Here is a 67,187-nt window from a genome sequence, read left to right as displayed (position 1 = left end):
ACAAGGACACTTAGAGCTAGTACTCACATTTGGACCTGGGAAATTCTAAATAGTAGTAGTTGCAGGAAAGTTGTTACTCGTTTTCTTCATTTCCATTATGTGAGTACTAGCTCTAAGTGTCCTTGTAAAGTCTAATCATCCAAAGGACAAGATTGGATTATAGTTTATTTAGGCCGAACAAACTTTAACATTCAAACGCATGTTTATTCTATTATGGAAACTAATCGAAAATAAAAGGAGAGGAGCATTCTTCCTCTTTCATTGCGAGAGAACAAAAAAAAGCAGAGAGTGAGAGAACAAAAAAAACAGAGAGTGAATCCCATGGCTCATCTCAAAATGTTTGCAACTTTCCTTTTTTTTTATCATGTGTGTGCGGGTATTATCTAATAATAATGATAGTGAAATTAGTCATAAAGAAGCTGAGTACTTGTTGAAGTTTAAAGAAGCCGTACACAATCTTCCCTCTAATTGGTTCGATAATGATACTGTTATGTGCGCTTGGGTTGGTGTGGTTTGTGGTTACTTTCCCGCCACTAATTTTCGATATATAGAAAAGATCCAGCTCAATTCAAGGCACCTCACCGGAACAATTCCTTCGGATATTAACAAGTCTCTTGTTAATTTACGCTATTTTGATCTTGGAAACAAAAATTAACAAGAGACTTGTTAATATCCGAAGGAATTGTTCCGGTGAGGTGCCTTGAATTGAGCTGGATCTTTTCTATATATCGAAAATTAGTGGCGGGAAAGTAACCACAAACCACACCAACCCAATCGCACATAACAGTATCATTATCGAACCAATTAGAGGGAAGATTGTGTACGGCTTCTTTAAACTTCAACAAGTACTCAGCTTCTTTATGACTAATTTCACTATCATTATTATTAGATAATACCCGCACACACATGATAAAAAAAAAGGAAAGTTGCAAACATTTTGAGATGAGCCATGGGATTCACTCTTTGTTTTTTTTGTTCTCTCACTCTCTGCTTTTTTTTGTTCTCTCGCAATGAAAGAGGAAGAATGCTCCTCTCCTTTTATTTTCGATTAGTTTCCATAATAGAATAAACATGCGTTTGAATGTTAAAGTTTGTTCGGCCTAAATAAACTATAATCCAATCTTGTCCTTTGGATGATTAGACTTTACAAGGACACTTAGAGCTAGTACTCACATTTTGGACCTGGGAAATTCTAAATAGTAGTAGTTGCAGAAAAGTTGTTACTCCGTTTTCTTCATTTCCATTATGTAAGTACTAGCTCTAAGTGTCCTTGTAAAGTCTAATCATCCAAAGGACAAGATTGGATTATAGTTTATTTAGGCCGAACAAACTTTAACATTCAAACGCATGTTTATTCTATTATGGAAACTAATCGAAAATAAAAAGAGAGGAGCTTTCTTTCTCTTTCATTGCGAGGGAACAAAAAAAAGCAGAGAGTGAGAGAACAAAAAAACAGAGAGTGAATCCCATGGCTCATCTCAAAATGTTTGCAACTTTCCTTTTTTTTTATCATGTGTGTGCGGGTATTATCTAATAATAATGATAGTGAAATTAGTCACAAAGAAGCTGAGTACTTGTTGAAGTTTAAAGAAGCCGTACACAATCTTCCCTCTAATTGGTTCGATAATGATACTGTTATGTGCGATTGGGTTGGTGTGGTTTGTGGTTACTTTCCCGACACTAATTTTCGATATATAGAAAAGATCCAGCTCAATTCAAGGCACCTCACCGGAACAATTCCTTCGAATATTAACAAGTCTCTTGTTAATTTACGCTATTTTGATCTTGGAAACAAAAATTAACAAGAGACTTGTTAATATCCGAACGAATTGTTCCGATGAGGTGCCTTGAATTGAGCTGGATCTTTTCTATATATCGAAAATTAGTGGCGGAAAAGTAACCACAAACCACACCAACCCAATCGCACATAACAGTATCATTATCGAACCAATTAGAGAGAAGATTGTGTACGGCTTCTTTAAACTTCAACAAGTACTCAGCTTCTTTATGACTAATTTCACTATCATTATTATTAGATAATACCCGCACACACATGATAAAAAAAGGAAAGTTGCAAACATTTTGAGATGAGCCATGGGATTCACTCTTTGTTTTTTTTGTTCTCTCACTCTCTGCTTTTTTTTTGTTCTCTCGCAATGAAAGAGGAAGAATGCTCCTCTCCTTTTATTTTCGATTAGTTTCCATAATAGAATAAACATGCGTTTGAATGTTAAAGTTTGTTCGGCCTAAATAAACTATAATCCAATCTTGTCCTTTGGATGATTAGACTTTACAAGGACACTTAGAGCTAGTACTCACATTTTGGACCTGGGAAATTCTAAATAGTAGTAGTTGCAGGAAAGTTGTTACTCCGTTTTCTTCATTTCCATTATGTGAGTACTAGCTCTAAGTGTCCTTGTAAAGTCTAATCATCCAAAGGACAAGATTGGATTATAGTTTATTTAGGCCGAACAAACTTTAACATTCAAACGCATGTTTATTCTATTATGGAAACTAATCGAAAATAAAAGGAGAGGAGCATTCTTTCTCTTTCATTGCGAGGGAACAAAAAAAAGCAGAGAGTGAGAGAACAAAAAAACAGAGAGTGAATCCCATGGCTCATCTCAAAATGTTTGCAACTTTCCTTTTTTTTATCATGTGTGTGCGGGTATTATCTAATAATAATGATAGTGAAATTAGTCACAAAGAAGCTGAGTACTTGTTGAAGTTTAAAGAAGCCGTACACAATTTTCACTCTAATTGGTTCGATAATGATACTGTTATGTGCGATTGGGTTGGTGTGGTTTGTGGTTACTTTCCCGACACTAATTTTCGATATATAGAAAAGATCCAGCTCAATTCAAGGCACCTCACCGGAACAATTCCTTCGGATATTAACAAGTCTCTTGTTAATTTACGCTATTTTGATCTTGGAAACAAAAATTAACAAGAGACTTGTTAATATCCGAACGAATTGTTCCGGTGAGGTGCCTTGAATTGAGCTGGATCTTTTCTATATATCGAAAATTAGTGGCGGAAAAGTAACCACAAACCACACCAACCCAATCGCACATAACAGTATCATTATCGAACCAATTAGAGAGAAGATTGTGTACGGCTTCTTTAAACTTCAACAAGTACTCAGCTTCTTTATGACTAATTTCACTATCATTATTATTAGATAATACCCGCACACACATGATAAAAAAAAGGAAAGTTGCAAACATTTTGAGATGAGCCATGGGATTCACTCTTTGTTTTTTTTGTTCTCTCACTCTCTGCTTTTTTTTGTTCTCTCGCAATGAAAGAGGAAGAATGCTCCTCTCCTTTTATTTTCGATTAGTTTCCATAATAGAATAAACATGCGTTTGAATGTTAAAGTTTCTTCGGCCTAAATAAACTATAATCCAATCTTGTCCTTTGGATGATTAGACTTTACAAGGATACTTAGATCTAGTACTCACATAATAGAAATGAAGAAAACGGAGTAACAACTTTCCTGCAACTACTACTATTTAGAATTTCCCAGGTCCAAATGCTGTATAATCTCTTCACCGCTTTTTTGAATGGTAGTGGTGTTGAATGGCAGTTTGGCACCGTACATATAACATGATTGAATCCTCACCTCTTCATGCCTGAACCTATACATTCAATTTTTCACAAACAAACTGCATCAATTCATTGACTACTTCTGAAAACTCACCTAGACTAAGGCATATTTTTATAAGAGAAATTTAAAAAATTGAAAAGTTTATATCAAGTTAAAGGCTTGACATATTAAACAAACTAGTAGAATCATCGTCGCAAAACAAGTTCAGATCATATCATGTAAATAATAATATACCTGGGCATATACTTGGCACATTCTGCTTCATCCCAAGCCAATGCTCAGCTTTCAAGAGGGCTCAACTTCCTTGCATGATCTTCAGCCTTCTTCTCAGACACCTTGCAAGAAGGATTCCATGATCCTTGATGACCCTCGCCAGAATGAGATTCCAATTTCCATCCCACCATTTCGGGGCATCACCGGAGTTGAAGCCCCAGAGTGAATTAGACTCCTAGTTGCCGGAGTATTGGCTCGAATCCGCGTACTGGTTCTTGAAGGCTCTTGGCTAGCATTGGTGTCATCTCATTCTCAAACATGTGCCTCACCCTCACACAACTGACACAAGGACTACTGTGACCTGAACCATCTGCAAAATTCTTTTATATAAATAAATTAGATAATGTCATTTCTTATCTCTGTTTATTTTTTATAACAGAAAAAAGGTATTAATAATTTCACTTATGGTTAAAAATTAATCTTTAGTTAGTTAATTAATTTGTTAATTTCAAAAAATATATTATTATTATTTATTACTTTTTTAGTTTAATATTAAATTAAATTTGCAAGATGAAATAAAATAGAAATAAATAAAGACAACATAATAATTTATAACTAATTATGGAGAAAAAAATAATGTAACAACCGGACAATGATATATTGATTATAATTATATTCACAATTCACTCTTTAACTTATTGGAGGGGCATACCATGTAACAAGCACATGCAAGTTTCAGTTTTGCTTTCTCTCAAATCTTAATCTCTGACAATCATCTCTATTATTTTTTCAGCTTTGCTTTCTCTCTCAAATCTTAATCTCTGTCACAAAATCAATGATCTCTATTATTTTTTCAGCTTTGCTTTCTCTCAAATCTTAATCTCTGTCACAAGATCTTATGTTTTCAGCTTTGCTTTCTCTCAAATCTTAATCTCTGTCACAAAATCAATCATCTCTATTATTTCTCTGTCACAAAAATCAATCATGTTCCTACACTCTATTATTCTGAAATAATAATAATATACCTGGGCAGATACTTACCACGTTTTGCTTCATCCCAAGCTAATGCTCAGCTTTCAAGAGGGCTCAACTTTCTTCAGCCTTCTTCTCAGACACCTTGCAATAAAAATTTATAAGCAGCAACCATCACCAATACAAACTTGCACAAATCAAATACAGTTAACAACACCAACAACACACCAACCGGGATTTATACAATTTCTATCTTATCAACAAACCAACAACACATGCAACATCAGAAATTCAGAACACAATCAACAGAAGTTCAGATGACAAACTCAGAAATTAAAATCCATTACAATTAGACAATAAAATCAGAAATCAACACAATTAACAAAATACCATCAACAATCAACCATATTATTTCAAAAAAAAATAACTCAAATCCAGAAAAATTAACTCAAAGTCAGAAGAGCAGTGGACTTGAACAACCGTCGGAGGATGAAGGTGAAAGCAAGGGTTGCTACTGTGAGTAAGCAACCGTGGGAGGGAGACAGAGAGCTTGAAGAGAGAGACACGATGGCGACGAGAAGAGCTCCGAGCAGAGACGGGCTTGATGATGAGGGAAGAGGCGGGCTTCATGACGAGGGCAGAGACGTTGATGACGAGAGTAGCTCCCAGCAGATCTGCCGAGGGAGGAACGTCGCCAGAGGAGGATCGAGCAACCACGAGCAGACGACGAGAATAGGGCGAGGAGAAGAGGAACGTTGAGCGACGACAGCACCCTCCTGCCGAGGAGAAGAGTTCGGCGACGAAGAGTGGATGGTGGCTGGGTGCTGCTCCAAGGAGGTTTGGGGCTGGGTTCTTCACTCCAGTCTCCAGAGTTTTCAGAGAGAAAGAGAGGGGTAGGATGGTGGTATGGAGCGGCTAGGGTTTCCTCATTGTTCATAGGGGTTTTTTTTTTCATATATATCTAAAGTTAAAACGACGACGTTTTGAGTGTAGCTTTGAACCGGAAATTCTTAAAAAACCCGGCCGGTTCCGACGGTTCACCGGTTAACTACCGGTTCAGCCGGTTCTTTTACCGGTTTTTTGTTAAACGGTTTTTGGAGTTAACTGAACCGACCATATGATCGATTTTCGGTTAATTCAGTTGAACTGGCTGATTCGGTTCGATTTTTAAAACTATGCTCAGAAGTATAGATTAATCATAATTAATTTCAGAAAAAAATTAGGACTGAAGAAGTAATGGAGGAGTGCTCACTGGAGAAGACAAGGCAGCCGAGTAACAGAGACGTTCACGAGGAGGTGATGGCCGAGCAATTAAACGGAGGTGACGGCGAGGAGGACAAGCGAGCAGAGACGTTCGCGTTTCGCGTGAGACAGAGTGAGATCGGAGAGGGAGAGAGAGCGAGCTTGAAGAGAGAGAAGCCAAGCAGAGACATCCAGGACGGCAACGAGAACAAGACCGACGATGGTACCCTCTGTCACTGCCGCCGCCGACGATCACAAAGGCGGGCTTCACGATGAGCACATATACAGTGAGGAGGAGAAGAGTAGCGGCAGCTGGTAGGCTTCGCGACGAGCACAGAGAAGGTGAGGAAGAAGAGAGTGGCGGTGACTGGGGGGCTGACGGTGGCTGGTGGGGCTGGGGCCTAACAGTGGCGGCGGTGTTTGCTCTGATAGGGTTTGCCTAGTGAAGGAATTGGGACTAGGTGCTAATGGGTTGAAAGGGAATTGGGACTGTGTGTTAGTTAGGGTTTCTTTTCTTTTTTTTTTTTTCTTCCTAACGTCAAAACGACGTAGTTTTTTATGCAAGTCACAAAACTGGATCTTTAAAAAATTCGGCCAGTTTGGTCGGTTCACCGGTTAACCGCCGATTTTACCTGTTTTTTAACCAGTTTTTTGCAAAACGGTTTTGTAGATCAGCCGAACCGGCCGGTCTGGTCCGATTTTCACAAAAATCAATTATGTTTCTACACACTTATTATTCTGAAAACTGAACATCGTTTCTTCTATGTTCAGTTTTCAAAATAATAAGAGTGTAGGATATCACAGGCACAAGAATTTGAGAATCCAATACAGCATTACTAATTTACTATTATATTCTTCCATAGTTCCATTCTAGCCACAAACTTCACCTTCAGTTTTTGTTTTTATTTTTTATTTTTTCCGTCAAAACCACGACGTTTGATGGATTTTGAGAAACCGGCACTTTCAAAAATCCGGTCGATTCGTCCGGTTCGACAATTAACCGTCGGTTCAATCGATTTTTTTGCTAATTTGTTGTAGGATGGTTTTAGAAGTGGACCGGATTGGCTAGATGACCGATTTTCAGTTAATCCGGTAATCCGATTGAACCGATCGGTCCGATCCGATTTTCATAACCTTAGTAATTATATATTATATTATATAGATTTAACTATTTTTTCCATAGCAAAATAAATCCAATATTTGTCTTCTTTCTTAAAATAAGAAGTGCAACATCCCATAAAAATTAACTTAATATTAAAAGTTAAAAAAATCCAATATTTGTCTTCTTTCTTAAAATAAGAAGTGCAACATCCCATAAAAATTAACTTGATATTAAAAGTTAAAAAAAATTAAATTATAAACTCTGAATTTTAAATTTAAATTATTGATATAAATTATAAAATATAATAAATAGAGAATTAAAACTTATTTAATTAACAAGAAGAACAATAATTTGTATTTAATAAAAAGTGTTTAAAGATGAGTTATAAAAATAAGTGATAATATTATCCAAATACTTCACGCGTGTATGTGCTTTTAGATATATATACACATTTTCATTGTGCATACTAAAAATTAACTATGTCATTTAAGATATAACTCGTTGACAAATAATTAACTATGTCATTTAAGATATAACTCGTTCACCAATGTATTGTTTAACTTATTTTTATTATGTACTTCATATCATAGTTGTCAGAACCGAATCGGTGATCGAATCGGTCAGGTCACTGGGTCACTGGGTCACTGGTTTAACCGGTGGGTTACTGGTTGAACCGTTTGACCCGGTCCTATGTAAATAAAAAATAAAAAATAGTCAAAAGTTCAAAATTAAAATTTAAAATACATATTTTTACTAACATTTTAAAAATATAAAGTTATTTTAAAACAATATGGAACATGAATAATAAATATTTTGTTATTTTTACTCTATCATAAATATTTTAATTTTGTTTTTATATTAAAATAACTATTATTTTTAAATTTTAATCATTTATTAATTAGTTTATATCTATTATACTATTATATACTACAAATATTTATTAAAAAATAATATTAATAGATATTATATAGTTACAAAAAAATAAATGAGTTTATAATTATTGTTAAATAAAAATAATTAATTTAAAAATGTGAGTTTATAATTAAATTAAAATAAAAAAACAAAAGTAAACTATTTGATAAAAGATATCTATATGTAATATAATTTGCATGTATTTTAATGGAAAGCACATTAGCCTGGTGGTTGTGGAGTATTTTAGTTCCTTTGAGGGTAGGGGTTCGAACCCCACCTCAAGCATTTTAAAAAATTTTCACTCCCAAACGATTCGGTCGGACCGATTTTACCGAGTTTGACCGGTTCTTTCCAGATTTAACCGGTTCACACCGGTTCAACTCCTTGTGCGGTCTAAATACCGGACCGAACTGGTATAAGATTCGGTTTACCGGATTTCCGGTTGAACCGGCCGGTCCGGTCCGATTCTGCTAACAATGCTTCGTATTATATGTATTTTATATCAATAATTAGGCCATACTTGATATATATACATATACACACTAGTTAAGGAATAATGATAAAAAATCTTTAAAAATTTACAAGTGTATTAATTTGATCTCCAAAAGATTCACACCTCTAATTAGTATCTAAAAATAGAACTTTGAGTCAGATTGATCATTTTGAAGGTTAGAAAACAACACATTAGCAATCAATTCAAAGCCTTTGATCTTAGATACCATTTTCACTATTCATCCATAATTATATACCCAATATTCAGTGAGAAAGCAACATAAATCACAAAATTATACTATGCTGTGATGCTGTCATAAATCATTTCATGTGACAAACAAATAGAACAATAATACAGCGTACCAAGCTCCAAAAGGCCAAAAGAAGCTACCAATGAATGAAGACTTTCCTCGATTCCAAAATATTATTGATCAATAATAATTCGCACATAAATGTAATTTACACTTTAAAAACAAAGGCTCTCAAATCTGAATGGTACTTCATGAGTTCAAAAATGCATATCTTCAGGTTTTAACAAAGATTTGGATAAAACTCGGATGACATTTTAAATGAAGCTGGATATTTTATGGCTTGCACAGTTTCAGGCAGTGCAACATCATCTTCAAACTTTGTGTTGCAGCCCCATAACCGAGTGAGAAGTCGCTGGCACTTCGGAGACGACTGTCTGAAATATGTCCGGTACCCCTCAACAACATCTTGCTTGCTTATTAGTTCTTCAATTCTTCGGCTTCTTCTTTGATATCAAAGATATACCTGAAAAACAATATCCTTTGTTATCATTTCTTCAAGGTTGGTTCCTTACTCATCATCCACAAACTTATTATATAACTAAACGTAAAATCACCTTTTATCAAGTATCAACAATCTGACTCCACGATCGATTGCTCTCGTAGTTAAGCGAATGATCTTTCTCGAGCAGTTTTGCCAGTAACCCACTTTTGTAATTCTCAAAGGAATCATCATCAAGCCCATCCTGCAGTCAACATATAATTCCTTAGAACACAAGTCTTTTAATTTGGAAAAGAGTGGGGTGTGCAATTCTTGAGCACCCAAATCATGTCAAATTTAATGCAATTCATGAGGGAGCCATTAATCTCAGAACAATGAGATAGAAGGAATCAGGAATACTAACCAACATTTCTTCAACGCCATCTATGAAGTTGTCGATTCTATCTTGCACGTAAATTGGGTGTACTCAGATGATTGAACACAGAAACAAAACCCAAAAACACTGTACGTTAACCTAGGCTACATTCGACAACATATCCAAGCTGCTTTTTGTCCTGTATCCAGATACACACAAATAAATAAACAAATAAAGAAATAAAAATGAATACAACCCATAAAAAGCCATGGAAAGTGAAAACATATTTTCATTAACAAATGTTAAACGCTCAAATGCAAGAAACTAAATAGCATTCAATAGTCACCTCAGCTGATTGAAAAGCGGCTCATCCACAACTTCCTCAAAAAGATCAATTAAAGCTTTCAATTTGATTGATCCCAACCCAAGATCTTGCTCAATTTGAAAATATAGCTGCATGAATATTGAATACCAAATTAAGAAACAGGAGAAGTTGTTAGAAATTTCAAAAAAACAATTATCCATGAAAAGTGACAACAAAAATAATCCAACTGAAATTACCTCAACCACAGAATTCTTTTCTGACTTGTTCTTTACACAAACATCTCTAACTAGATTGGCACTGGATGAAAGGCAAATAACGTGCTCAGCGTGCCTCAGCTCAACGGGAAGTGGATTTACTATAAAGTTCGTCTTAAATATATTGATATGTCAATTACTTCTTCTGAAATATTTCCATGGCATAGACCCTCAATGATAGCTGTCCAAGGTTGATGTAAAGGAATAAATTTCAAACAATTTATTGATATAAAAACTAGAGAACTATAATATATCATGGAACTTATGTTTAAAAACCAAGTAATTAAAAAACTAAAAAACAAAGAACAAGCTACCAAGAAGTAGCTACTTCTTGTAAATGTAAGCATTATCAAGCTGAGACAGCAGATTCTCATACACACAACAGAACAAGTGCATCAAACAAAGTAGTATATTAAGTTTAGGGTTTAGGGTTTAAGGATATACACTTCCCATGCATGTATTTTTTGAAAACATTATTCTTTTTTTTTTACAGAAAATAAAATAAAACTGACAATAAAAGACTGCAAAATAGTCCAAACAATAACATATAAGATTAAATATTTCATGCCTACCTTGGAGCGAAGTTCGGGAAATGCAATCAAATCATCAAGAAACAAATCATTTAGATGATGCAGCTTTTCCTCAATGTCATAAAAGCTCGGCACAAAACTTGCAATCTCAAATATGACGAATGACTTAAAGGCTTGATGTTGGTATTCTTCAAAGTTCTCTTCATGTCTTCTTTATAACCTGAACGATAATGATGGTTCATTACAATCAACAAAGCAAACAGAACTATGGAACCGGGCAAAAAGGATAACATAGACATTTTGATAAGAGATAAAAGGAAATATGTGATGTACCTCAAATCGATTGCCAGCAGGAATAAAGGATCTAGCTACCGATAAAACTTTAGATAAGAGAACGGGAAGCTTCTCATTGAAACCATAGACCTTCAGTTCCAGTTGTCGCCAACATAGGAGACAGAAGTTTCTAACATTGCAATACTAGCTTGCAGTAGACACATGTTGTATGAAGTCCTTTAAAAATAAGATTTAAGGTACTACATTCACCAACAGTTTCTTAGATTGCCTAAGATGATTTAATTTTAACTCAAGCCAGATCTTATGATACAAATTTTGTACATAAAACTAGCAGATGATATTTTGGAAAGCTGGAATGAAAAAAAAAGTAATTAGTTGGGAGTTTGAATAGTCAGTTAAGAGTGGAAGCCCCTCTCTCTAAAAGATACCTTTCTCAATTAATCAGTTTACAAGCTTAAGGTATGAAGCTATGTAGTAAATAGAATTACCTAGTGAATCTGTTCAGAAACAAAAACGTATGAAGGACAGGAATCCTCAAACAAGAGAGAAGTAAAATAAAACAGAAACAACAAAAAATTTCTAAACTGAGCAACACTTTTAATGGAGGATATAATATAGACGAATGACTCTCTTTTAGTGTCAAGCAAGACAGACGATTTACCAGATATATGATTCATTCAACTATCTTTAAGGAGGAGAATGAACAATTCAAACAATACACAACTCTGGGCATTATATCCACCCTTCAAGTTAATCCGAAAATATGTCAACAGAACGTACAGAAAAATCACTTGGAATGAACTCATTTTTTGATGGAAGATGTAGCGAGGCCTCAATTTCTGGAGGATTTCTCCATAACTCCATTAAATCTTGAGCAATGTCTTCTTCAACATAACGTGAACCAAACTAAGGTCACATTGGACACCTGAAAAGTAGCACCATCAAGTGTTCAATCATGATGGAAATAACTTCCAGATATATTTTGTTAACAATTGAGTTTAGTTATCAATTCAATGGTTCAACATAACAGATTAACAGTGAAAGAAATAAATAAAAGTGCCAACTAGCCAAAGGTGAAAAGATAATCATGTTCCGACTTAAGGAACAACTTCGAAACAACCTCTACTCTCATGTTTTCTGGAATGAAGAAACCAAGAAGTGCTTTATCAATTGCTCATCCAAGTCTGGTAGACATAGTCACCATACATGACATGCTCTGGCGGATAAAAGAGTAAATTTTCTGCACAAGAAAATAATTCAAATAAGCAGAAAGATTATAACAAATGCATAGGAAGTATCTAAAATTTCAAAATATATGTAATTGGGTTGAAAGATAATAAATAAATGTTCGTTTTGCTATAAACAAACTGACAACAATTTTTTTTTAATCTCTATCATATGTGCATGTTCTCCAATATCCTATTGATTAACAAATAACTTAGAAAACAACTCCAAGCAGATAAATTAGAAACCTGAGAGTTCAGCAGCTAATCATCTTGCCGTTGCTCTTCTGCAAATCTAAAATCCATTTTCCCGATGCTTTGAAGTTCTGAATATCCATTTGTGGAGGAATTGATGCAATAACTTCAGGTATTGATAGACAAAGCCAATGATATCAAAGATCTGGGAAGTGAAATAATTTACCCATCAACTAGTCAATACTGTTTTCACACTTGTCTATTGACTGAAAAATTTTAATCCAAATAATATATAATAAAAAAGCTGAAATTGAAATAAAAATCTTATGTTTGAAGTCCCACTAAACACACTACTTGCTCTTACTCTCTTCTATCTGAAAGGCCATACAAGTGAAGAGATTATGATCACCTTTTCAAACCAGAGACAGTGAGGACCCTTTCTGATAGCTCCAAAAATTCCGCAACCCAACTCTCAAGCACATCAAGAGGGTACACATTTATACATAAAGCACATCACTATAAAGTATAACATACCAGTTTATATTGGTCTCAATCCTAATCCTGGCGTGAGCTGTTAAAACAAATAAATCTCATTTTTGTAGAAGATAAATCTATGATGAACCTAATCTTGAGACTAGTATAATTATTTCTCAACTATTAATAAATGTATAAGTGGCTGCAAACCTGCATACCCTGGTTGGCATATTGGGAATGGGAAAAAAAACTAAGCACCTTATATTGCTGGAAGAAAAACATGACTAAATAAAATTGTAAAACTTTAAATTGAATAAGGTGTAGGGAAGTAGGAATTCACCTCCACCAATAACAACAAGCTTCATTAATCCACCATGGTAATAATCTTTGTATAGTTTGAATATTTGCTTCCGCAAATTAACACCCTTCTCCATAGCATCAACCAAGCTCTTCTTATTCCCTTCATGTACATGGAAAAGAATGAAATAGTAATTTAATTATACAGAGAAATCTAGATATCTAATTGACCATGTAATAGCACTTTTATGGCATACCCCAAAAGAATCTGTTTAAAGGATGACCAATAGCAGAAGTATGGCGTTGAAGTTGTTGAAGACGGCAAGCTTCGCTTTGCAAAGCCTGGTTAAATTCTATGCTCAGTTTTGTATACCATTATGGTATACCAAAAACATTATCAGCAAACTGACCTAAGACATGAATAATGTTCTTTTTTTTCCCTTCAAAATGGAAATATGAAGTATGAACAATATTCTAATAGCAGCTATTTCAAACAAGTTCTTCCTCCAGTCCCAACACAAATTGACCCTTGCCATACAATCTTATAAGTAAGCCCAAAGAGCCCAACAAGCAGCTGGATAGAGAAGACCCAAGGAAATCCCGTTACACAGAAAGAAAAGCCGCCTAAGCCGAACCTCTACCAAGCCTTGCAGATGTAACATTGCTATCAACCTGCTCCCTGACACCACACATCCACAACACGTGTTGGTGAACCATACATCTCTGTATATCTACAATCTGTACACTAGAGTGACCCTATCTTAATTCAATTATACATGGCAGAGTGGCACGGAGTGGCAAGAGGCGAGTGGCGAGACTGCGAGAGGCGATGACCGAGCAACGAGCCAGGCAGCCAGCGACGAGCAGCGAAGCAAGCGAGCAGGGCAGGTCAGGTCAGGAGACACCGAGACAGCAAGCCAGCGACAAGCCAGTGAAAGACTGAGAAGTACTCACTAATTTTTTTACTGAGAAGTACTTAGTAATTTTTCAAATTCTACAACTGGAAGCTATGAATCCATCCGTCCAGCAATCTTGTATTCAACCACAACTGGAAGCTCATTTGAAAGACTGATGGTAACTTGGTTAGACAATCGTGCTGCCTTTGTGAAAGAGTTCATGTACCGCATGCAAATGTCAAGGACACAGGCTCATTCATCTCTACAGTAGTGGCTTCTTCAGGCTGCAATATCAACCAAATACCATGCAAAACCATCAATTAGTATGTATTTCAAATTATACGAGAACTAAATTGTACAAACAATAAAGTTATGATTAAAAAAGAACAAATAAATCTCTGTTACCTTGTCCACAGAAGAGTTATGCCCGCAGACAATGTTTGCAGTTCCAATATCATCTTTTGTGGAAAACTTTACACCTTCCTTAGTAACGGAAATGACAACTACAATATTCATCGCACACTGAACAAATTGTATCAGCTAAACTATTAACTTCCAAAAGAGAACCATAAAACCCCCGAAAATTCAGAGCAAAGCAAATTACCAGTGTCACCAATACTGCAAATCCTAGCAGACTCAGTAGACGGCATTCTAACAATGGCATGGTACTCTGCCTCAGGAATTCCAAGGTGCTCACTGTCGATATCCATCAACTTCATCTCAAAATCAGAAATTTATCTTGTGCTTCAGGACATAAACAGAAAAAAAAAAAGAATAGTCAGATTACAAATCTTTTCAATATCCAAAACTTCATAATTCAGATCTGAATCAAATGTAATATTAACAGCTGCACTACCAGAAACAGATTCCAATACATGAACAAAACACAGCTGAACACTATCTTGCTTGAAATTAAACACTAAAGCTTAATTCCTGCATATAAATTTTTACAATCCTAGAAATCCAATCACCAAACACTAAATTTTGTAGCAATTCATTAACAATGAATCATATCAACTACAGAATCAAGATCATGCCTCTCATCCCTTGCAGAATACTAAACTTTCAAACACACAAAAAACAATGTAATAGGTCTTCCCTTTCCAGTACAGTTTTCTAGCAAGAAAGAATCCTAAGCGTCAATAAAAAAGTTTAACGAATTAAAATAATACCATATCAAAATTAGCAACTAAAGATCAAACAGAAACAGGAAAAATGAACCATGCAGATATAAAACCCTAGAAATAATCGGACAAAATTAAAATGAAAATTGAAATCAAGATTTTTTGGGAAAATGAATAGTACTTGGGCTCTCGAATATGAAAGTGACGGTGTCGCTGCCGTCATCGCCCTTGACAGTGATGATTGTCATCATTTCCGGCGCACCGTAGCATCTTGGCCATGTTGAGATTCATCCCCATCGAGATATTGCGGTCGCACCGTAGTGCTCGAACCCTTCAGACCGCAGTAGGAGCGCCACGAGAGCAACGTGGCTCGAGTCCATGGCCTGGAGTGAGAACCCAGTCGCAGAGCAATCGAAGTTCGCATTGTTCACGAGCTCCCGGATTGCTTCTAGAACCTTCTTCAGCAAAGAGCCTTGCACCAAACGGAGTTCCAGCCAGCATCTTGAAAATGGGGGTGTTGCAGCTTTGCAGGTTTTCTTGCTTTCTGATTTTTTATTATGTCTGAACAGAATCAGTAATCTTTTAGCTGAATTGTTACTTTAGAATTATGCAAACATGATACACAACCAAAGATGCAATTCAAAATTCAAAGTGTTATAGAGACATATCACTGAATGATTAGAACAGTCCAATCAAATCAAATGCACGTAATTCTTTAATTTTAGACCCAACAAATCAAAATCAATAAAAAATTATTATCCAAATTATCAACGATATCAACCTCAAAAATTAAAATAACATATTTAAAGTTTACTAACTAAAATTAATTTAATTTAAATTAAATTTAAAAATTTTGGTCCAATTAAATTTAAATTAAATTCTAACAATAAAATTAAAATTAAAAAAAATTGAGTATTAAATTATAAATACATACCTTCTACTTAAGTGAACTTAACCATTTAATTCTTCAATTATCGAATTTGTCTCGTATATATCACTACGAGATGCACCTGAATACGATAAAAGAGGGAATGTAGGAGAAGAAGACATGACAAATTTCTCAGGACGTGATATTGCTTTAAGATCTCCCCCTAACATTTCCACCACTTTTTTCATTGTTGGTCTTTTTGATGGATCCGTTTGAATACAGTGTAAGCCCACTAACAAAATCTTTTGTATTATAATTTCATCATCTTTATCGAAAGCAAAACTTCTGTAATAAATAAAATCTTCATCTTGATCCTTATAAAGCCAATCAGGAAAGTAGGATTCACTATTATGAGATCTTTTAATATGTGGATCATCTCTTGCTCCCATCATTTCAAGAATTAACATTCCATAACTATACACATCTGACATGCAAGAAACTCCACCATATGCTCGTCGATTAAACATTTCTGGTGCAATATAATCCGGAGTCCCTCTTATGCTAAATGTTCGCCTACTACTTTTATTATTTTTGCATATTTTAGCTAATCCAAAATCTGTAATTTTTGGACAAAACTTTTCATCAAGAAGCACATTTTGAGGTTTGATATCAAGATGCAAAATTTTTGTATTACATCTTTCATGTAAGTAGTCTAATCCTTGAGCAATGCTATTTACAATATTGTACAGTTCTTTCCAATCTAAATTAGAAAAGAGAGAACTAAGAGAGGAACGTCCATGTTTATATTTATATTTGTCCAAAGAGCTATTGGACATAAATTCATAAATAAGGGCTTGTTTATTCATTTCGTAGCAAAATCCCCAAAGTGAAACAATGTTCACATGAGATGTTCTGCTGATAGTAACAACTTCATTTACGAATTCTTCCACACTTCCTTTTGACTTTTTAAGTATTTTCACTGCCACTTGACTACCATCATTTAAACTTCCTTATATACAATACCATATCCTCCTTGTCCCAATTTCTCACAAAATGAATTTGTCATCTGTTTTACTTCTGCATAAGTATATCTTTTTACCAGTGTTATAGTACGATAACTTGCTATCAAACTATCAACTTGCTTATCAATAGAAAATTTTTTTGTCTCTTATAATAATAAACAATCACAACAAAGATGATTACAATAACACCAACACCAGCAATTGAAATACCTGCATGTATACATTGAAGTAAAAAATAATCACAAAATAGAAATTTAGATTAAAATACTATTTAAGTATCATCTTATTAAATAATTAACTGTATATTATTTATAAATTTTTAGAAAATAAGTAACAAATTAACTAATTTTACTAATCTACCAAAAAATATTAAATATATTATTTTTATACAATGATAATAAAATTTTATCATCTCCTAATAATATTATTTTAGTTAATTATAACATGTTACTTGAGAAACTTAATTAAGACTTAAACCTAATTATAAAGTTACAAAACTATTATTATTTATTTTATATTTAACAACCGAATAAACATAAAAAAAACTATAAAGTAATTACTTTAGAGTTAAAAACACTAATGTATAGGTATTTAATAATTAATTATTTCTAAATGTATCATGTAATTTTGTAGAGAGTAAAAATATAAAATAAATATATATTATATTCAAAAGTGAAAATAATAATTTTAGTGAATAGTTTTTTTTTCATAACCCAACGAATACTGTATACGGACAAATGAAATTTATATTTGTTTGGTAATGCAAATTTGCATACTAGTTAAATAAAATTTTAAAATATTTTAATTTAAAAGCACCATATTTAACAAAAAAATATATATAGCAAACGGTAAAACTAAATACCACATCACTCGTGACAACTACATGTATTTTTAGTTTTATAATAGGACAAATTTTATTTTCCAATACTTTACTACTTTTGTATGCAATCTCTTATTTGTATAAATTTATAAGTTTAACATCTTAATTTTGTTTTGTTTTTTATTTTTGTAACTTTACCATTATTCAATATAGAAATAATAATGAGCGTACCTATGATGAAAGCAGAAGATAGCGAAATTTTAGATGAGTGAGACTGCTGAAGAAAAATATTGCCCGTTGTAATGACCATGATCTTTTTTGAAAATGGTGGAAGATTTCCCGATAGATTGTTGTTGGACACATCCAAAAACTTGAGTTGTTGTAAGCTTGTCAAACTTTCTGGTATGGACCCATTCAATCTGTTTCCACCAAGATATAATTGACACAGATCCGTTAAATTTTTGAATGAAGGGGATATTGACCCAGTCAAATTCAAATTTGTTAAATTAACGGTTCTGATATTGCCATTATCATCACATGTAATGAAATTCCAAGCTTCACAGGGATTGTTTCCTCTCCATGATTGCGCCAATAGGAATGGATAATGAAATCCCTGAGCAACTTGAAGCAAAGTAGTGACTCTGTGATCACAAGACCCAGGATGATCTAAACAGAATCCATTAGACGTAAGATTTACTTCTGGAGTCCGAACTTTATTAAATAAAGGAAGAGGACCCTGCAACCAGTTGTTTTCCAACGAAACTTGATAGATTTCATTGAGCAATCCCAGAGAAGGTAGAACTACACCTGTTAATCTATTATTTGCCAAGGACAGATATTTCAAATGTTTGCAATTGGATAGGTCTGGAATAGAACCCTCAAATGAGTTCCCCTCAAGATTCACTTGAAACAATTGTGGCATAGAGGAAAGAAATTGAATTGTACCCGACAACTTATTATCCTTGGGGTGGTTGAGTTTCAATACAGTTAACCTGGTTAGTTTTAAAAAAGACTTAGGCAACACTCCTGTGAGATTATTTTCAGAGAGATCAAAATTTTGCAATACGGGAAAAGAATCAAAGATATCCGGCAAGGAGCCTATGAGGTTTGTATTCTCGAGGTTGATGATGGTAAGGCGTGAGTTGGTATTCAAGTTGGTGGGAAAAGTCCAAGATGAGAGGTTAGTATTGTACCTCTAGTCAAAGAGTTTCAAATTTTCTAAACCACATAAGCAATCGTGAGGAATGGAGATGAAGTTGTTGTAGGACAAATACAGATATTGGAGGTAAGAGAGATTCGAAAAAGAAGGCAAAAGGTTAGTATTGTACCTCTAGTCAAAGAGTTCCAAATTTTCTAAACCACATAAGCAATCGTGAGGAATGGAGATGAAGTTGTTGTAGGACAAATACAGATATTGGAGGTAAGAGAGATTCGAAAAAGAAGGCAAAAATTTTGCCTTCTTTTTCGAATCTCTCTTACCTCCAATATCTGTATTTGTCCTACAACAACTTCATCTCCATTCCTCACGATTGCTTATGTGGTTTAGAAAATTTGGAACTCTTTGACTAGAGGTACAATACTAACCTCTCATCTTGGACTTTTCCCACCAACTTGAATACCAACTCACGCCTTACCATCATCAACCTCGAGAATACAAACCTCATAGGCTCCTTGCCGGATATCTTTGATTCTTTTTCCGTATTGCAAAATTTTGATCTCTCTGAAAATAATCTCACAGGAGTGTTGCCTAAGTCTTTTTTAAAACTAACCAGGTTAACTGTATTGAAACTCAACCACCCCAAGGATAATAAGTTGTCGGGTACAATTCAATTTCTTTCCTCTATGCCACAATTGTTTCAAGTGAATCTTGAGGGGAACTCATTTGAGGGTTCTATTCCAGACCTATCCAATTGCAAACATTTGAAATATCTGTCCTTGGCAAATAATAGATTAACAGGTGTAGTTCTACCTTCTCTGGGATTGCTCAATGAAATCTATCAAGTTTCGTTGGAAAACAACTGGTTGCAGGGTCCTCTTCCTTTATTTAATAAAGTTCGGACTCCAGAAATAAATCTTACGTCTAATGGATTCTGTTTAGATCATCCTGGGTCTTGTGATCACAGAGTCACTACTTTGCTTCAAGTTGCTCAGGGATTTCATTATCCATTCCTATTGGCGCAATCATGGAGAGGAAACAATCCCTGTGAAGCTTGGAATTTCATTACATGTGATGATAATGGCAATATCAGAACCGTTAATTTAACAAATTTGAATTTGACTGGGTCAATATCCCCTTCATTCAAAAATTTAACGGATCTGTGTCAATTATATCTTGGTGGAAACAGATTGAATGGGTCCATACCAGAAAGTTTGACAAACTTACAACAACTCAAGTTTTTGGATGTGTCCAACAACAATCTATCGGAAAATCTTCCACCATTTTCAAAAAAGATCATGGTCATTACAACGGGCAATATTTTTCTTCAGCAGTCTCACTCATCTAAAATTTCGCTATCTTCTGCTTTTATCATAGGTACGTTCATTATTATTTCTATATTGAATAATGGTAAAGTTACAAAAATAAAAAACAAAACAAAATTAAGATGTTAAACTTATAAATTTATACAAATAAGAGATTGCATACAAAAGTAGTAAAGTATTGGAAAATAAAATTTGTCCTATTATAAAACTAAAAATACATGTAGTTGTCACGAGTGATGTGGTATTTAGTTTTACCGTTTGCTATATATATTTTTTTGTTAAATATGGTGCTTTTAAATTAAAATATTTTAAAATTTTATTTAACTAGTATGCAAATTTGCATTACCAAACAAATATAAATTTCATTTGTCCGTATACAATATTCGTTGGGTTATGAAAAAAAAACTATTCACTAAAATTATTATTTTCACTTTTGAATATATATATTTATTTTTTATATTTTTACTCTCTACAAAATTACATGATACATTTAGAAATAATTAATTATTAAATACCCATACATTAGTGTTTTTAACTCTAAAGTAATTACTTTATAGTTTTTTTTTATGTTTATTCGGTTGTTAAATATAAAATAAATAATAATAGTTTTGTAACTTTATAATTAGGTTTAAGTCTTAATTAAGTTTCTCAAGTAACATGTTATAATTAACTAAAATAATATTATTAGGAGATAATAAAATTTTATTATCATTGTATAAAAATAATATATTTAATATTTTTTGGTAGATTAGTAAAATTAGTTAATTTGTTACCTATTTTCTAAAAATTTATAAATAATATACAGTTAATTATTTAATAAGATGATACTTAAATAGTATTTTAATCTAAATTTCTATTTTGTGATTATTTTTTACTTCAATGTATACATGCAGGTATTTCAATTGCTGGTGTTGGTGTTATTGTAATCATCTTTGTTGTGATTGTTTATTATTATAAGAGACAAAAAAAATTTTCTATTGATAAGCAAGTTGATAGTTTGATAGCAAGTTATCGTACTATAACACTGGTAAAAAGATATACTTATGCAGAAGTAAAACAGATGACAAATTCATTTTGTGAGAAATTGGGACAAGGAGGATATGGTATTGTATATAAAGGAAGTTTAAATGATGGTAGTCAAGTGGCAGTGAAAATACTTAAAAAGTCAAAAGGAAGTGTGGAAGAATTCGTAAATGAAGTTGTTACTATCAGCAGAACATCTCATGTGAACATTGTTTCACTTTGGGGATTTTGCTACGAAATGAATAAACAAGCCCTTATTTATGAATTTATGTCCAATAGCTCTTTGGACAAATATAAATATAAACATGGACGTTCCTCTCTCAGTTCTCTCTTTTCTAATTTAGATTGGAAAGAACTGTACAATATTGTAAATAGCATTGCTCAAGGATTAGACTACTTACATGAAAGATGTAATACAAAAATTTTGCATCTTGATATCAAACCTCAAAATGTGCTTCTTGATGAAAAGTTTTGTCCAAAAATTGCAGATTTTGGATTAGCTAAAATATGCAAAAATAATAAAAGTAGTAGGCTAACATTTAGCATAAGAGGGACTCCGGGTTATATTGCACCAGAAATGTTTAATCGACGAGCATATGGTGGAGTTTTTTGCATGTCAGATGTGTATAGTTATGGAATGTTAATTCTTGAAATGATGGGGGCAAGAGATGATCCACATATTAAAAGATCTCATAATAGTGAATCCTACTTTCCTGATTGGCTTTATAAGGATCAAGATGAAGATTTTATTTATTACAGAAGTTTTGCTTTCGATAAAGATGATGAAATTATAATACAAAAGATTTTGTTAGTGGGCTTACACTGTATTCAAACGGATCCATCAAAAAGACCAACAATGAAAAAAGTGGTGGAAATGTTAGGGGGAGATCTTAAAGCAATATCACGTCCTGAGAAATTTGTCATGTCTTCTTCTCCTACATTCCCTCTTTTATCGTATTCAGGTGCATCTCGTAGTGATATATATGAGACAAATTCGATAATTGAAGAATTAAATGGTTAAGTTCACTTAAGTAGAAGGTATGTATTTATAATTTAATACTCAATTTTTTTTAATTTTAATTTTATTGTTAGAATTTAATTTAAATTTAATTGGACCAAAATTTTTAAATTTAATTTAAATTAAAATTAATTTTAGTTAGTAAACTTTAAATATGTTATTTTAATTTTTGAGGTTGATATCGTTGATAATTTGGATAATAATTTTTTATTGATTTTGATTTGTTGGGTCTAAAATTAAAGAATTACGTGCATTTGATTTGATTGGACTGTTCTAATCATTCAGTGATATGTCTCTATAACACTTTGAATTTTGAATTGCATCTTTGGTTGTGTATCATGTTTGCATAATTCTAAAGTAACAATTCAGCTAAAAGATTACTGATTCTATTCAGACATAATAAAAAATCAGAAAGCAAGAAAACCTGCAAAGCTGCAACACCCCCATTTTCAAGATGCTGGCTGGAACTCCGTTTGGTGCAAGGCTCTTTGCTGAAGAAGGTTCTAGAAGCAATCCGGGAGCTCATGAACAATGCGAACTTCGATTGCTCTGCGACTGGGTTCTCACTCCAGGCCATGGACTCGAGCCACGTTGCTCTCGTGGCGCTCCTACTGCGGTCTGAAGGGTTCGAGCACTACGGTGCGACCGCAACATCTCGATGGGGATGAATCTCAACATGGCCAAGATGCTACGGTGCGCCGGAAATGATGACAATCATCACTGTCAAGGGCGATGACGGCAGCGACACCGTCACTTTCATATTCGAGAGCCCAAGTACTATTCATTTTCCCAAAAAATCTTGATTTCAATTTTCATTTTAATTTTGTCCGATTATTTCTAGGGTTTTATATCTGCATGGTTCATTTTTCCTGTTTCTGTTTGATCTTTAGTTGCTAATTTTGATATGGTATTATTTTAATTCGTTAAACTTTTTTATTGACGCTTAGGATTCTTTCTTGCTAGAAAACTGTACTGGAAAGGGAAGACCTATTACATTGTTTTTTGTGTGTTTGAAAGTTTAGTATTCTGCAAGGGGATGAGAGGCATGATCTTGATTCTGTAGTTGATATGAGTTCAATTGTTAATGAATTGCTACAAAATTTAGTGTTTGGTGATTGGATTTCTAGGATTGTAAAAATTTATATGCAGGAATTAAGCTTTAGTGTTTAATTTCAAGCAAGATAGTGTTCAGCTGTGTTTTGTTCATGTATTGGAATCTGTTTCTGGTAGTGCAGCTGTTAATATTACATTTTGATTCAAGATCTGAATTATGAAGTTTTGGATATTGAAAAGATTTGTAATCTGACTATTCTTTTTTTTTTCTGTTTATGTCCTGAAGCACAAGATAAATTTCTGATTTTGAGATGAAGTTGATGGATATCGACAGTGAGCACCTTGGAATTCCTGAGGCAGAGTACCATGCCATTGTTAGAATGCCGTCTACTGAGTCTGCTAGGATTTGCAGTATTGGTGACACTGGTAATTTGCTTTGCTCTGAATTTTCGGGGGTTTTATGGTTCTCTTTTGGAAGTTAATAGTTTAGCTGATACAATTTGTTCAGTGTGCGATGAATATTGTAGTTGTCATTTCCGTTACTAAGGAAGGTGTAAAGTTTTCCACAAAAGATGATATTGGAACTGCAAACATTGTCTGCAGGCATAACTCTTCTGTGGACAAGGTAACAGAGATTTATTTGTTCTTTTTTAATCATAACTTTATTGTTTGTACAATTTAGTTCTCGTATAATTTGAAATACATACTAATTGATGGTTTTGCATGGTATTTGGTTGATATTGCAGCCTGAAGAAGCCACTACTGTAGAGATGAATGAGCCTGTGTCCTTGACATTTGCATTGCGGTACATGAACTCTTTCACAAAGGCAGCACGATTGTCTAACCTAGTTACCATCAGTCTTTCAAATGAGCTTCCAGTTGTGGTTGAATACAAGATTGCTGGACGGATGGATTCATAGCTTCCAGTTGTAGAATTTGAAAAATTACTGAGTACTTCTCAGTAAAAAAATTAGTGAGTACTTCTCAGTCTTTCACTGGCTTGTCGCTGGCTTGCTGTCTCGGTGTCTCCTGACCTGACCTGCCTTGCTCGCTTGCTTCGCTGCTCGTCGCTGGCTGCCTGGCTCGTTGCTCGGTCATCGCCTCTCGCAGTCTCGCCACTCGCCTCTTGCCACTCCGTGCCACTCTGCCTCTGCGTCTCTCTCTCGCGTTCTCGCCTCTCCACTCTCCGGTGAGAATTGATTTTATCAATTTAGAAATAAGAATTTGAATAATTGAATAATTATTGTGATAATGTGATTCTGTGAAACTGTGTATCTCATGCTGTTTGAATAATTGGATCATTGGATTTGGATGATTTGTTTGTGTATATTTATGTATAATTGAATTAAGATAGGGTCACTCTAGTGTACAGATTGTAGATATACAGAGATGTATGGTTCACCAACACGTGTTGTGGATGTGTGGTGTCAGGGAGCAGGTTGATAGCAATGTTACATCTGCAAGGCTTGGTAGAGGTTCGGCTTAGGCGGCTTTTCTTTCTGTGTAACGGGATTTCTTTGGGTCTTCTCTATCCAGCTGCTTGTTGGGCTCTTTGGGCTTACTTATAAGATTGTATGGCAAGGGTCAATTTGTGTTGGGACTGGAGGAAGAACTTGTTTGAAATAGCTGCTATTAGAATATTGTTCATACTTCATATTTCCATTTCGAAGGGAAAAAAAAGAACATTATTCATGTCTTAGGTCAGTTTGCCGATAATGTTTTTGGTATACCATAATGGTATACAAAACTGAGCATAGAATTTAACCAGGCTTTGCAAAGCGAAGCTTGCCGTCTTCAACAACTTCAACGCCATACTTCTGCTATTGGTCATCCTTTAAACAGATTCTTTTGGGGTATGCCATAAAAGTGTTGCTATTACATGGTCAATTAGATATCTAGATTTCTCTGTATAATTAAATTACTATTTCATTCTTTTCCATGTACATGAAGGGAATAAGAAGAGCTTGGTTGATGCTATGGAGAAGGGTGTTAATTTGCGGAAGCAAATATTCAAACTATACAAAGATTATTACCATGGTGGATTAATGAAGCTTGTTGTTATTGGTGGAGGTGAATTCCTACTTCCCTACACCATTATTCAATTTAAAGTTTTACAATTTTATTTTAGTCATGTTTTTCTTCCAGCAATAATAAGGTGCTTAGTTTTTTTTTTTTCCCATTCCCAATATGCCAACCAGGGTATGCAGGTTTGCAGCCACTTATACATTTATTAATAGTTGAGAAATAATTATACTAGTCTCAAGATTAGGTTCATCATAGATTTATCTTCTACAAAAATGAGATTTATTTGTTTTAACAGCTCACGCCAGGATTAGGATTGAGACCAATATAAACTGGTATGTTTATACTTTATAGTGATGTGCTTTATGTATAAATGTGTAGACCCTCTTGATGTGCTTGAGAGTTGGGTTGCGGAATTATTTGGAGCTATCAGAAAGGGTCCTCACCGTCTCTGGTGTTGAAAAGGTGATCATAATCTCTTCACTTGTATGGCCTTTCAGATAGAAGAGAGTAAGAGCAAGTAGTGTGTTTAGTGGGACTTCAAACATAAGATTTTTATTTCAATTTCAGCTTTATTATTATTATTATTATATTGGATTAAAATTTTTCAGTCAATAGACAAGTGTGAAAACAGTATTGACTAGTTGATGGGTAAATTAACTTGTGTGATCATTCAGATCAGCTTATGCTTTCCAATTTCTACAAATTACTTCTCTTCAATATGGCTTAACTTTGATTTCACTTCCCAGATCTTTGATATCATTGGCTTTGTCTATCAATACTTGAAGTTATTGCATCAAATTCCTCCACAAGAATGGATATTCAGAGAACTTCAAAGCATCGGGAAAATGGATTTTAGATTTGCAGAAGAGCAACGGCAAGATGATTATGCTGCTGAACTCTCAGGTTTCTAATTTATCTGCTTGGAGTTGTTTTCTTAAGTTATTTGTTAATCAATAGGATATGGAGAACATGCAACATATGATAGAGATTAAAAAAAAATTGTTGTCAGTTTGTGTTTATAGCAAAAACTGAACATTTATTTATTATGCTTTCAACCCAATTACAATATATTTTGAAATTTTAGATACTTCCTATGCAGATTTGTTATATCTTTCTGGCTTATTTGAATTATTTTCTTGTGCAGAAAATTTACTCTTTTATCCGCCAGAGCATGTCATGTATGGTGACTATGTCTACCAGACTTGGGATGAGCAATTGATAAAGCAACTTCTTGGTTTCTTCATTCCAGAAAACATGAGAGTAGAGGTTGTTTCGAAGTTGTTCCTTAAGTCGGAACATGAGTTATCTTTTCACCTTTGGCTAGTTGGCACTTTTATTTATTTCTTTCACTGTTAATCTGTTATGTTGAACCATTGGGAATTGATAACTAAACTCAATTGTTAACAAAATATATCTGGAAGTTATATTTCCATCATGATGATTGAACAACTTGATGGTGCTACTTTTCAGGTGTCCAATGTGAACCTTAGTTTGGTTCACGTTATGTTGAAGAAGACATTGCTCAAGATTTAATGGAGTTATGGAGAAATCCTCCAGAAATTGAGGCCTCGCTACATCTTCCATCAAAAAATGAGTTCATTCCAAGTGATTTTTCTGTACGTTCTGTTGACATATTTTCGGATTAACTTGAAGGGTGGATATGCTAATGCCCAGAGTTGTGTATTGTTTGAATTGTTCATTCTCCTCCTTAAAGATGAGTTGAATGAATCATATATCTGGTAAATCGTCTGTCTTGCTTGACACTAAAAGTAGAGTCATTCGTCTATATTATATATCCTCCATTAAAAGATGTTGCTCAGTTAGAAATTTTTTGTTGTTTCTGTTATTTATTTACTTCTCTCTTGTTTGGAGGATTTCCTGTCCTTCATACGTTTTGTTTCTGAACAGATTCACTAGGTAATTCTATTTACTACATAGCTTCATACCTTAAGCTTGTAAACTGATTAATTGAGAAAGGTATCTTTTAGAGAGAGGGGCTTCCACTCTTAACTGACTATTCAAACTCCCAACTAATTACTTTTTTTTTCATTCCAGCTTTCCAAAATATCATCTGCTAGTTTATATGTACAAAATTTTGTATCATAAGATCTGGCTTGAGTTAAAATTAAATCATCTTAGGCAATCTAAGAAACTGTTGGTGAATGTAGTACCTTAAATCTTATTTTTAAAGGACTTCATACAACATGTGTCTATCTGTGCAAGCTAGTATTGCAATGTTAGAAACTTCTGTCTCCTATGTTGGCGACAAACTGGAACTGAAGGTCTATGGTTTCAATGAGAAGCTTCCCGTTCTCTTATCTAAAGTTTTATCGGTAGCTAGATCCTTTATTCCTGCTGGCAATCGATTTGAGGTACATCACATATTTCCTTTTATCTCTTATCAAAATGTCTATGTTATCCTTTTTGCCCGGTTCCATAGTTCTGTTTGCTTTGTTGATTGTAATGAACCAATCATTATCGTTCAGGTTATAAAAGAAGACATGAAGAGAACTTTGAAGAATACCAACATGAAGCCTTTAAGTCATTCGTCATATTTGAGATTGCAAGTTTTGTGCCGAGCTTTTATGACATTGAGGAAAAGCTGCATCATCTAAATGATTTGTTTCTTGATGATTTGATTGCATTTATCCCCGAACTTCGCTCCAAGGTAGGCATGAAATATTTAATCTTATATGTTATTGTTTGGACTATTTTGCAGTCTTTTATTGTCAAGTTTTATTTTATTTTCTGTAAAAAAAAAAGAATAATGTTTTCAAAAAATACATGCATGGGAAGTGTTATATCCTTAAACCCTAAACCCTAAACTTAATATAACTACTTTGTTTGATGCACTTGTTCTGTTTGTGTGTATGAGAATCTGTTGTCTCAGCTTGATAATGCTTACATTTACAAGAAAGTAGCTACTTCTTGGTAGCTTGTTCTTTGTTTTTTAGTTTTTAATTACTTGGTTTTTAAACATAAGTTCCATGATATATTATAGTTCTCTAGTTTATATCAATAAATTGTTTGAAATTTATTCCTTTACATCAACCTTGGACAGCTATACATTGAGGGTCTATGCCATGGAAATATTTCAGAAGAAGTAATTGACATATCAAATATATTTAAGACGAACTTTATAGTAAATCCACTTCCCGTTGAGCTGAGGCACGCTGAGCACGTTATTTGCCTTTCATCCAGTGCCAATCTAGTTAGAGATGTTTGTGTAAAGAACAAGTCAGAAAAGAATTCTGTGGTTGAGGTAATTTCAGTTGGATTATTTTTGTTTGTCACTTTTCATGGATAATTGTTTTTTTTTGAAATTTCTAACAAACTTCTCCTGTTTCTTAATTTGGTATTCAATATTCATGCAGCTATATTTTCAAATTGAGCAAGATCTTGGGTTGGGATCAATCAAATTGAAAGCTTTAATTGATCTTTTTGAGGAAGTTGTGGATGAGCCGCTTTTCAATCAGCTGAGGTGACTATTGAATGCTATTTTAGTTTCTTGCATTTGAGCGTTTAACATTTGTTAATGAAAATATGTTTTCACTTTCCATGGCTTTTTATGGGTTGTATTCATTTTTATTTCTTTATTTGTTTATTTATTTGTGTGTATCTGGATACAGGACAAAAGAGCAGCTTGGATATGTTGTCGAATGTAGCCTACGGTTAACGTACAGTGTTTTTGGGTTTTGTTTCTGTGTTCAATCATCTGAGTACGACCCAATTTACGTGCAAGATAGAATCGACAACTTCATAGATGGCGTTGAAGAAATGTTGGTTAGTATTCCTGATTCCTTCTATCTCATTGTTCTGAGATTAATGGCTCCCTCATGAATTGCATTAAATTTGACATGATTTGGGTGCTCAAGAAATTGTAGGCACACCCTACTCTTTTCCAAATTAAAAGACTTGTGTTCTAAGGAATTATATGTTGACTGCAGGATGGGCTTGATGATGATTCCTTTGAGAATTACAAAAGTGGGTTACTGGCAAAACTGCTCGAGAAAGATCATTCGCTTAACTACGAGAGCAATCGATTGTGGAGTCAGATTGTTGATACTTGATAAAAGGTGATTTTACGTTTAGTTATATAATAAGTTTGTGGATGATGAGTAAGGAAGACCAACCTTGAAGAAAATGATAACAAAGGATATTGTTTTTCAGGTATATCTTTGATATATCAAAGAAGGAAGCCGAAGAATTGAAGAACATAATAAGCAAGCAAGATGTTGTTGAGGGGTACCGGACATATTTCAGACAGTCGTCTCTGAAGTGCCAACGACTTCTCACTCGGTTATGGGGCTGCAACACAAAGTTTGAAGATGATGTTGCACTGCCTGAAACTGTGCAAGCCATAAAATATCCAGCTTCATTTAAAATGTCATCCGAGTTTTATCCAAATCTTTGTTAAAACCTGAAGATATGCATTTTTGAACTCATGAAGTACCATTCAGATTTGAGAGCCTTTGTTTTTAAAGTGTAAATTACATTTATGTGCGAATTATTATTGATCAATAATATTTTGGAATCGAGTAAAGTCTTCATTCATTGGTAGTTTCTTTTGGCCTTTTGGAGCTTGGTACGCTGTATTATTGTTCTATTTGTTTGTCACATGAAATGATTTATGACAGCATCACAGCATAGTATAATTTTGTGATTTATGTTGCTTTCTCACTGAATATTGGGTATATAATTATGGATTAATAGTGAAAATGGTATCTAAGATCAAACGCTTTGAATTGATTGCTAATGTGTTGTTATCTAACCATCAAAATGATCAATCTGACTCAAAGTTCTATTTTTAGCATGGTTTTGAAAACCGGACAGGTCATCGAACCGCTCTAGTCACTGATTTACTGGTTTATTTGTTCTACCGGTCCAACCATGGTTCAACCGAAAAAATCATTTATAATAAAATAATAAATAAATTATAAATCAATATTCTAAAAAAGTACAAACATCAAAATATTAACAATCAATCTTTAATGTCAGAAAAAATAATTAAATCACAATAACAATTGCACAGCAACAACACCAATAATTAAATCACAATAACACAATAATAAGTTACACAAGAACAACAAACTTTTTTAAAGATTAACAAAGATTATCAAAATTTCAGGCAGCATCACTACTTTCTTTGATTGGTCGTGATTAAGGTGATGGTTGTTCTTGAAGCAATTCGGGTTATCTAAGAGTATGCTTTAAGAGAAGGGTACTTGAAGCTTTCTAAGCTTCCTCACTCTTACATGATCCAAAACCATTGTGAAGCAAAGAAACAACTTTCTTAAACCTCAACACAGCTTCACCAGTTTTCACCATTAAATTCCTATTCTGAACTTGATCCCTTAGCTGAGACAAAATACTAAGAACTCTATGACATCTTTCAACAGCTAATTTATTAGCTTGTTCAACTTCCTCTATTCTTATCTATTTATTTATCTATCTAAGTTAATAAAAAACTTTCAAATAAGAAGCTAAACATGCCTTGATACTAAAAAAACATGAACATCTGAGTTATCAACACAGATACCATACATTCAGCCATAAATGGCATACAAAAAGACCCAGATATAAAGTACCTCATTTTTTTCAACAAAAGCCACAAAAACAGAATTTTTCATGTTCAAGTCTCAAAATTCCATCAAAGGATGAAAAAGGGTCCATTTTTTTCTTTTTTGTTTATGTTTTCTGTTGTTGGTAGAACAAAGACCTTGGAATTAGAACTAATTAATAGAAGTATAAGAAATTGCAGCATATCTATAGCTGCTTTAGAAAATAAATAAAAAAATTCAAGCAATCTTATCTTCAATGAACCCAGGTAAAAAGAATAAGAAGACAGGAGTTAGAGAGCACGGACGGCGGCTGAGATCCATGGACGGACGGTGGCAGCAATTACAATCTTTAGCCCATTAAAAAACATTCCAAAACACTAAACCCAGCAAAACCAACAACTACAAAACAAAGCCATTAGCAAATTTGAACAAAAAAATTAGGAATCATCAGCAACTAATAAAACAGTAAAAGTGTAAAGCACTATCAGAGCCATCAAGCAATTAGAAAATACTAAAACAGAGTAACAGACTAACAAAAAAATCTTACAGCCATCAAGCCATCAATAAATTTAAAAAAAATCTTACAGCAATTAGCATCCAGCAAATAGAACAACAACTTACAAAAAAATGGAACAAAAAAATTACAATTAGCCTCATCACTCTCCTCTTAAAGATTTTTTTTATCATTATTCCTTAACTAGTGTGTATATGTATATATATCAAGTATGGCCTAATCATTGATATAAAATACATATAATAAGAAGTACATAATAAAAATAAGTTAAACAATACATTGGTCAATGAGTTATATCTTAAATGACATAATTAATTTTTAGTATGCACAATGAAGGTGTGTATATATAAGCACATACACGCGTGAAGTATTTGGATAATATTATCACTTATTTTTATAACTCATCTTTAAACACTTTTTATTAAATACAAATTATTGTTCTTCTTGTTAATTAAATAAGTTTTAATTCTCTATTTATTATATTTTATAATTTATATCAATAATTTAAATTTAAAATTCAGAGTTTACAATTTAATTTTTTTTTTACTTTTAATATCAAGTTAATTTTTATGGGATGTTGTACTTCTTCTTTTAAGAAAGAAGACAAATATTAGATTTATTTTGCTATGAAAAAAATATTTAAATCTATATAATATAATATATAATTACTAAAGTTATGAAAATCGGACTGAATCTACCGGTTCAACCGGATTAATTGAGAATCGGTTATCTAGCTAGTCTGGTCCATTTCTAAAATCATTCTACAAAAAATTAACAAAAAAATCGGTTGAACTGGTGGTTAATTATTAAACCGGATGAACCGACCGGGTTTTTGAAAGTGCCGGTTTCTCAAATCCATCAAACATCGTGGTTTTGGCGCAAAGAAAAAAATAAAAATAAAAACTGAAGGTGAACCCTACCCAACTCATTTTGAAGAGCACCCACCACACAACACAGCGGTCACCACACCTCCTCAACCCTAATCTTCTCTTCCAGCTTTCTGCACCAAATTCTACCGTCACTACCACAATCGATGCCGGATTGGAGCTGCTGTCAACGGATCGAAGCAGATGTCACCGTCGCAGATTGAAGCAGTTGTGCGTTGTCTTGAACTCTGAACTCTGAAGCTTCTGACGTCGCGAACGTCTACTCAGCCCTGTTCTCCTCGCCATCATTCCAGTGCCTCCAGAAGCTTCCTTCCTCCAACAACAAGTTCACCTACAACTGCGACAACCACACCTTCAACTTCCTCGTCGATAATGGCTTCAGTCAGTTCCTCTCTTTTTCTCTCTAGATCTGTTTTTCTCTGATTCAATTTTGTGTATATATGTATGCATCTTTCCAACTGTATGCTTCTTTCAACTTAATTGTTGTCATCTTATAGTTTTTGCACTTGTTATAATATAGCGTTCGGTGCCCCCAAAACGGCCCTAATTAAATATATAACCTTTCTTTTGATTCTCTGGCATGATGTGTTAATAATTAGATTGATAGCAGAAATTTTTGAATTGCAGATTGTCATGAAGATGAACAATTAGCTACAAAATATAATATTTTATTAGTATGTTTATTGTTTGTGTGATCCTTTTAGATTTACTGGGTTGTAAATTGTAATTTTCCACAAGGGACCAAGTTTTTAAGAGCCTAAATTTGTTCATTTATTTTTTAGTTCTGATAGAAATTAATGAACATGGTGATGATGCCGTGATGAATAGCTAAGTGGGTTCATAAAAGGGGATTCTGTCTTAGATTGTCATGAAGTTTGTGGCTAGAATGGAACTATGGAAGAATATAGTAGTAAATTAGTAATGCTGTATTGGATCCTCAAATTCTTGTGCCTGTCATATCCTACACTCTTATTATTCTGGAAACTGAACATAGAAGATAACGTTGTTCAGTTTTTAGAATAATAAGAGGGTAGAAACATGATTGATTTTTGTGAAAACTGGACCGGCCGTTTTGGTTGATCCACAAAACTGTTCTGCAAAAAATTGGTTAAAAATAGGTCAAATCGACGGTTAATCGGTGAACTGGCCAAACCGGCTGGATTTTTTAAAGATCCGGTTTTGTGACTTGCATAAAAAACTATGTCGGTTTGACGTTAGGAAGGAAAAAAAAGAAGAAAAGAAACCCTAACTAACACTCGGTCCCAGTTCCCTTTCAACCCATTAGCACCCAGTCCCAATTCCTTCACTAGGGAAATCCTATCAGAGCAAACATCGCCGCCACTATCAGAACCCAGCCCCACCAGCCACCGTCAGCCCCCAGCCATCGCCACTCTTTTCTTCCTCACCTTCTCTGTGCTCATCGCGAAGCCCACCAGCCGCTGCTACTCTTCTCCTCCTTACCGTATTGTGCTCATCGTGAAGCCTGCCTCTGTGATTGTCGGCGGCGGTAATGACAGAGGGTACCATTGTCGGTCTTGTTCTTGTTGCCGTCCTGGATGTCTCTGCTTGGCTTCTCTCTCTTCAAGCTCGCTCTCTCTCCCTCTCCGATCTCACTCTGTCTCACGCGAAACACGAATGTCTCTGCTCGCTTGTCCTCCTCTCCGTCACCTCTGTTTAACTGCTCAGCCATCACCTCCTCACGGACGTCTCTGTTACTCGGCTGCCTTGTCTTCTCCAGTGAGCACTCCTCCATTACTTCTTCGGTCCTAATTTTTTTTCTAAAATTAATTATGATTCATCTATACTTTTGAGCATAGATCGGTCAATTCAACCGAATTAACCGAAAATCAGTCATATGATCGGTATGGTTGACTCCAAAAACCGTTTAGTAAAAAACTGGTGATTAACCGGTGAACCGTCGGAACCGGCCAGGTTTTTTAAGAATTTCTGGTTCAAAGCTACACTCAAAACGTTGCCGTTTTAACTTTATATATATGAAAAAAAACCCCTCTGAACAATGAGAAAACCCTAGCCGCTCCATACCACCATCCTACCCCTCTCTTTCTCTCTGAAAACTCTGGAGACTGGAGTGAAGAACCCAGCCCCAGACCTCCTTGGAGCAGCACCCAGCCACCATCCACTCTTCGTCGCCGAACTCTTCTCCTCGGCAGGAGGGTGCTGTCGTCGCTCAACGTTCCTCTTCTCCTCACCCTATTATCGTCGTCTGCTCGTGGTTGCTCGATTCTCCTCTGGCGACGTTCCTCCCTCGGTAGATCTGCTCGGAGCTACTCTCGTCATCAACGTCTCTGCCCTCGTCATCAAGCCCGCCCCTTCCCTCATCATCAAGCCGTCTCTGCTCGGAGCTCTTCTCGTCGCCGTCGTGTCTCTCTCTTCAAGCTCTCTGTCTCCCTCCCATGGTTGCTTACTCACAGTAGCAACCCTTGCTTTCACCTTCATCTTCCGACGGTTGTTCAAGTCCACTGCTCTTCTGACTTTGAGTTAATTTTTCTGGATTTGAGTTATTTTTTTTTGAAATAATATGGTTGATTGTTGATGGTATTTTGTTAATTTTGTGTTGATTTCTGATTTTATTGTCTAATTGTAATGGATTTTAATTTCTGAGTTTGTCTTCTGAACTTCTGTTGATTGTGTTCTGAATTTCTGATGTTGCATGTGTTGTTGGTTTGTTGATATGACTAGAAATTGTATAAATCCAGGTTGATGTGTTGTTGGTGTTGTTAACTGTATTTGATTTGTGCAAGTTTGTATTGGTGATGGTTGTTGATTATAAATTTTTATTGCAAGGTGTCTGAGAAGAAGGCTAAAGATCATGCAAGGAAGTTGAGTCCTCTTGAAAGTTGAGCATTGGCTTGGGATGAAGCAGAACGTGCTAAGTATCTGTCCATGTATATTATTATTAACATGATATGATCTGAACTTGTTTTGCGACGATGATTCTACTAGTTTGTTTAATTCAACCCTTTAACTTGATATAAACTTTTCAATTTTTTAAATTTCTCTTATAAAAATATGCCTTAGTCTAGGTGAGTTTTCAGAAGTAGTCAATGAATTGATGCAGTTTGTTTGTGAAAAATTGAATGTATAGGTTCAAGCGTGAAGAGGTGAGGATTCAATCATGTTATATGTACGGTGCCAAACTGTCATTCAACACCACTACCATTCAAAAAAGCGGTGAAGAGATTATACAGCATCTGGACATAGATTATACAGCATTTGGACATGGGAAATTCTAAATAGTAGTAGTTGTAGAAAAGTTGGTACATCCGATTTCTTCATTTCTATTATGCTTGTAAATCTTGGGGCTCGTGAGAACTAGCTCTATTGTAAGTGTCCTTGTAAAGTTTGATAATCGAAAGGACAAAATTGTATAATAGTTTTTTATTGTGGATGGCGGTTCATGGCGGTAGTAAAAAATTCGCCATAAAGTTATAGCGGATGGCGTTGCAGAAAATGGTGGAAATGGCAGATTACCTAAAAAATACACATATAGGTACAAAAAAATATGCAGAAAAATTGCAAATATAATAAACTATAAAATCTATTCATATAAGCAACTTTTTAGTCATAAAATATCAAATTAATATAGCAAATATAGTAGCAAATTTAGTAAATAAACATAACATCAAGTTCAAATCGTAAATCAAAAGTCATAAACAAGTCAAAATAAAAGATACAAAACATAAAAACTATAGAATATCTAGATTCTAGTTCTCATTAAATTTATCTAAATTAACATGATTATCATGTCCTTCTGCACCCTTATTATCCTCTGATTCGGTATCATTGAATTGAATCTCTTCTTATTCTTCTTCATTTTTAGAATTCTCTTCATTTTCAAATTTTGGTTCTTCTTTTTCTACAATTACTGCCTTTCCTTTTCCTTTTTTTGCAGCCCTAAACCCACTTGGTCCATCCTTTGCACCACCTCTTGTAGTTGCAGGTTTTTTTCTTTTTCTATTTTGTTGTCTTCTAGTATTTGTTGTAGGCTCATGTCCTCCCATTGCTTCAAAAATATGGTTCCAACTCAAAGTATTGTCATCTTGATTAACCAAATTAGCATCATCATCCACACTATCATCTCAAAAGGTGATAGTCCCAATTTCTCCCACTAACCACTCATTACATTCATCAATATCATTGAGTGCAATAGGGTCAACTTCATCTTTAAGGTTGTACCTCTCGATGAGTTGTTGGTTATACTTTATGAAGACCAAACTCTCCATCCTTTCATGATCAAGTCTATTTCTTTTCTTAGTATGAATGTGCTCAAATATACTCCAATTGCGCTCACATCCAGAAGCACTACAAGTCAAGCTCAAGATCTTGATAGCAAGGTCTCGCATGTTTTGAGCTTCATGCCCATATGTCCGCCACCAAAATGCTATAAAATTAAAATAAATTTGTCTAAGCCTTTAATCGAACTAAATTTATAAAGCTTTGTAAAATTTATAACAATCTTATCGGGTGAAATCTTTTTCCTGTGAGATTTTGCAAAATCTAATCCAAAAAGTCCATAGCCGGCCTTATATAGTGATTGCTCCTCCAATATCTTCTGTTGCACAGCTTGACTTGGCACTAATCTAGTGATGCACTCAAACCACCCCTTTGTAACTTCTAAATCCAGCTCAATCCGTGGGTTGTCATAAAACAACTCGGGATTTAGAAAATGACCGGCTGCATGCAACGGACGATGAAGTTGGCAATTCCATCTGTTGTCAATGATTTTAAAAACATTATTGTACTTGTTCTCATCATTAAGAAATGTTTTCATGATGCATTTCATTGCCTTCTCCATTGCTTCATAAATATATCCCATTTGTGGCTTTTTCTCTCCATCAACAAGTCTAAGCTCCCAAACAAGAGGGCCCACGATCTTAAGGGTGTACTTGACATGATTACAAAAAGATAGCATGATAACAATCTTTGTTACCTCCCTCCCCTTTGCCCTCCTTTGACAACTTATTCTTTGCCCATTCATCCGAGGTGAACATTCTTCTCAAATTTCCTTTCTCCTCATAAAGCCTTTCCAAAGAGAGAAATGAAGTGGCAAATCGGGTGACTGCATGCCTTACCAACTCCTTGCCATTTGTGAAGTGTCTCAACATAGCTAACGTGCTAGAGTGACTATAAGTGAAGCTAACCAACGAGATGGCCCTTTTTATGGTTTTTTTAATTAATGGTAACTTCCCAATGTCCTCAAGCATCAAATCCAAACAGTGGGCAGCACAAGGAGTCCAAAACAAATTTGGCATTTTCTCCATCAACAACTTACCAGCAAGAACATAATTACTCCCATTATCAGTTACAACTTGAACAACGTTGTGCTCACCAATTTCCTCGACCACATCATCAAGAAGCTCAAATAATTTCTCACCAGTCTTCACATAATCAGAAGCATCAATAGACTTCAAAAACGTTGCCCCAGCTGGAGAGTTTACAAGAAAATTAATAATGCTCTTTTGCCTTTTATCCGTCCAAGCATCTGACATAATAGAGCAACCATACTTTTTTCATAGTTCTTTATGACCCTTCAACAATTCTTTGGTGTAATCTAACTCCTCATTAAGCAACGGAACCCTTAGAGCATGATAACTGGGAGCAGGTAAATTGGGACCAAAGCTTCCAACAGCCCACAACATTTCTTGAAAACTCTTCAACTTTACCGGGTTCAATGGAATCCCAGCTTAGTAGAACCACCATTCTATGTATCGATGAACTCTACGAGCTGCTTCCTTATTACATGCTTCCTTGATGTTCTGCTGCCTCAATTTCTCTCTTTTGTTTCTTGCAATGGAAGTTTCAGGTTTTCTAACAAACAAGTCCATTGGACCTCTCATGCTAGTTGTACCCCCTCTAGTAATACTTGCACCCCCTCTAGCTGCTGCCATTGGAGTTGGATTATGAGGTTCATCAATTCCTTGAGCATCTTCTTCTGACAATCCGAACCCCAAACTCTCTAAGTCAAGTTTCCTAACATTGACATTATGTTCTTCGGTGCTTCCCGGGGTGGCAGTTTGTCTTCCTCGATTTTTTTTCTGATGGTAATACTCCCATAATTCAGCAATAACATCTTTTGGAACTATTTTACATCCAACAACATTTCCAGGCTTGATCATTAAGTGCTCTTTTGCCCTTGTGATACCTCCTTTCATAATTTTTCCACAAAAAGTACATACGGTGTCATTGGTATTTCTTTTTTCTATCGTATTAATATATTTTCAACTTGGGTCAACTCTATTAGAACGGACAGGAGCTGTGGGAGCGGGACCAACAGGGGCAGCACCAACTGTAGAACCAGCTGAGGCAGGGGTAGGAGCATTAGAATCAAGGGCATGTCTAGAAGTGGACATTGTATACTGAATGGAAAAAAAAATGGAAGAGGAAAAGTTTTAACACTGTCACTGATTATTGAGAAAGAATGGGCAGAGAAAGAATGTGCAGCAAGGAAGAGAAGAAAGAAAAAGATAGGAGCAAAGAAGAAGGGGCACAAACCAGCAGTGTGAAAAGGTGATGAGCAGCAGCGTTGAGAGCACAGAGACGGGCGGCGCGTTGGGTGGCGCGACGGGCGGCTAGATGACCGGCGGCGATGGATGGCAGTGTGGTGAAGAAATCTGGGTTGCAGAGATGAGAGAACAGAGACGAAGAGGGTTTTTTTTTTTAAACAAGAGGTAGAGGAGGGAGTTATGAACGAGGGGATGAAAATTAGGGCTAGTGGTTAGTGGGATCTGACCTAGGTTTATTAAATTACCCGAAGTACCCTTAATTTTTTTTGGAAATTCTGAAACAGCCCGCTATTTCCGCCATATGCATTGCGTCCAGCCATGGCGCCACCGCAATTGCAGCCGCCATGGCGCCCCCCGTTATAACTCTGATGAGCGGATATTTTATACACTTTTGGGGTAATTTCATGTAGATTTTAGTGTGTTTTAGTTAGTTTTTAGTATATTTTTATTAGTTTGTAAGCAAAATTTATATTTCTGGACTTTACTATGAGTCTCTGTGTTTTTCTATAATTCAGGTATTTTCTGGCTGAAATTGAGGGAGTTGAGAAAAAATCTGAATTAGGCTGAAAAAGGACTGCTGATGTTGTTGGATTCTGACCTCCCTGATACTCGGAATGGTTTTTTTGAAGCTACAGGAGTCCAATTGACGCGCTCTCAATTGGGTTGGAAAGTAGACATCCAGGGCTTTCCAGCAATATATAATAGTCCATACTTTGCGCAAAGATAGATGACATAAACTGGCGTTCAACACCAGTTCCATGTTGTAGTCTGGCGTTCAGCGCCAGAAATAGGTTGCAAGTTGGAGTTCAACGCCAAAAACAGGTTACAACCTGGCGTTCGACTCCAAAAACAGCCCAGGCACGTGAGAAGATTAAGTCTCAACCCTAGCACACACCAAGTGGGCCCCAGAAATGGATTTCTGCACTATTCATTTTAGTTTACTCATTTTTTGTAAACCTAGGCTTCTAGTTTAGTATTTAAACAACTTTTAGAGATTTATTTTGTATCTCATGACATTTTTAGATCTGAATTTTGTATCTTTTGACGGCATGAGTCTCTAGACTCCATTGTTGGGGGTGAGGAGCTCTGCAGCGTCTCGATGAATTAATGCAATTATTTCTGTTTTCCATTCAAACACGCATGTTCCTATCTAAGATGTTCATTCGCGCTTCACTATGAAGAAGGTGATGATCCGTGACACTCATCACCTTCCTCAATCCATGAACGTGTGCCTGACAACCACCTCCGTTTTACATTAGATTGAATGAGTATCTCTTAAATTCCTTAATCAGAATCTTAGTGGTATAAGCTAGAATCCATTGGCAGCATCCTTGAGAATCAGGAATGTAAGACCCAGAATTTTCAAATAAATCTTATTATAAATTATTTTGTATCATTTAAATTATAAAGTTGGTAGTTATGAGATAATAAGAATTTTATATGATTCAATTTTAGATGCTTTATATTTATATCATTTAGTACTTTAAGTTAAAGATAAAGAAAATTAATTATATTACTATATATTTTCAATTAGAGTAATTTATTGAAAATCAATTAGTATTTTTATACTATAAATATTATTTTAAAGTAATTTTAGAGATTTAATTAGTTTTTCAAATATTAATACTTCATACTCTAATTTTATTAAAATTATTTTACTCATATTAAACCCAAAATTCCCAATTTCATAAGCAAATCCTAATCCTAAATAAACCATTTTTCCTTTACCCAGATGAAACCCAGCTGCCGCCTTACTTCCTTCAGCCACCAAGATTCCCTTTTTCCCAAACCTTCCCAAACCCACGCAGCAAAACAGCAAAACTCATGGAAGAAAGAAAAAAGAGAAAGAGGGAAGGAGAGATGGGGGACTGAAGGAAGAGAAGAAAGAAAGGGAGAAGGGAGAAGAGAGGGAGACGACGCCGGTGGGCCTCACTGCCACCATCGCCGTCGCTGTGCCGTCGGGAGGGAGATCCGAGAGAGAGGAAGAGAGCACCGATGAGGGAGAGCGTCGGGGAGGAAGTAGCTTGCTGCCGCCTTGGCGTCCTGCTGCTCGCGTCATCACCGCCAGCTTCGTCGGATCCTTACCGCCGAACCCGTTCTTGCCGCTGCCGTTGGAATCACGAACAGGGGAAGGAGAAGATGCGGGCCAGTGCCACGAGGAAGAGCGCGACCCGCTACACAACGCTGCGCCGCCGTGTGTTGTTGCCGTCGCCGAGCTCCCATGGTTGCCGCCGGCAAGATTCAAAGGGAGAGAAGCTCGAGGAGAGAGAAAGATCGGCGGAGGAGGTTTTTGTTCGAACGGCCGTGCCTCCACCGCCTTTCACCGTTGCAGATCCGCCACCGTCCACCGCGCCGCACCACGCCACGTCATCGCCGGAAACCGCCACTGAGGCCTAAGTCTGTTTGGTAAGCTCTAATCTTGCCTCAGATCTTCTTTTCTGTTAAGTTGGTTCTACTGTGAGTTGTTTACTGAGGTTGTTTGCGTCAGGTTATACAGTCACCACTGTTGCTTGTGTGGCTACGCCGTGGTGATTATAGCTGCCGCCACAGTCACCGCCTGAATGCCCTGGAATTTCTATTGTCTTGCCCTAATTCAAGTCCAGTGTCACTACCCTGGTTTAACCTTTTTCCCTGGTTCTATTTCACTTTTACACGCTAACCTGCCTTGGTTTCATTTATTGTTTGTTCTGGTTTTAATTCCATTTTAATTTCGGTGTTGCCTTGAACTTTCAGTGTTGTTCCTGCATTTGATTTCATCAAATTCGAATCCTGCTGCAACCATTGTCATTACCTTAGGGAAATTAACGCTGCTGCGAATTAGGAAGGAAATGGGATTGTCGCGTTTAAATTACACGATCTTGGCTAATCAAGGTAGGGGTTTTTCTTAAAATCTAATTCATATTACAGAGTTGTGATAAATAGATATTAATGTGAGAGAACATATGCCTGTGATTATAATTGCCTTCTAAATGTGATTTTTTTGCTGGACTGAATGACTGATTGCTTGACTGCTTAAGTAGTTTGTGATTGCTGAAAAGAAATAAGTTTGGAAGGTTATTTAGTTGATTATTATGAAAAATGGCTTTTCTTGGTTTTGAAGCTATTTTTGATGATGTAAAGGAATTGGCTTTGGAAATGGTTTAATTTTGAGTTAGTGACTTTATAAATGATTTAGTATTTGAGCTGGTCTGATTTTAAAAAGAGGTTTATTATGGGCACTGATTCCCTTTGAAAATTATTTGATATTGGAACTAGCCGAATCTTAGAAAATGATTGAGGTTTTGGAAAGGTTTGAGAAATGTTTGGATGGGACCCGATCAGGGTGGCAGAATCCGAGTTTTAGAGGAGATGCTGCCGAAATTTTATAAAACTGGAAGTTTTGTTTGAAGTAATTGTTTAAAAAGATTTAATTCTTAAATGTTATTTGTTTCGGATTGATTTATTTAAAAAAGAAAGAGTTATGTTTTGAATTGAGATTGTTGATTAACGGAAAGAAGGATGATGAGGATTGATTTGAAATATGATTTTTGAATGAATTTGGAAATGGAATATGGATTGACGAATGATGATGATATTGAGAATGGCTTAGATATTGATGAATGATGAATGAATTATTTATGTGGCTTATGAATTTGAAATATCTGAGATACGAGGTTCCCTGGATTAAGTGCCGTGGCTTGCCACCACGTGTACCAGGTTGAAAACTCGATACTCTGTTGACCCTACGATGTAAGTGTGTGACCGGGCACTATATAAATTCCCGGGAATGTTACCCCCATTGAGTAATATTGATTATTTGAGAAAAAGCTATGCATAGACTCTTGGGGATGCACGTCGGGAGACTGTCTAAGTACAATTCAGACTTGTCGGGTTGGCTGGATAACCGACAGATGAGCTTCATCAGCCATAGGACAGGCATGCATCATATGCATTTGTATGCTTTGCTTGAGTTTGAACTTGTTTTGGTTTGCCTAATTGCTAAACTGTTCGTAACTGCTACTTGGACTATTTGCTGTAACTGCTGCCTACTTGTGCTTTCCTTGTCTGCCTTGCCTGTGTTTGTCCTGGTGTGCTAAATTTGAGATTGAACTTTGGTGCTATATTAATGATTATGTTGTTTGATTGCGTGGTTGGTTTCTGATTGAGAGTTTCTTATAAGAAAGGAAAGGTTTCGGATTTCTGAAAGATTAAACATTGTTTCTTTGAAAAGGTTTTGAATAATTACCTATTGGTTTTTAAAAAGATTCATAAGGCAATGATAATCACTGAGCTTGAAAACAGTTTTCTTATAAAATATCTTCTTATGACAACTCTGAAACTCCGTGGTGAAACCGTGTGGTTAGGTTCTCATCCCCTACAGCTTTACCTTTTGAGGAACTAAATGAAGAGGCATTAAGGAGTGTTATACTGCGTTTGGTTTATGTATTGTTGTATTAATTAGATTATTTTATTCCCTCATCTTTGTTATTACAAATTTGTAAGAGGGATAGGAGTTGTATGTTTTATATGTATATTATATTATGAGTTATTATGTAAGGAGTTTTGTATATGAATCTCTGCCTGCTTGTATTTTTCTTAAGATTAAATATTTATTTTCGGTTTTTGAAGAAATCAGTGATATAGTGTCGAGTCACAGGCTCCTATTTTAGTATTTAGTATGTAAAGTAGTCGTAATACTTCTTGCTATCAGAGTGGCGCAGCCGGAAGCGTGACTTCTGATAGTGAGGGTGTTACATTATGGTATCAGAGCGGTCTTTCCTGTAGAGCCTTGGGAATGGACTGATTATGCTTCAATTGCATACTTTGAGAGTCTGTCATGTAGTAGATCTTGTTTGAATAACGAGAATTAGAATTTGATGCACATGACTGCCTATTAATTAACATTGTTAGCTTACCGTTGCATATCTGTTGATGTTAAGTCTGGCCAACTTAATGTTGATGGTTTATGTGAACGGAAAAGTTAATAGGTTATTATAGGCAAAAAGAAATTGATAAGTAATGGGTAATGCGAGTCACGTGGTTCGCGGATGCTAGGGTTCGCTTTTCGTGCTTGGTTTCGATTTATTATTCTTGTTTGCGTCGCTTAGGTTGGCATATCGTTTCTTTTTGTTTACTATCCTCATTGAAGTTCTTTGACTCGGATTCCTTTCTTGAACCATGATTGATCATTCTCCGACCGTATTTCATTATTCGTCCATAATCTTATTTGATTGTATTCTTAAAAATTTGTTTGAGTCTTTTAAAAACATTTGTCTTTGCCATTGATTATACTCTTCTTCAAGAATCCTGTGCTCATTAATCTGATCTTAAACTTATTTTGGCATAATGCATGATCTTTATATCTTGAATGATTTGAACTTTGAAAATTATGATTCGAACTAGGATAATTTTGTAAATTGATACTGTTGCTTCATGTCTAATGTATACCTTAAACCTATCATATTCTTGATTATATTTCAAATTCTCGGCATCATAAATCCTGATCTTGAATTTCTCTATGTAACCTGTGTATTCCCTTGACGTAATCTGAGCTTATTTTTGATTGAAAAAGTTTTGAATTGATCTTTTTTTTTACTTAATTGTGTTTCCCAATCATCCTTCAAAATATTTGGATAAGATTACTTTTAAATTTAGTATATATTTTCCTACATGGATTCTAAAATTTCTTTATATGGTTTAAATCTGTTTATTTGTAAAGCTTCACCTATTCTTCTATAGAAAACAATTTCTACTTTGAATTTCCTTCATTAACTACAACTTGATTTATTTTCAACCTTATCACAATTTTTAAACATATTCTTATGTGATTTTACATTCGAGTATTTTTCAAGATTCTTGAAAAAAAAATATTAAAGCAAAATAAAATAAAATTTTATTCATAGCCCAATTAAATTTTATTTTACAAACTTTGCATATTTTATTTAACTACGATTATTTTGATGTAATACCTTATTTAAACCTTTTGTATTTTTTTGAGAAAATGAATTCATTCCTTCTTTAGATTATCCATTCTTTGTAAACGTTACCATTGATTTTTAGTCTTCTTTTTCCCTCAGCTCAAATCCGGTTTAAATAAAAGTACCGTTCTTCCTCTCGATTCTTCCTTCCGGCATACTTCATGACTTTTGACCATTCTTATTTGTTGGTGGTTTGAACCATTTTGAAGGAGTTTTGAATTCTTTTGGAGAAATTTAAGTTTTGAATCAACTTTTTAAGTTATTGAGTTCCTTGTTTTTAGCGCATCTTAATATTATCGAACATCCTTATAAAGTTGTGACTTCAAGTATATTATTGGAGTCTTGTTTTAAACCTTTTTAAACAAGTTTTAATTTATTCTTATGCAAAGTTGTCCCTGACTTTGAATTGCTTTACTTGAGCAGTGCCTCTCTTTGATGTGATTTGAACTTGTTTTGGGGCGATATAACCATCTATTAAAGTTTTAATAAAATCGCTTTCAATTCAGCCTACACTCCTTTACTTTATACTCTGAAAATTTCTGTATGTGATTTAAACCTGTTTGATTGTAATGCATCATCTTTTCTTTTATGAGTAAAACTTTATGTTAAGTTTTCTTTCAACAAGATTGTAGTTTTCATACATGCTTGAGAAAGAGGAAATACAATTTAGCTCTTAGCCAAATTAATCTTTCCATTTACAAAGTTTGTGTAATCTATTTCCACTTGAATTTATATTGAAATAATGCCACATTTACGCTTTTATTAATTTTTTGAAGGATGTTTGTTACCCATTTTCTCTTTTAGAACATGAAATGATTTCCCCTTAAGTTTCCATTCTTTACGAACAATGCATTTGAAAATATTTTTAAACCATACTCTTGAGTTCTATAAACTTTGTTTTTGGTTTGGATATTCTTCTTCTGTAAACCTCATATTTCTTGACTCAGCTTGAATTTGTTTCAAAATACTGTATTGTTTTTCATCTTATTGATCCTATCGAATCCCTTCGACTGAAAAGAGTTACTCTTAAAGTTATCAGTTGATCCTTTTTCCAACATTCTTCATTACTTGTTTATCCTTGTCCACTTGTAATTTCAACAATTCTTTCAAATTCTCGCAAACATGGTCCTTGTTACTTTTCCTTCTTTTCTAAGGTCCGTTATCTTTCTGAGTATATTCGAAATCTGTTTTGGTATCTTGTGTGCCTATTGGACTTAGTAAACGACACATTAATTCTTTAGGGTACGTTTAGTGGACGCAAAAGGTGAAATTTATAAATGTACGACGTTGCAGGGAGTTGTGAAACCTTATTTCATGTGAAAGGATTTTGTTGATGTTGGGTTTGTGACCATTAAGATTTGCAAAGTGTTTGACGAGGTTGAAAACCCTCAGATGAGTTATTCGATGAAGTACAATTGAGGATGGAGGGAATAAGTTAAGTTGAAGTTTGAATAATTGAATCTCTGAAGATGGTGTAAGATCAAATGTGAACGTTAAGCACGTTGTTTTAATCCTAATCCGTTTTATAACCTTTTATCGCCTTGTTTTACCATCACATGTTTGAAATATCATTTTATGCATCAAGTCTATCTTGTAACCTTGTTTCACATCATACTTATACCCTTCATATTTTTATATAAAAATCCTGGTATTTGAAACTATATGTATATATATATTGAGAACTTTTTGCCTTTTCTTTACATAAGTTCAAGAGGAATAATATGAAAATCTCTTTTATTTTGTATCAATTTTCGAGGACGAAAATTTTTATAAGGTGGGTAGGATTTAAGACCCAGAATTTTCAAATAAATCTTATTATAAATTATTTTGTATCATTTAAATTATAAAGTTGGTAGTTATGAGATAATAAAAATTTTATATGATTCAATTTTAGATGCTTTATATTTATATCATTTAGTACTTTAAGTTAAAGATAAAGAAAATTAATTATATTACTATATATTTTCAATTAGAGTAATTTATTGAGAATCAATTAGTATTTTTATACTATAAATATTATTTTAAAGTAATTTTAGAGATTTAATTAGTTTTTCAAATATTAATACTTTATACTCTAATTTTATTAAAATTATTTTACTCATATTAAACCCAAAATTCCCAATTTCATAAGCAAATCCTAATCCTAAATAAACCATTTTTCCTTTACCCAGATGAAACCCAGCTGCCGCCTTACTTCCTTCAGCCACCAAGATTCCCTTTTTCCCAAACCTTCCCAAACCCACGCAGCAAAACAGCAAAACTCATGGAAGAAAGAAAAAAGAGAAAGAGGGAAGGAGAGATGGGGGACTGAAGGAAGAGAAGAAAGAAAGGGAGAAGGGAGAAGAGAGGGAGACGACGCCGGTGGGCCTCACTGCCACCATCGCCGTCGCTGTGCCGTCGGGAGGGAGATCCGAGAGAGAGGAAGAGAGCACCGATGAGGGAGAGCGTCGGGGAGGAAGTAGCTTGCTGCCGCCTTGGCGTCCTGCTGCTCGCGTCATCACCGCCAGCTTCGTCGGATCCTTACCGCCGAGCCCGTTCTTGCCGCCGCCGTTGGAATCACGAACAGGGGAAGGAGAAGATGCGGGCCAGTGCCGCGAGGAGGAGCGCGACCCACTACACAACGCTGCGTGGTGCACGAAATTGCAATCACACTCTTGCAATCCCGCACAACTAACCAGCAAGTGCACTGGGTCGTCCAAGTAATACCTTGCGTGAGCAAGGGTCGATCCCACGGAGATTGTCGGGTTGAAGCAAGCTATGGTTATCTTGTAAATCTTAGTCAGGATATCAGAAATTATCAGGATTGATTGTGAAAAGCAAAAGAACATGAAATAAGTACTTGTTATGCAGTAATGGAGAATATGTTGAGGCTTTGGAGATGCTCCATCTTCTGAATCTCTGCTTTCCTACTGTCTTCTTCATCAAACACGCAAGGCTCCTTCCATGGCAAGCTGTATATAGGGTTTCACCGTTGTCAGTGGCTACCTCCCATCCTCTCAGTGAAAACGTTCCTATGCTCTGTCACAGCATGGCTAATCATCTGTCGGTTCTCGGTCAGGCCGGAATAGAATCCATTGATTCTTTTGCGTCTGTCACTAACGCCCCGCCTGCTAGGAGTTTGAAGCACGTCACAGTCATTCAGTCATTGAATCCTACTCAGAATACCACAGACAAGGTTTAGACCTTCCGGATTCTCTTGAATGCCGCCATCAGTTCTAGCTTATACCACGAAGATTCTGGTTAAGGAATCCAAGAGATATCTACTCAATCTAAGGTAGAATGGAGGTGGTTGTCAAGCACACGTTCATAGTTGAGAATATGATGAGTGTCACAGATCATCACATTCATCCGGGTTAAGAACAAGTGATATCTTAGAATGGAAGCAAGCATGATTGAATAAGAAACAGTAGTAATTGCATTAATCCATCAAGACACAGCAGAGCTCCTCACCCCCAACCATGGGGTTTAGAGACTCATGCCGTGGAAGGTATACAATGAAATGTGTAAAAATGTCCTGAGGTGCAGATACAATGTCAAAAGATCCTATTAATAGTAAACTAGTAGCCTAGGGTGTTACAGTAATGAGTAAATGACAGAAAAATCCACTTCCGGGCCCACTTGGTGTGTGCTTGGGCTGAGCAATGAAGCTTTCATGTGTAGAGACCTTTTCTGGAGTTAAACGCCAGCTTTCATGCCAGTTTGGGCGTTTAACTCCAAGTTTTATGCCAGTTCCGGCGTTAAACGCTGGAAATTCTGAGGCTGATTTGCCACGCCGGTTTGGGCCATCAAATCTTGGGCAAAGTATGGACTATCATATATTGCTGGAAAGCCCAGGATGTCTACTTTCCAACGCCGTTGAGAGCGCGCCAATTGAGCTTCTGTAGCTCCAGAAAATCCACTTCGAGTGCAGGGAGGTCAGAATCCAACAGCATCTGCAGTCCTTTTCAGTCTCTGGATCAGATTTTTGCTCAGGTCCCTCAATTTCAGTCAGAAAATACCTGAAATCACAGAAAAACACACAAACTCATAGTAAAGTCCAGAAAAGTGAATTTTAACTAAAAACTAATAAAAATATACTAAAAACTAACTAGATCATACTAAAAACATACTAAAAACAATGCCAAAAAGCGTATAAATTATCCGCTCATCACAACACCAAACTTAAATTGTTGCTTGTCCCCAAGCAACTGAAAATCAAATAAGATAAAAAGAAGAGAATATACTATAGACCCCAAATTATCAATGAAACTTAGCTCCAAATTAGATGAGCGGGACTAGTAGCTTTTTGCCTCCGAACAGTTTTGGCATCTCACTCTATCCTCTGAAATTCAGAATGATTGGCTTCTTTAGGAACTCAGAATCCAGATAGTGTTATTGATTCTCCTAGTTAAGTATGATGATTCTTGAACACAGTTACTTTATGAGTCTTGGCTGTGGCCCAAAGCACTCTGTCTTCCAGTATTACCACCGGATACATACATGCCACAGACACATAATTGGGTGAACCTTTTCAGATTGTGACTCAGCTTTGCTAGAGTCCCCAATTAGAGGTGTCCAGGGTTCTTAAGCACACTCTTTTTGCTTTGGATCACAACTTTTATTTCTTTCTTTTTCTTTCTTTTTCTTTTCCTTTTTTTTTCTTTCGAATTTTTTTTTGTATTCACTGCTTTTTCTTGCTCCAAGAATCATTTTTATGATTTTTTAGATCCTCAATAACATGTCTCTTTTTTTTTCATCATTCTTTCAAGAGCCAACAATTTTAACATTCATGAATAACAAATTCAAAAGACATATGCACTGTTCAAGCATACATTCAGAAAACAGAAAGTGTTGTCACCACATCAAACCAATTAAGCTAGTTTCAAGGATGAATTTCGAAATCCTGTACTTCTTGTTCTTTTGTGATTAAAGCATTTTTCATTTAAGAGAGGTGATGGATTCATAGGACATTCATAGCTTTAAGGCATAAACTTCAAATTTTATTAATTCTAAATTAAGAACAAGACTCAGAAAATAAATATAAGATGAAACTAGAAATAGAAAACAAAACAAAAAAAAAAACGCAAAACATAGGCTCCTAATGATAGAGGTTTTCACAGAGTTAGGACTCAACAACCTTGATTTTGAGAAGTGGATGCTCCCTCAGCTTGAGAGGAGAGTGGTGCACGAAATTGTGATCACTACAACTTCGCACAACTAACCAGCAAGTGCACTGGGTCGTCCAAGTAATACCTTACGCGAGTAAGGGTCGATCCCACGGAGATTGGTGGTATGAAGCAAGCTATGGTCATCTTGTAAATCTCAGTCAGGCAGACTCAATTGGGTATAGATGATGATGAACGAAAATAATATAAAAGATAAAGATAGTGATACTTATGTATATCATTGGTGTAAGAGCTTCAGACAAGCGTATGAAGATGCCTTCCCTTCCGTCTCTCTGCTTTCCTACTGCCTTCATCCAATCCTTCTTACTCCTTTCCATGGCAAGCTCGTGTAAGGTCTCACTGTTGTCAGCAGCTACCTCCCATCCGCGCAGTGAAAGCTAATGCAAAGCACTCTGTCACAGTGCCGCCAATCACCGGTTTGGTTCCCTCCCCTACCGGAATAGAATAACTCTTTTGCGTCTGTCACTAACGCCCAGTAGGTTACAGGTTTGAAGCACATCACAGTCATTCAATCATTGAATCCTACTCAGAATACCACAGACAAGGTTTAGACCTTCCGGATTCTCTTGAATGCCGCCATCAGGTCCTGCCTATACCACGAGGATTCCGAAGAATCCAAGAGATATTCACTAAGCCTCAGATGCTTGTAGAACAAGAATGGTTGTCAGTCACCTTGTTCATGGGTGAGAATGGTGATGGGCGTCAATCATCACCTTCATCATGTTGAAGAACAAGTGATATCTTGGATAAAGAACAAGCGGAATTGAATGGAAGAACAATAGTAATTGCATTAATACTCGAGGTACAGCAGAGCTCCACACCTTAATCTATGGTGTGTAGAAACTCCACCGTTGAAAATACATAAGAACAAGGTCTAGGCATGGCCGAATGGCCAGCCTCCCAAAGATCAAAGGATCTAAAAACAATCCAAAGATTCAAAGATAGATGAAAATACAATAGTAAAAGGTCCTATATATAGAAAACTAGTAGTCTAGGGTGTACATAGATGAGTAAATGACATAAAAATCCACTTCCGGGCCCACTTGGTGTGTGCTTGGGCTGAGCAATGAAGGAATTTCGTGTAGAGACGTTTTCTGGAGTTAAACGCCAGCTTTTAATCCAGTTTGGGCGTTTAACTCCCAATTAGGTGCCAGTTCCGGCGTTTAACGCTGGGAATTCTTGGGGTGACTTTGAACGCCGGTTTGGGCCATCAAATCTTGGGCAAAGTATAGACTATCATATATTGCTGGAAAGCCCAGGATGTCTACTTTCCAACGCCGTTGAGAGCGCGCCAATTGGGCTTCTGTAGCTCCAGAAAATCCACTTCGAGTGCAGGGAAGTCAGAATCCAACAGCATCTGCAGTCCTTTTCAGTCTCTGGATCAGATTTTTGCTCAGGACCCTCAATTTCAGTCAGAAAATACCTGAAATCACAGAAAAACACACAAACTCATAGTAAAGTCCAGAAAAGTGATTTTTAATTAAAAACTAATAAAAATATACTAAAAACTAACTAAAAGATACTAAAAACATACTAAAAACAATGCCAAAAAGCATACAAATTATCCGCTCATCACAACACCAAACTTAAATTGTTGCTTGTCCCCAAGCAACTGAAAATCAAATAAGATAAAAAGAAGAGAATATACTATAGACTCCAAATTATCAATGAAACATAGCTCCAAATTAGATGAGCGGGACTAGTAGCTTTTTGCCTCCAAACAGTTTTGGCATCTCACTTTATCCTCTGAGGTTCAGAATGATTGGCTTCTTTAGGAACTTAGAATCCAGATAGTGTTATTGATTCTCCTAGTGAAGTATGATGATTCTTGAACACAGCTACTTATTGAGTCTTGGCTGTGGCCCAAAGCACTCTGTCTTCCAGTATTACCACCGGATACATACATGCCACAGACACATAATTGGGTGAACCTTTTCAGATTGTGACTCAGCTTTGCTAAAGTCCCCAATTAGAGGTGTCCAGGGTTCTTAAGCACACTCTTTTTGCCTTGGATCACAACTTTATTTCTTTCTTTTTCTTTTCTTTTTCTTTCTCCCTTTTTTTTTTTCGTTTTTCTGCTTCTCTCTCTTTTTTTTTTTCCTTTTTTTTTTTTTTTTTGTATTCACTGCTTTTTCTTGCTTCAAGAATCATTTTTATGATTTTTCAGATCCTTAGTAACATGTCTCCTTTTTCATCATTCTTTCAAGAGCCAACAATTTTAACATTCATGAACAACAAATTCAAAAGACATATGCACTGTTCAAGCATACATTCAGAAAACAAAAAGTATTTGTCACCACATCAAACTAATTAAGCTAGTTTTAAAGATGAATTTGAAATCCTGTACTTCTTGTTCTTTTGTGATAAAAACAGTTTTCATTTAAGAAAGGTGATGGATTCATATTGATAGCTTTAAGGCATAGACACTAAGACACTAATGATCATAAGACACAAACATAGATAAACATAAGCATAGAAATTCGAAAAACAGAAAAATAAAGAACAAGGAGATTAAAGAACGGGTCCACCTTAATGATGGCGGCTCTTTCTTTCTCTTGAAGATCCTATGGAGTGCTTGAGCTCCTCAATGTCTCTTCCTTGTCTTTGTTGCTCCTCTCTCATGATTCTTTGATCTTCTCTAATTTCATGGAGGAGGATGGCATGTGCTTCACCCTTAGTTGTCCCATGTTGGAACTTAATTCTCCTAGGGAGGTGTTCAGTTGCTCCCAATAGTCTTGTGGAGGAAAGTGCATCCCTTGAGGTATCTCAGGGATCTCATGATGAGAGGGGTCTCTTGTTTGCTCCATCTTCTTCTTAGTGATGGGCTTGAGGTCATGCCTTCTCAGTTGAACCGGCTTTGGATGCCATAAATGGTTATGGAAAAGCAAAAAGCAATGCTTTTACCACACCAAACTTAAAAGGTTTGCTCGTCCTCGAGCAAAAGAAGAAAGAAGAGAGTAGAAGAAGAAGAAATGGAGGAGAGGGAGATGGCCTTGTGGTTCGGCCATAAGGAGAAGAAGTGGTGTTTTATGAAGGATGGATGTGAGTGGTGAAGAGAAAGAGATGTTGAGGTGATGGTGAATGGGTGAAGAAGAAAAGAGAGAGTGGTGGGGTTGTTTGGGGATCCTGTGGGGTCCACAGATCCTTAGGTGTCAAGGAAAAGTCATCCTTGCACCAAATGGGGCTCAAAAACACGTTTTGAGCCAATTCTGGCGTTAAACGCCGGGCTGGTGCCCATTTCTGGCGTTTAACGCCAGGTTCTAGCCCTTTCCTGGCGTTTAACGCCAGTCTGGTGCCCCTTTCTGGCGTTAAACGCCCAGAATGGTGCCAGACTGGGCGTTAAACGCCCAACTGCTACCTTCACTGGCGTTTAAACGCCAGTGAGTTCTTCCTCCAGGGTGTGCTGTTTTTCTTCCTGTTTTTCATTCTGTTTTTGCTTTTTCAATGGATTTTGTGACTTCTTATGATCATCAACCTACAAAAAAGATAAAATAACAAAAGAAAATAGTTAACTATAAAACATTGGGTTGCCTCCCAACAAGCGCTTCTTTAATGTCATTAGCTTGACAGAGGACTCCCATGGAGCCTCAGAGATGCTCAGAACCGTGTTGGAACCTCCCAACACCAAACTTAGAGTTTGAATGTGGGGGTTCAACACCAAACTTAGAGTTTGGTTGTGGCCTCCCAACACCAAACTTAGAGTCTGACTGTGGGGGCTCTGTTTGGCTCTGTTTTGAGAGAAGCTCTTCATGCTTCTTCTCCATGATGACAGAGGGATATCCTTGGGCCTTAAACACCAAGGATTCTTCATTCACTTGAATGATCAACTCTCCTCTATCAACATCAATCACAGCCTTTGCTGTGGCTAGGAAGGGTCTGCCAAGGATGATGGATTCATCCATGCACTTCCCAGTCTCTAGGACTATGAAATCAGTAGGGATGTAATGGTCTTCAATCTTCACCAAAACATTCTCTACAAGTCCATGAGCTTGTTTTCTTGAGTTGTCTGCCATCTCTAATGAGATTCTTGCAGCTTGCACCTCAAAGATCCCTAATTTCTCCATTACAGAGAGGGGCATGAGGTTTACACTTGACCCTAAGTCACACAAGGCCTTCTTGAAGGTCATGGTGCCTATGGTACAAGGTATTGAAAACTTCCCAGGATCTTGTCTCTTTTGAGGTAATTTCTGCCTAGACAAGTCATCCAGTTCTTTGGTGAGCAAGGGAGGTTCATCCTCCCAAGTCTCATCTCCAAATAACTTGTCATTTAGCTTCATGATTGCTCCAAGGTATTTAGCAACTTGCTCTTCAGTGACATACTCATCCTCTTCAGAGGAAGAATACTCATCAGAGCTCATGAAAGGCAGAAGTAAGTCCAATGGAATCTCTATGGTCTCATCTTGAGTCCCAAATTCCCATGGTTCCTCATTGGGGAACTCATTGGAGGCTAGTGCACGCCCATTGAGGTCTTCCTCAGTGGCGTTCACTTCCTCTCTATCCTCTCCAAATTCGGCCATATTGATGGCTTTGCACTCTCCTTTTGGATTTTCTTCTGTGTTGCTTGGGAGAGTACTTGGAGGGAGTTCAGTAACTTTCTTGCTCAGCTGTCCCACTTGTCCTTCCAAATTTCTGATGGAGGACCTTGTTTCATTCATGAAACTTTGGGTGGTTTCTCCATGAAGAATTATAGGTGTTTCCATAGGGTTCTCCTAGGTAATTCACCTCTTCCATGGAAGGGTTCTCAGGATCATAAGCTTCTTCTTTAGATGAAGCATCCTTAGTACTGCTTGGTGCATTTTGCATTCCAGACAGACTTTGAGAAATCAAATTGACTTGTTGAGTCAATATTTTATTCTGAGCCAAAATGGCATTCAGAGTATCAATCTCAAGAACTCCTTTCTTCTGACTTGTCCCATTATTCACAGGATTCCTTTCAGAAGTGTACATGAATTGGTTATTTGCAACCATTTCAATTAGCTCTTGAGCCTCTGTAGGCGTCTTCTTCAGATGAAGAGATCCTCCAGCAGAGCTATCCAAAGACATCTTGGACAGTTCAGAGAGACCATCATAGAAAATACCTATGATGCTCCATTCAGAAAGCATGTCTGAGGGACATTTTCTGATTAATTGTTTGTATCTTTCCCAAGCTTCATAGAGGGATTCACCATCCTTCTGTCTGAAGGTTTGGACTTCCACTCTAAGCTTACCCCATCTTTGTGGTGGAAAGAACTTTGCCAAGAAGGCATTGACTAGCTTTTCCCAAGAGTCCAGGCTTTCTTTAGGTTGAGAATCCAACCATATTCTAGCTCTGTCTCTTACAGCAAAAGGGAATAGCATCAGTCTGTAGACCTCAGGGTCAACCCCATTAGTCTTGACTGTGTCACAGATTTGCAAGAATTCAGCTAAGAACTGATGAGGATCTTCCATTGGAAGTCCATGGAACTTGCAATTCTGTTGCATTAGAGAAACTAATTGAGGCTTTAGCTCAAAGTTGTTTGCTCCAATGGCAGGGATAGAGATGCTTCTCCCATAGAAATCAGGAGTAGGTGCAGTAAAGTCACCCAGCACCTTCCTTGCATTGTTGGCATTGTTGTTGTTTTCGGCTGCCATGTGTCCTTCTTCTTTGAAGAATTCGGTCAGGTCCTCTAAAGAGAGTTGTGCCTTGGCTTCTCTTAGTTTTCTCTTCAAGGTTCTCTCAGGTTCAGGGTCAGCTTCAACAAGAATGCCTTTGTCTTTGTTCCTGCTCATATGAAAGAGAAGAGAACAAGAAAATATGGAATCCTCTATGTCACAGTATAGAGATTCCTTGAGGTGTCAGAAGAAAAGAAAAGTAGAAGACAGAAGTAGAAAATTCGAACTTATCAAAGAAGATGGAGTTCGAATTTTGCATTAAGGAATAGTGTTAGTCCATAAATGGAAGGATGTGAGAAGAAGGGAAGTAATTTTCGAAAATTAAGAAAAAGATTTTGAAAACATTTTGAAAAACACTTAATTGATTTTCGAAAACAAAAGTGGGAAAGAAGTAAAGTGATTTTTGAAAAAGATTTTGAAATTAGAAATTAAAAGATTTGATTGAAAACTATTTTGAAAAAGATGTGATTAAAAAGATTTGATTGAAAAGTTATGGTTTTAAAAAGATGTGATTGAGAAGATATAATTTGAAAACAATTTTAAAAGATATGATTTGAAAACAATTTGAAAAGATATGATTTTGAAAATTAATGACTTGCCTAACAAGAAAAGATATGATTCAAACATAAAACCTTCCTTAACAGAAAAGGCAAAAAATGTTCAATCAAATCATTAATTGTTAGTAAGTATCTTTGAAAAAGGAAAGAAATTGATTTTGAAAACATTTGATTGAAAAGATATGATTTGAAAAAGATTTGATTTTGAAAAACTTTGAAAACTTGAAAAAAATTGATTTTGAAAACAAAATCTTCCCCCTTTGCCATCCTGGCGTTAAACGCCCAGAATGGTGTACATTCTGGCGTTTAACGCCCAAACCTATACCTTTTTGGGCGTTAAACGCCCAACCAGGCACCCTGGCTGGCGTTTAAACGCCAGTCTGTCTTCTTCACTGGGCATTTTTTTTGAATGCTCAGCTTTTTCTGTATAATTCCTCTGCAGTATGTTCTGAATCTTCAATTCTTTGTATCATTGACTTGAAAAGACACAAATTAAAAATATTTTTGGATTTTTAATAATCGAAATGCAACTAAAATCAAATAACAATGCATGCAAGACACCAAACTTAGCAGTTTGTATACTACTGACACTAATGAGAATGCATATGAGAAACAACAAAACACTCAAGTCAATAGAATTCAAGATCAAAACAAGAAAATCATCAAGAACAACTTGAAGATTAATGAGGACACATGCATGGATGCAATAAGAACAGAAACATGCAATTGACACGAAACTTAAGATGAGACTCTAGACTCAAACAAGAAACATAAAATATTTTGGTTTTTATGGTTTTTGTGAAATTTTTTTTTTTTGGTTTTTTTTCGAAATTAGGTGAAAAGGAAAATAAAGGTATCAAAATTCTTAATGAGAATTCCAGGAATCATGCAATGTTAGTCTGAAGCTTTAGTCTAAAGGAATTAGACATAGCTAGCTAAGCTTCAGCAGGACATTGCATTCAAGAGCTAAATTGATGATGATCAATCAGCTTTGGTGATGATAAGAACATCACCTGAAACACTAGAATTCATTCTTAAAGAACTCTGAAGAAAAATACCTAATCTAAGCAACAAGATGAACCGTCAGTTGTCCATACACAAGAACAATCCCCGGCAACGGCGCCAAAACTTGGTGCACGAAATTGTGATCACTACAACTTCGCACAACTAACCAGCAAGTGCACTGGGTCGTCCAAGTAATACCTTACGCGAGTAAGGGTCGATCCCACGGAGATTGGTGGTATGAAGCAAGCTATGGTCATCTTGTAAATCTCAGTCAGGCAGACTCAATTGGGTATAGATGATGATGAACGAAAATAATATAAAAGATAAAGATAGTGATACTATGTATATCATTGGTGTAAGAGCTCAGACAAGCGTATGAAGATGCCTTCCCTTCCGTCTCTCTGCTTTCCTACTGCCTTCATCCAATCCTTCTTACTCCTTTCCATGGCAAGCTCGTGTAAGGTCTCACTGTTGTCAGCAGCTACCTCCCATCCGCGCAGTGAAAGCTAATGCAAAGCACTCTGTCACAGTGCCGCCAATCACCTGTTTGGTTCCCTCCCCTACCGGAATAGAATAACTCTTTTGCGTCTGTCACTAACGCCCAGTAGGTTACAGGTTTGAAGTACATCACAGTCATTCAATCATTGAATCCTACTCAGAATACCACAGACAAGGTTTAGACCTTCCGGATTCTCTTGAATGCCGCCATCAGGTCCTGCCTATACCACGAGGATTCCGAAGAATCCAAGAGATATTCACTAAGCCTCAGATGCTTGTAGAACAAGAATGGTTGTCAGTCACCTTGTTCATGGGTGAGAATGGTGATGGGCGTCAATCATCACCTTCATCATGTTGAAGAACAAGTGATATCTTGGATAAAGAACAAGCGGAATTGAATGGAAGAACAATAGTAATTGCATTAATACTCGAGGTACAGCAGAGCTCCACACCTTAATCTATGGTGTGTAGAAACTCCACCGTTGAAAATACATAAGAACAAGGTCTAGGCATGGCCGAATGGCCAGCCTCCCAAAGATCAAAGGATCTAAAAACAATCCAAAGATTCAAAGATAGATGAAAATACAATAGTAAAAGGTCCTATATATAGAAAACTAGTAGTCTAGGGTGTACATAGATGAGTAAATGACATAAAAATCCACTTCCGGGCCCACTTGGTGTGTGCTTGGGCTGAGCAATGAAGGAATTTCGTGTAGAGACGTTTTCTGGAGTTAAACGCCAGCTTTTAATCCAGTTTGGGCGTTTAACTCCCAATTAGGTGCCAGTTCCGGCGTTTAACGCTGGGAATTCTTGGGGTGACTTTGAACGCCGGTTTGGGCCATCAAATCTTGGGCAAAGTATGGACTATCATATATTGCTGGAAAGCCCAGGATGTCTACTTTCCAACGCCGTTGAGAGCGCGCCAATTGGGCTTCTGTAGCTCCAGAAAATCCACTTCGAGTGCAGGAAAGTCAGAATCCAACAGCATCTGCAGTCCTTTTCAGTCTCTGGATCAGATTTTTGCTCAGGACCCTCAATTTCAGTCAGAAAATACCTGAAATCACAGAAAAACACACAAACTCATAGTAAAGTCCAGAAAAGTGATTTTTAATTAAAAACTAATAAAAATATACTAAAAACTAACTAAAAGATACTAAAAACATACTAAAAACAATGCCAAAAAGCATACAAATTATCCGCTCATCAGAGAGCTTTTGGCGTTTCATCTCTTGGAGTTCACGCCCCTGCTTCTCTTGTTCCTTCAGCAATTTGCAGAGCATGCAGTTCTGATTCTGCTGTTCTTCCTTAAGTTGCTCCATAGTCTCTTGCAACTTGGTGATAGATGCTTCTAGGCTGGCCCAGTAGCCAATTTCAGGAAATTCAGGGAGGAATTCCTGCGCCCTCCTTTTGATAGAGTTGTCTTGCACTTGTCCTTCCATTGACTTCTTGGTGATTGAGTGTTCAATGGGTATGAATTCATTTACTCCCATTTTTACCCCAGCCTCTTTACAGAGCAAGGAGATCAAGCTTGGGTAAGCCAGTTTGGCTTCAGTGGAATTCTTATTTGCAATTGTGTAAATCTCACAGGCGATCACATGATGAACCTCCACTTCTTTTCCAAGCATAATGCAATGAATCATCACTGCTCTCTTGATAGTGACCTCAGAACGGTTGCTAGTGGGCAATATGGAACGCCCAATAAAGTCTAGCCAACCTCTTGCAATTGGTTTGAGGTCTCCCCTCTTGAGTTGGTTTGGGACACCCTTAGAATTGGTTATCCACTTAGTTCCAGGGAGGCATATGTCCTCTAGAACTTGATCCAACCCTTTATCTGCTCTCACCATTCTCCTATTAAAGGAGTCAGGATCATCTTGCAGTTGAGGCAACTTGAAGATTTCTCTTATTTTGTCCAGATGGAAGTACATAACTTTCCCTCTGACCATGGTTCTGTAGGTATGGTAAGCGGTTCCAGTCATTCTCTGCTTATCTGTTAGCCACAGATTTGAGTAGAATTCCTGAACCATGTTCCTTCCAACCTTTGTCTCAGGATTGGTTAGAACTTCCCATCCTCTGTTTCGAATTTGCTCTTGGATCCCCGGATATTCATCTTCTTTCAGATCAAATTTTACTTCCGGGATCACTGACCTCAGACCCATTATTTTGTGATAATGGTCTTCATGTTCTTTGGTTAAGAACTTCTCTTGATTCCAAAGATTCTTTGGATTATTCTCTTTCTTGCCTCTTAAATTGGTTTGTTTTCCCTTAGGAGCCATGATATTGATGAATCTTGGCTTAGTGATCACGGAAAAGCACACCAAATTTAGAGGTTTGCTTGTCCCCAAGCAAAAGAAAGGAAAGAAGAGAGAGGGGAGCAAATTCGAATGGTGTGGGCAATGAGGGGCCGAACGTGTTCTTATAAGGGCGGGGAGGAAGGAGATTTTGAAAAAAATAAGAAGAGATTTGAGAAAATATGGAGAGAATTTGAAAAAAAAGGGTGAGTTTTTGAAGAAGATTTGGGATTAATTTGAGATAGATTTGAAGAATGGTTTTGATTTGTGAAGATTTGAGAGTGAATGATGAAAGGTTGAAGTGCATTTATGTAGAAGAGTATGGGTAATAAAAGGAAAGTTTGAAAAAATTTGAGTTGAAAACAAAATTGTGGTCCCCCCCACCTTTCTGGCGTTAAACGCCCAGAATGGCACCCATTCTGGCGTTTAACGCCCATTTGATGCCCCTTTTGGGCGTTTAACGCCCAGCCAGGTGCCCTGGCTGGCGTTAAACGCCAGAAAGCCTTTATCACTGGGCGTTTTTCTAAACGCCCAGGATTCTGCACACCTGGCGTTAAACGCCCAGAATGGTGCCCATTCTGGCGTTTAACGCCCAAAATGGCACCATTCCTGGCGTTAAACGCCCAGAATGGTACCCATTCTGGCGTTTAACGCCCAAAATGCCCCTTACTGGCGTATTTTCGCCAGTAAGCTCTTTTTCTCTACTTTTTGAGCTGAATCTTTCTGTAACTCTGTGAATTCCTTCATTTTTGATACTTGCCTCTGTAAGAACAAATCATATAGCCTCCTAATGACTGGGTTGCCTCCCAGCAAGCGCTTCTTTACTGTCTTTAGCTGGACCTTTACTGAGACTCACTCAAGTCTCAGTTTTGAGCATTCCTGCTCAAAATTGCTTTCAAGATAATGTTTGATTCTCTGTCCATTAACAATGAACTTTTTGTCAGAATCAATATCCTGAAGCTCAACATATCCATATGGTGACACTCCTGTGATCACATACGGACCCCTCCATCAGGATTTGAGTTTTCTTGGAAACAATTTGAGCCTGGAGTTGAAGAGCAGAACTTTTTGTCCTGGCTCAAAGACTCTGGTTGACAACTTCTTGTCATGCCACTTCTTTGCCTTTTCCTTATAAATTTTTGCATTTTCAAAGGCATTGAGTCTGAACTCCTCTAGCTCATTTAACTGGAGCAATCTTTTTTCACCAGCTAACTGAGCATCCATGTTTAGGAATCTGGTTGCCCAGTAGGCTTTATGTTCCAGTTCCACGGGCAGATGACAGGCCTTCCCATACACCAGTTGGTATGGAGAGGTTCCTATAGGAGTCTTGAATGCTGTTCTGTATGCCCACAGAGCATCATCCAAGCTCTTTGCCCAATCCTTTCTTCGGGCTATCACAGTCCGTTCTAGGATTCTTTTTAGCTCTCTGTTGGAGACTTCAGCTTGTCCATTTGTCTGTGGATGATACGGAGTTGCCACTTTATGGCTGATTCCATATCTAACCATAGCAGAGTATAGCTGTCTATTGCAGAAATGAGTGCCCCCATCACTGATTAGTACTCTGGGAACACCAAACCTGCTGAAGATGTGTTTCTGGAGGAATTTCAGCACGGTCTTGGTATCATTAGTGGGTGTAGCAATTGCTTCTACCCACTTAGATACATAGTCCACTGCCACCAGAATGTAAGTGTTTGAGTATGATGGTGGGAATGGCCCCATGAAGTCAATTCCCCATACATCAAACAATTCTATCTCTAATATCCCTTGTTGAGGCATGGCATATCCGTGAGGCAGGTTACCAGCTCTTTGGCAACTGTCACAGTTACGCACAAACTCTCGGGAATCTTTATAGAGAGTAGGCCAGTAGAAGCCACACTGGAGGACTTTAGTGGCTGTTCGCTCACTTCCAAAATGTCCTCCATACTGTGATCCATGGCAATGCCATAGGATCCTTTGTGCTTCTTCTCTGGGTACACATCTGCGGATCACTCCGTCAGCACATCTCTTAAAGAGATATGGTTCATCCCAGAGGTAGTACTTGGCATCTGAAATTAATTTCTTTCTTTGCACACTGCTGTATTCCTTGGGTATGAACCTCACAGCTTTATAATTTGCAATATCTGCAAACCAAGGAGCTTCCTGAATGGCAAAGAGTTGCTCATCTGGGAAAGTCTCGGAGATCTCAGTAGAAGGGAGGGACGCCCCAGCTACTGGTTCTATTCGAGACAGATGATCGGCTACTTGGTTCTCTGTCCCTTTTCTGTCTCTTATTTCTATATCAAACTCTTGCAGAAGCAACACCCATCTTATTAGCCTGGGTTTTGAATCCTGCTTTGTGAGTAAGTATTTAAGAGCAGCATGGTCAGTGTACACAATCACTTTTGATCCCACTAGATAAGATCTAAACTTGTCAATGGCATAAACCACTGTAAGTAATTCTTTTTCTGTGGTTGTGTAATTCTTCTGGGCATCATTTAGAACACGGCTAGCATAATAAATGACGTGCAGAAGTTTGTTATGCCTCTGTCCCAACACTGCACCAATGGCATGATCACTGGCATCACACATTAATTCAAATGGCAATGTCCAATCTGGTGCAGAGATGACTGGTGCTGTGACCAGCTTAGCTTTCAGGGTCTCAAACGCCTACAGACACTGTGTGTCAAACACAAATGGTGTGTCAGCAGCTAGCAGATTACTCAGAGGTTTGGCAATTTTCGAAAAATCCTTTATGAACCTTCTGTAGAATCCTGCATGCCCCAGAAAGCTTCTGATTGCCTTAACATTGGCAGGTGGTGGTAATTTCTCAATTACCTCTACCTTTGCCTTATCCACCTCTATTCCCCTGCTTGAAATTTTGTGCCCAAGGACAATTCCCTCAGTCACCATAAAGTGATATTTCTCCCAGTTTAAAACCAGGCTAGTCTCTTGGCACCTTTTCAGGACAAGTGCTAGGTGATTAAGACAGGAGCTGAATGAGTCTCCATATACTGAGAAGTCATCCATGAAGACTTCCAGGAATTTCTCCACCATATCAGAGAAGATGGATAACATGCATCTCTGAAAGGTTGCAGGAGCATTACACAGACCAAAAGGCATCCTCCTGTAGGCAAACACGCCTGAAGGGCAAGTAAATGCTGTTTTCTCTTGGTCCTGAGGATCTACTGCAATTTGGTTGTAACCTGAATAGCCGTCCAAAAAGCAGTAATAATCATGACCAGCTAGTCTTTCTAGCATTTGGTCTATGAATGGTAAAGGAAAATGATCCTTTCTGGTGGCTGTATTGAGCCTTCTGTAGTCAATACACATACGTCACCCTGTGACTGTTCTTGTAGGAACCAGTTCATTTTTTCCATTATGAACCACTGTCATGCCTCCCTTTTTGGGGACAACTTGGACAAGGCTCACCCAGGGGCTATCAGAAATAGGATAAATAATCCCAGCCTCCAGTAATTTAGTGACCTCTTTCTGCACCACCTCCTTCATGGCTGGATTTAGCCTCCTCTGTGGTTGGACCACTGGTTTGGAATTATCCTCCAACAGGATCTTGTGCATGCATCTAGCTGGGCTAATACCCTTAAGATCACTTATAGACCACCCAAGAGCTGTCTTGTGTGTCCTCAGCACTTGAATCAGTGCTTCCTCTTCCTGTGGATTTAAAGCAGAGCTTATAATCACTGGAAAAGTTTCACCCTCTCCCAGAAATGCATATTTCAGGGATGGTGGTAGTGGTTTGAGTTCAGGTTTGGGAGGTTTATCCTCCTCCTGAGGAATTTTCAAAAATTCCTTTGTTTCCTGTGGTTCTTCTTGATCATGTTGAACATCCTTGAAGATGTCTTCAAGCTCTGATTCTAGGCTTTCAGTCATATTGATCTCTTCTACCAGAGAGTCAATAATGTCAGCGCCCATGCAGTCATTTGGTGTGTCTGGATGCTGCATAGCTTTCACAGCATTCAACTTGAACTCATCCTCATTGACTCTCAGGGTTACTTCCCCTTTGTGTACATCAATGAGAGTCCGTCCAGTTGCTAGGAAAGGTCTTCCTAGAATGAGAGTTGCACTCTTCTGCTCCTCCATTTCCAGCACCACAAAGTCAGTTGGAAAGGCAAATGGCCCAACCTTGACAATCATATCCTCTATTATGCCTGATGGATGTTTAATGGAGCCATCAGCAAGTTGGAGGCATATCCTGGTTGGTTTGACTTCTCCAGTCAACCCAAGCTTTCTGATAGTGGATGCAGGTATTAGATTGATGCTTGCTCCAAGATCACATAGGGCTGTCTTGGTGCAAGCGCCTTCTAATGTGCATGGTATCATAAAGCTTCCAGGATCTGGAAGCTTTTCTGGTAAGCTTTTCAAGATGACTGCACTGCATTCTTCAGTGAGAAACACTTTTTCAGTTTCTCTCCAATCCTTCTTATGACTTAAGATCTCTTTCATGAACTTAGCATAAGAAGGTATTTGCTCAAGTGCCTCTGCAAACGGAATCTTTATTTCAAGAGTCCGTAGATAGTCTGCAAAGCGGGCAAATTGCTTATCCTGTTCCGCTTTGCGGAGTTTCTGAGGATAAGGCATCTTGGCTTGATATTCTTCAACCTTAGATGCTGCAGGTTTATTCCTCACAGAAGTGGTTGAAGAAGCCTTTTTAGAAGGATTACTGTCAGCACTCTCAGGTGTCTGATCCTCCCTTGGCGTCTGAACGCCAGGATTGGGTGAAAAATGGGCGTTTAACGCCAACTTTTCCCCCTTTTCTGGTGTTTGAACGCCAGAACTGGGCAAGGAATGGGCGTTTAACGCCAGCTTTCCTTCCCTTTCTGGCGTTTGAACGCCAATAGCCTTCCTCTCTGGGCTCTTACTGTCCTCAGAGGAATTTTGAACAGTGGTTTGGTTATCCTCTGTCAGTTGTTCTTTGTTTGGCTTTTTGCTCTTTTGAGCAGTGGTATTCAGTGTTCTCCCACTCCTCAGTTGAACTGCTTGACATTCTTCTGTTATCTGTTTAGATATTTGCTATTTTGCTTGATTCAACTGCAGTTCTATGTTCTTGTTAGCAATCTTAGTATCATGGAGCATTTCTTTAAATCTTGCTAACTGTTCTGTCATCAGGAGCAATTGTTGATTAAGCTCATTTATCTGTTCTTGAGGATTAGGATCAGTGACTAATGCCATGACTTCCTCTTTTGGAACGAACTCATTGCTAGAATATAAGTATTGATTTCTAGCAACAGTGTCTATAAGCTCTTGAGCTTCTTCAATTGTCTTCCTCATGTGTATAGATCCACCAGCTGAGTGGTCTAAAGACATCTGAGCTTTTTCTGTGAGCCCATAGTAGAAGATGTCTAACTGTACCCACTCTGAAAATATTTCAGAGGGGCATTTTCTAAGCATACCTCTATACCTCTCCCAGGCGTTATAAAGGGATTCATTATCCTCTTGTTTAAAGCCTTGGATGTCCAGCCTTAGCTGTGTCATCCTCTTTGGAGGGTAAAAATGATTCAGGAATTTGTCTGACAACTGTTTCCATGTCTTTATGCTTGCTGTAGGTTGGTTATTCAACCACCTTTTAGCTTGATCTTTTACAGCAAATGAAAACAGTAATAGTCTGTAGACATCCTGATCTACCTCTTTATCATGTACTGTGTCAGCAATTTGTAAGAACTGTGCCAGAAACTCAGTAGGTTCTTCCTGTGGAAGACCGGAATACTGGCAGTTTTGCTGCACTATGATAATGAGTTGAGGATTTAGCTCAAAGCTGCTTGCTTTGATGGGAGGTGTACAGATGCTACTCCCATATGCAGCTGTAATGGGGTTAGCATATGACCCAGAGTCCTTTTGGACTGATCAGTCCCTCTTAGGTCCATAATGGACAAAAGGGAAATGATAATGATTGCAAATGGATAAATTTTTTTTTTGAATTAAACGAAAAAAATTAAAATAAAATAAAAGGAAATAAAAAAATTCGAAAATCAAGAAGAAAACAAAATCAAAGCAAATTGAGAACTGAATCAATTTGTTAATTAAAAAGATTTTGAAAAAAAAGCAATTAGAATGATATGATTGAAAAGTTTTATGAAAAAGATTTGATTTTTGAACAGAGGAAAGAGAAAAACCACAAAAAGACACCAAACTTAAAATTTTTAGAAAATCAAACACTAATTTTCGAAAATTTTAAAGGAAAAACACAAAGAGGACACCAAACTTAGAATTTTTATGAATCAAAAAGGGACTAAGGACATGCAAAAACGAAAATTAAAAGAAAAGTAAAAGCATGCAATTGACACCAAACTTAAAATATGAAACTAGACTCAACTAAAAGACTCTAAACCAACAAAAATAAAACAGTCCTAATCTAAGCAACAAGATAAGCCGTCAGTTGTCCAAACTCGAACAATCCCCGGCAACGGCGCCAAAAACTTGGTGCACGAAATTGCAATCACACTCTTGTAATCCCGCACAACTAACCAGCAAGTGCACTGGGTCGTCCAAGTAATACCTTGCGTGAGCAAGGGTCGATCCCACGGAGATTGTCGGCTTGAAGCAAGCTATGGTTATCTTGTAAATCTTAGTCAGGATATCAGAAATTATCAGGATTGATTGTGAAAAGCAAAAGAACATGAAATAAGTACTTGTTATGCAGTAATGGAGAATAGGTTGAGGCTTTGGAGATGCTCCATCTTCTGAATCTCTGCTTTCCTACTGTCTTCTTCATCAAACACGCAAGGCTCCTTCCATGGCAAGCTGTATGTAGGGTTTCACCGTTGTCAGTGGCTACCTCCCATCCTCTCAGTGAAAACGTTCCTATGCTCTGTCACAGCATGGCTAATCATCTGTCGGTTCTCGGTCAGGCCGGAATAGAATCCATTGATTCTTTTGCGTCTGTCACTAACGCCCCGTCTGCTAGGAGTTTGAAGCACGTCACAGTCATTCAGTCATTGAATCCTACTCAGAATACCACAGACAAGGTTTAGACCTTCCGGTTCTCTTGAATGCCGCCATCAGTTCTAGCTTATACCACGAAGATTCTGGTTAAGGA

At 36.6% G+C, this 67,187-nt stretch overlaps 2 protein-coding genes, 1 long non-coding RNA gene, 1 other non-coding gene and 4 pseudogenes across 4 annotated transcripts; 4 read left to right on the top strand and 4 right to left on the bottom strand.

Moving 5' to 3' along the window:
* Window positions 1–3,605: 3,605 nt before the first annotated feature.
* Window positions 3,606–5,719, bottom strand: LOC130940923 (uncharacterized). The gene is made up of 3 exons (XR_009070462.1): window positions 4,865–5,719; window positions 3,845–4,203; window positions 3,606–3,641 (listed from the first exon to the last, which is right to left on the bottom strand). It is a non-coding gene; the product is annotated as an uncharacterized LOC130940923 (long non-coding RNA).
* A 3,311-nt stretch (window positions 5,720–9,030) lies between these two features.
* LOC130939756 (nardilysin-like) lies at window positions 9,031–13,933 on the bottom strand (annotated as a pseudogene).
* A 314-nt stretch (window positions 13,934–14,247) lies between these two features.
* LOC130939755 (proliferating cell nuclear antigen-like) lies at window positions 14,248–15,748 on the bottom strand (annotated as a pseudogene).
* A 463-nt stretch (window positions 15,749–16,211) lies between these two features.
* On the bottom strand, window positions 16,212–16,994 carry LOC130939754 (PR5-like receptor kinase). The gene has a single exon (XM_057867838.1). It carries the CDS (start codon window positions 16,992–16,994, stop codon window positions 16,212–16,214), a length of 783 nt encoding a protein of 260 aa, XP_057723821.1.
* Window positions 16,995–19,812: 2,818 nt separating this feature from the next.
* LOC130939753 (PR5-like receptor kinase) lies at window positions 19,813–22,495 on the top strand. Its single transcript, XM_057867837.1, has 2 exons — window positions 19,813–20,503; window positions 21,345–22,495. Exons 1-2 carry the CDS (start codon window positions 19,813–19,815, stop codon window positions 22,493–22,495), a joined length of 1,842 nt encoding a protein of 613 aa, XP_057723820.1.
* A 464-nt stretch (window positions 22,496–22,959) lies between these two features.
* Window positions 22,960–24,465, top strand: LOC130939752 (proliferating cell nuclear antigen-like; annotated as a pseudogene).
* A 497-nt stretch (window positions 24,466–24,962) lies between these two features.
* Window positions 24,963–30,031, top strand: LOC130939751 (nardilysin-like; annotated as a pseudogene).
* A 25,244-nt stretch (window positions 30,032–55,275) lies between these two features.
* On the top strand, window positions 55,276–55,383 carry LOC130942939 (small nucleolar RNA R71). The gene has a single exon (XR_009071483.1). It is a non-coding gene; the product is annotated as a small nucleolar RNA R71 (small nucleolar RNA).
* Window positions 55,384–67,187: the final 11,804 nt, after the last annotated feature.

This window comes from Arachis stenosperma, chromosome 7, assembly GCF_014773155.1.
Source record: "Arachis stenosperma cultivar V10309 chromosome 7, arast.V10309.gnm1.PFL2, whole genome shotgun sequence".
Taxonomy (NCBI): domain Eukaryota; kingdom Viridiplantae; phylum Streptophyta; class Magnoliopsida; order Fabales; family Fabaceae; genus Arachis; species Arachis stenosperma.
The sequence above is the reverse complement of the archived record's forward strand: the minus strand, read 5'-3'. Positions and strand labels throughout refer to the sequence as shown.

Bases quoted from the DNA above. Each gene is read 5' to 3' on its own strand.
- LOC130939753 (XM_057867837.1), top strand. From the start codon at position 19,813: ATGCCACAATTGTTTCAAGTGAATCTTGAGGGGAACTCATTTGAGGGT. The intron at 20,504-21,344 runs GTACGTTCATTA...GTATACATGCAG, and splicing joins ATCTTCTGCTTTTATCATAG to GTATTTCAATTGCTGGTGTT.
- LOC130939754 (XM_057867838.1), bottom strand. From the start codon at position 16,994: ATGAATAAACAAGCCCTTATTTATGAATTTATGTCCAATAGCTCTTTG.